Consider the following 67,792-nt stretch of genomic DNA (forward strand, 5'->3'; position numbering starts at 1 on the left):
GATTTAGACTGGACAGAAGGAGGAATTTCTTCCCTATGAGAGTGGTGAGACCCTGGCCCAGGGTGCCCAGAGCAGTTGTGGCTGCTCCATCCCTGGGGGTGTTCAAGGCCAGGTTGGATGGGGCTTGGAGCCCCTGATCCAGCGGGAGGTGGAACTAGATGGGCTTTGAGGTCCCTTCCAACCCAAACTCTTCTATGATTCTAATTCCCAGCTGCGCTGTGTCCCCCTGCCCGGCCACCACAGCTGGGGTCCTTGTCCCTCAAGCTCACAAGGCTCTCCCAGCCTCCCCCCATGGAGCTTTAGGGAGGAAGGCGAGAAAAGGAGCCCAGCAGCACCGAAACGTTGCAAAAGAACATCTTGAAGCCATTCTGCCATCTGTTGTGCTTTCAGCGCAATTAAGCAGGCAGCAGCCGTGCCAGGCAGCGGGGAGCAGCCCTGCCTGCACCCCCCGGCGTGGGAAATCAGCCCCAGGAGATGGGGGGGGGGGAGGTTGGTGCTGAGTCTCCCTCCTGGACCAACCTCGACTGGTGCCACGTGCCCAGCAGCCGGCTGGCAGCGGGATCAAGTGTGGATTCCCAAGCTTTGGCTGCTTGGCTGGGGAGGCAGCTCCACTCTCCCGGCTTGCCAGGCTGGGTGCCAGCCCGGGAGCCCCTTGCAGGGATAGCGGGGGTGCTCTGGGCCCCAAGAGGATCATTTTAGGGTGCAGGTGGGAAGCGGGAGAAGGGCAGTGACACCCTGAAAGGGGGTGCTACTCCGGGGACACCCAGCAAAGCCACGAGAAGAGGCTCAGTGCTGAGCTGAGACCTGCCCAGCTCATGGCATATCATTGGTTGGACTCGCTGATCCGATGGGTCTTTTCCAACCTGGTGATTGATTCTATGATTCTATGATTCTATATATCATGAGCCCCAGCCCGTGCTGCCATTCCACCAGACCCCGAGGCAGCGTTGAGTGCAAGGATTTGCCTCCGGAGCTGCGGCTGCTACCAGCTCAGAGCTTGTCACCGCTTCCCTCGGCTGCCTCCGGCGTTAACTTTCCTGGTAACATTGGTTTATCCCCTTGATCTTGACGGGAACAGGGAGAAGCATCCGCAGGGAATTGCTGCCGCACGCGCCGAGCTTTAATTAGGGATGGGAAATCTCTGCCGACAGCCGCACGGGTAAGCGAGCTCGGCGCTGGGAGGGATTAGGACCAAAATTAACTTGTCTGCTCCGAAATGGCGAGCAAAACGCTCGGAGCTCAGGTCCTGATGATGCCGTGGGACCAGAACTGTGGGTACGGATTGAGGGAGAAAACCCGCATCCCTCCAGCCTCAGGGATTTCAGCGGGTGGCTGAGAGAAGGCAGCGAAACGCAGAGTGGATCCAAGGTCCCACCATGCCAGGGTGAGCCCCGCGGTGACTCTGGGGCGGAAACCCTGTGGCTTTCGTGTCACCAGCGCACACAGAGGGTGAAGCCATCACCCAAGCCCCAGGGATGGCAGCGGGGATGCCATCCATCCTCTCCACTCGCAGCGGGATGTCCTGGGGGTCCCGACAAGCCAGGGTGGCAGAGGCATGAGGCGCAGTCGGCTTCAGCAGACGTTCTATCTGATTAAATCTGGGATTGCAGCTCTCGTTGCCGCAGCGCTCTCCTGGCAGCCCTGACTGCGCCGTGATAACGGGCTCCATTAGCATCAAACACCAGCTCCTGGCCCGGGTGAGGATGCGGGGATTAAGCAGCTGGCTTCTTCTGCTAATTAATAATCCACTTGATGAAGAACTGTCAATGTGTCAGCAGCGCAAGGACAGGCTCTGCATCCACGAGCTGGGGACTCGCTCCACGGGGCCAGCATCTGCCTGAGGTCTCCCCTCAGCCTCCTCTTCTCCAGGATAAACACCCCCAGCTCTCTCAGCCGCTCCTCTTCTTCTCCAGCCCCCTCACCAGCTTTGTTGCTCTTCTCTGGACTCGCTCCAGAGCCTCAACATCCTTCTTGTGGTGAGGGGCCCAGAACTGACCCCAGGATTTGAGGAGCGGTCTCACCAGGGCCGAGTCCAGAGGGAGAAGAACCTCCCTGGACCTGCTGGCCACGTCGTTTCTGATCCAAGCCAAGATGCCATTGGCCTTCTTGGCCACCTGGGCCACTGCTGGCTCATGTTCAGCCGCTGTCAACCAACCCCTCCAGGTCCTTCTCCTCCAGGCAGCTTTCCAACCAGACTTCTCCTGGTCTGGAGCTGCACAGGCTCCTCCCTTCCCACCTGGTACCACCTGAGAGGCATCTTGCTGGCTCCCAATTGATGGGTTGTGCTGAATTTGTCCATAAATGATTTGGAAGCCTTGGGGTACAGCAGAACACCCTCAAAATGAGGGGGGAACCCTGGTCTGCACTGGCACTAAGGAAGAGCATCGTCCCCAGCAAGTGACCTCAGGGACACAGCATCCAGCTGAGTTGGGGGCAGCGGATTTTGGGGGGCAACGTGCTCCTCCTCCTTCCAGCCCCAACCCCGCTGGTGCTGCAGTAGAGCACGGGGTGGGGGGCAGGTGGGGAGGGGATGGTGTCCCCTGGGGCAGCAGTAGCGCAGGGAGAGCACGATGGGGAGTGACAATAGCATCTCTCCAGCCCTCGTGCAGGAATACGGAGCAATTAGCTAATTGCAGCGGGAGGTCACGGTCCCGGTGCGATGGAGCGAGCTCCCTGCGCGGCAGCCGCATCGCTTTGTACTTAACCTACATTTGCTTTTGTCCCAACTGGAGCAGCCGGAGTGTGCTCGGGGCCCTGTGTTCAGCTCGGCACGGCACAACTCAGCATGGCATAACTCAGCGTGGCACGGCTTGCTCCGCAAGCACAGGGTCCCTCTCAGCAGCCCCCAGACTCAAATCCAGAGCTGAGCTCAGCCTCATTGCCCCTCACGGGGCTAGTGAACCCAGGTAGGTGGCTCAGCCGGAGGTGGTGACACGGTGACGTGCCATCAGGATGTGGCACGGTGCCCCCAAAGCTTCTTCCCAGGGGGTAATTGCAGGAGCTCCTTTCCCAGCCCTGTCACCCCCACAGCATCCTTCTCCATCCCTCCCTGGGAGGAGGAGAGCACTCAGAAGCCTCTGGAGGAGTGACACTCGCTGCTGACAGCTTCGACTGAGCTTTAATTATCTAATGAGTCTTGGCGTTCGCTGCAGTGTGAACAAACAGGCGCCCGCTCCAGCTGTGGCACTGGGGCCAGATGTGCAGCAGGGTGGGGGGAGCGCCCAGGAGGGGTAGCAGGGGGACACTGCTCTGCCTGGGGACGTAGTGCTGGGACCCACCAAACCTCTTTGTTGGACTCGATGATCCGGTGGGTCTTTTCCAACCTGGTGATTTGCTGATTCTGTGATGCTGGGGGAAAGGGTTTCTCAGGAAGAAGGAGCAAAGGGGTAAAATCCCTGGATTGGGGACTGGATCCCAGTGTCCCCCAGTGGGTGCAGCTCGGGTGGCTGTGTCCTGCCCCACCCCTAGGGACACCCACCAGCACTTAGCCCCATCACCTTCCCCTCATCTTTGGGCTCTTGGTGGCCTCTCCAGGAGTCAGTGCACCCTCCCACGCCAGGAAGGGGCTCCTCTCACCCCAGACCCCTGGGAGAGGACACCTGGGATCAGGATATGGATGAGACACGAGTGCTCACAGGAGCCCAGGGACCAGCAAATCCCCAGGGTGCCGTGAGAGCAACACGGCTAATTCTCAGTCCTGACTGTTAATGACAAAACTTCTTATTGCTGCTGCTAATTAGTGGCTCCCGGGGGTCACCCACTGCCATCCCCACCTACGGATGCCTACGGATCCAGCCAGGGTGGGTGCTGGTGACACCGATGTCACCAGGGCACTTGTGACAATGCCAGGCTCTGCCTATTTTTCTCTCCTCCTTGACGAAGTTGGTTGGGTCGCTTCCACCCCTGGAGGGTTTGGTGACTCTGGGTGGGATCCGCAGCCTTTCTCGAGGGCTGTGCTGGCTTTGTGTGGCGTCCGGAGGCTGCGAGGAAGAAACACGTGAAACAGCACCTGTAAAACCTCCTCTGGAGACTGTAGGAGCCAGATGAGGGGCCCTGGCAGGAAAAAAACCACATCTGTGGGTCCAAGAGGTCTTTATTTCTCACACAGGGGTGCCCCGGGACGGATGGGGATGAGCCTTATATGTGTCCCAGCAGCATCCACCCCACCTTTGCTGGGCTGCAGGAGCTGGATGCTCCTTCCAGAGCCACAGCCTATCCCCATGGCTTTGGGGCAGCCCCACGGACTTGCTGGCCACCCTTTGGGGGCTGCACCCGAAGCTATCAGCACCCCAAAGAGTCACCTCCACGTTCCTGTTCCCTCCATCCAACGCTGACTAGATATCCCAGCGCATCCCTGGGATAATGGCTGGGGAGAGCATCCCCACTCACGGTTCTCCTCTGGAGCTGGGGGCTGCCAAGGGTTTTTGTTTTTTCCAAGGATGGATTTTTCCGCCTCGGCTCTTGGCGGGGAAGGTCGGCGCTGGGGAAGGGGCTGAGGCAGCACAGCCAGCGCCGGTGACGCCGTAAGAAGGGGCCATTGTGGCCAGGCGCAGCTGTGCAAGAGCGGAGCGATGGGAATGCCAAATGCTGGTGATGGGAAGAGCTTGGGGGATTCACCACCCCTTGAGGGTATTTCCCCATCCCGCACGTGCCCCCGGTGACAATAAGGGCTTTATGGGGAGCGATGCCATCCTCTGCCCCAGGGTGACAGCGATGAGGTCCTTGAAGCAGCGGGACAAAGTGACACGGGACAAAGGGGAGGACAGAGAGCAGTGACCCAGTGGGCAGCAGCTCCTTTTCCTCTTGCTGAGCTCTTGTGAATTATTCAGGTGCTGCCTCTCCGAGGATGCTCCCCGCTTGCCCGGAGCTGAGCCCCCTGCCCCGATCCGGGGGTCGCAGGGTTGGGGAGCAGCTGGGGCTCATGTCTCTGGTCGTGTTTGGGATGCGCTGTGTGAGAGGGAGCAGGATGAGATGCGTGACCTCCCGGAGCATGAGGTGATGCTCAGCATGCGGGAGAGGAGCTGTTGCAAACACCATTTCAATTCATTGAAAGGAGAAAAGGAGGAAAGGGAGGGGGAGAAAGCTCGAGCTGGCCCAGATCCTGTTCCTTCTGGTTTTTTTATGTTCTGCTTTTGCTCAGCGCCAGCTCTCGCTCCCTGCTGATCGGCGATGGCTACTCCATCACTCTCTTGGAGAAGGGATGAGGATTTGCTGGAGTGAGCTTCAGCTCCCAGTCAACACCCTCATCTACTGGGACCCCAGGAGGGCTTGGGGTCCATCCATGGGGCTGGGAAGGAGGTGGAAAGCTGGGAGGGAGGTGGAAAGGTGGGAGGGGGGTGGAAAGCTGTGAAATGCAGGGAAAATCCCCGAGATACTCCCGGGGAGGGGCTGGAGATGGGGAGTTGGGGTCTGCGTGCTGGACAAGCTAGGGGTGTGCTGGGGGAGCAGGGTGCCCCCACATGCCCAGCCTCTCCTGTCACCTTCAACAACAGCCTGAGTAGGGTGGGGACAGCAGCTGGGGCTACAGAGATGCTCCAGCGATGGGACTACGGGTGGGACGGTGATGAAGGTGGAGAACAAGGCAGCAATAGGGTCATGGGACAGGGTAATGATGGGGACATAGACTCATAGAATAGTTTGGGTTGGAAGGGACCTTAAAGCCCATCCAGTTCCACCCCTGCCATGTGTAGGGACACCTCCCACTGGATCAGGCTCCCCAAGCCCCATCCAACCTGGCCTTGAACACCTCCAGGGATGGGGCAGCCACAGCTTCCCTGGGCAACCTGGGCCAGGGCCTCAGCACTCTCATGGGGAAGAAATTCTTCCTTCTGTCCAGTCTAAATCTGCCCCTCTCCAGTTTATCCCCATTGCCCCTCGCCCTGTCACTCCAAACCTTTGTGAACAGCCCCTCCCCAGCTTTCTTGTAGCCCCTTCGGGTACTGGAAGGTTGCTCTAAGATGTTCTCAGAGCCTTCTCTTCTCCAAGGACAAGGTAGTGATGGGGACAAGGTGCCAGGTGCCACGCAGAACCAGCAGAAAGCTGGAGCTCCCCCGGCTCCATTCACTGTGTCCCCCAAACCTGTCACCGTCTCCTCAGCCCTCTGGCCCGTGTCACCCTGTTCTTGGCTAGCGGCTTGTTTCTGGTCGCTGCAAGTGGCCACCAGGACCAGCTGAGCCCAGACGGGTGATTTATGCCAGGCAGGTTGATGCCAAAACTGTCGTGGAGAGCAGCAGCAGCTGCTCCGGCTGCTCCAGCATCCTGGGGGGCAGCAGGAGTTGGGGGGCTCGGGGCTGGGGGAACAGCAGGGCTGGAGAGGGAGGGGAGGCTTGGGGGGGGAGCGGAGGTTCACTTCTCAGCCGCTGCGTGAGACCAAGATTCGAGTCAGGGATCCAGTTAATCCGGACTTTAATCCGTTCTAAATCCCACCTTTAATCAGTTTAATGTCACCTTTCAGGATCAGGATCCAGCGTGGTGGCTCAGTCCTGCTGCAAGGAGAGAGGAGTGAGGGGGGACAAGGGGGGGAGAGGGGGAGAAAGAAAGAAGGGGGGAAAGAGAAGGGGGAAAAGAGAAAGGGGGAAAAGAGAAGGGAGAAAAAAAGGGGGGAAAGGAAAGGGGAGAAAGAGAAAGGGGGAAAGAGGAAGGGGGAGAGAGGAAGGGGGAGAGAGGAAGGGGGAAGAGGAAGGGGGAAGAGGAAGGGGGAAGAGGAAGGGGAAAGAGGAAGGGGAAAGAGGAAGGGGAAAGAGGAAGGGGGAAAGAGGAAGGGGGAAAGAGGAAAGGGGAAAGAGGAAAGGGGAAAGAGGAAGGGGGAAAGAGGAAGGGGAAAGAGGAAGGGGGAAGAGGAAGGGGGAAGAGGAAGGGGGAAGAGGAAGGGGGAAGAGGAAGGGAAAAGAAGAAGGGGAAAGAGGAAGGGGGAAAGAGGAAGGGGGAAAGAGGAAGGGGGAAAGAGGTAGGGGGAAAGAGGAAGGGGGAAGAGGAAGGGGGAAGAGGAAGGGGGGAAAGAGGAAGGGGGAAAGAGGAAGGGGGAAAGAGGAAGGGGGAAGAGGAAGGGGGAAGAGGAAGGGGAAGAAGAAGGGGAAAGAGGAAGGGGGGGAAAGAAAGGGGGGAAAAAGAAAGGGAGCAAAAGAAAGGGGAGGTAAAGAAGGGGGGAAAAGAGGAAGGAGGGAAAAGAGAAAGGGGGGAAAAGAAGGGGACCAGGCTGAACCCCAGTAACGGCACCAGTTCCCGGTAACGGCACTGACTCCCAGTAACGGCACCAACCTGGTTCCCAGTAACAGGACTGGTTCCTGGTAATGGGACCCACCCTCAATAAGGGCACCTGTACCCGGTAACGGGACCAGTAAGACCCTCGGTAACGGCACTGGTTCCCGGTAACAGCACCGGCCTGGACGCCGGTAATGGCACCGGTGGCAGCACCAACTCCAGGTGACAGGACCAGCCTGGTCCCCAGTTACGGTAACGAGACTGGCTCTGGGTAACGGGACCAGTCCGACCCCCAGTAACGGGACCCGTACCTGGTAACGGCACCGGTTTGGCCCCCGTAATGGGACCGGCAAGACCATCGGTAACGGGACTGGTTCCCGGTTACATGACCAGTCTGATCCCCAGTAATGGGACCAGCAAGACCGTGGGTAACGTCTCCAGTTCCCGGTAAGGGGACGTGCCCCCGGTAACGGGACCAGCTTGGCCCTGGATAACGGGACCGGTTCCCGGTACTGGGACCAGTTTGACTCCCAGTAATGGGATGTGTCCCCGGTAACGGCACCAGTCTGATTCCTCAGTAATGGGACCAGCAAGACCGTCGGTAATGGGAGAAGTTCCCGGTAACGGGACCGACTGTCGGTAATGGGACTGGCAAGACCATCGGTAATGGCGCTGGTTCCTGGTAACGGGGCCAGCCCCAGGGAAGGGAAAGGGGAAGGAAGGGGAAAGGGAAGGGGAAGGGGAAGGGGAAGGGGAAGGGGAAGGGGAAGGGGAAGGGGAAGGGGGAAGGGGAGGGGAAAGGGAAAGGGGAAAGGGGAAAGGGAAGGGGAAAGGGAAGGGGAAAGGGAAGGGGAAGGGGAAGGGAAAGGGAAGGGGAAAGGGAAAGGGGAAGGGAAGGGGAAAGGGAAAGGGAAAGGGGAAGGGGAAGGGAAAGGGAAAGGGGAAGGGAAAGGGAAGGGGAAAGGGAAGGGGAAGGGGAAAGGGAAGGGGAAAGGGAAGGGGAAGGGGAAAGGGAAAGGGGAAGGGAAGGGGAAAGGGGAAGGGGAAGGGGAAGGGGAAGGGGAAGGGGAAGGGGAAGGGGAAGGGGAAGGGAAAGGGAAAGGGAAAGGGAAAGGGAAAGGGAAAGGGAAAGGGAAAGGGGAAAGGGAAGGGGAAAGGGAAGGGAAAGGGAAGGGAAGGGAAGGGAAAGGGAAGGGAAAGGGAAGGGAAAGGGGAAAGGAAGGGGAAAGGGAAAGGGAAGGGAAAGGGAAGGGGAAAGGGAAGGGGAAAGGGAAGGGGAAAGGGAAGGGGAAAGGGAAGGGAAAGGGAAAGGGAAAGGGAAAGGGAAAGGGAAGGGAAAGGGAAAGGGAAAGGGAAGGGGAAGGGGAAAGGGAAGGGAAAGGGAAAGGGAAGGGAAAGGGAAGGGGAAAGGGAAGGGGAAAGGGAAGGGAAAGGGAAAGGGAAGGGAAAGGGAAGGGAAAGGGAAAGGGAAAGGGAAAGGGAAAGGGAAAGGGAAAGGGAAAGGGAAAGGGAAAGGGAAGGGACGGGACGGGACGGGACGGGACGGGACGGGCCCCCGGTAACGGGACCCGCCTGGCCCCCGGCCCCGTCCCGGCCCGCCCGCTCCCATTGGCGGGTTCGTAGCAAGCCCCGCGCCGCCATTGGGCGCCGCCCGCCCCGCCCCGGGCAGCCCCGGCCCAGCGCCCGCCGAGCCCCCGCGGCGCCCCGAGAGCCCCCGGGCCGCAGCTGCTCGGGGAGCGGCCTCCGGGACCCCAGGTGGGTGAAGGCCCCGGGAGCGCGGGGGGAGCCGGGGGCCTGCGGGGACCGGGGGCAGCGGCGGCTCGGGGAGTCGGGGAATCGGAGTCATAGAATCGCGGACAAGCCTTATGGGGAGCGGCTGAGGGAGCTGGGGGGGTTCAGCCTGGAGAAGAGGAGGCTGAGGGGAGACCTCATTGCTCTCTCCAACTCCCTGAGAGGAGGTTGTGGAGAGGAGGGAGCTGGGCTCTTCTCCAGGGGACAGGACGAGAGGGAATGGCCTCAAGCTCCACCAGGGGAGGGTCAGGCTGGATATCATAAAAAAATATTTCACAGAAAGGGTGATTGGTCCCTGTCCGAGGCTGCCCAGGGAGGGGGTTGAGTCCCCTTCCCTGGAGGGGTTTAAGGGACGGGTGGACGAGGTGCTGAGGGACGTGGTTTAGTGGTTGATGGGAATGGTTGGACTCCATGACCCAGTGGGTCTTTCCAACCTGTTGATTCTATGATTCTGTGATTCCATAGAATCATAAAATCGTAGTCCAGTTTGGGTTGGAAGGGACCTTAAAGTTCATCCAGCTCCAACCCCCAGCAATGGGCACCTCATGGCAGAGCTTCGCATCGAGCATCGCCCCGTCCCAGAGAGCAGAATCATAGAATGGTTTGGGTTGGAAAGGATCTCAAAGCCCATCCAGCTCCAAACCCCCTGGAATAATGGAATTCCACATCCCACTGGAATGATGGAATTCCTCTGTTCCTGGGAAGGGGGGTCCTTTTGACGAGGCCAAATCCCACCTGGAGCAACAGAGTTGGGTGTAAAACTTCCCAGCTCTCGCCAACCAAAGGCTTTATCGGCTCTGGAGCGGGGAGGGATTTGAGCTGTAAATATTCTTTGCTGACCCCAAGCCCAGCAGTGGATCCGAATTGTCCCGCAAAGCTTTCCTCCTGTCCCGGAGCAGCTTTGTCCTCTCCATCCCCAGGCAGGAAGCGTGTGGTGCACCGAGGCCCCGCTGCAGGACTGACAGACGGACAGACAGACGGTGGTTTGCTCTCTGTTCCCCCTCCCCAGCTCTGTTTTCCGCTTCCCCACAAGTCTCCTGAGTCTCCGTCTGCTCCGTGCAAAGGAGAAGGGAAGTTGGTTGCCAGAGAGAGAGCAGCTTGATAGAACTTGAAAAAGAAAAGGAGGAAATGGAAGGCGAGACAGATGCTCCAAAATAACCCCCCCTTCCTCCTCCTCTTCCTCCTCGCCGAGCTGCAGCTGCCTCCCCTGGCAGGCACCGTAATCCCGAGGGGATTCCTTGATACGGTGCCGGATTTGCTCCCCCCATCCCGAACGGCACCAGGGGTGAACCCCACACCCCGTGCCGCGGCCCCCACAGCCAGCACTGCTCCGTGAGCCGGGATCCCACGCAGGATTCGCCACCCACGCCCGGGACTGGCATTGCCGGAGCCCCTTCCCATCATCTGCCTGGCTCCTTGCACGGACACGTCGGAGCTGCCGAGGCAGATTCGTTCCCAGACGTGGGTGCGAAGGAGAAACCACAACAGCTCCCGCTCCTTCTTGCAGGTGAAAGCGTTCGCGGCCCCTGCGGGGAAGAGATTGTGGGATAGAGGAGTTCGGGTGCCAGGTACGGTGGGGACAGTGACAGGGATGGGGCTGAGTGCTCGGCAGCAGCAGCGTGCCAGGAGCGAGCCGAGCAAGATGTGCCGTGCGGTGCCGGCCGAGGCGATGCCAGCGCTCTCCGCGGCGTCCCCAGTTCTGCTCCAGCCCAGAGCTGCAGCTTTGGCCACCCTTGCCAAGAAATGAGTTTTCCCTGGGACGAGGTGTTTACTCAGTGGCTTCCTCCCTGGCCTCACCCTGCTCGGCACACACGCGCCGGACCCGGTGGCTCTTGGTTTGCGCCCATGGCAACGCGCGAGCGAAGGCTGTTGCAAAAGGCATCGCGGCTCCTTCCTCCTTCTCCTCCTCAGCGCTGGTAAAATAGGGTCTGGAAGCTGGAGGGCTCACGGATGGTGGGGGACAGGCTGGTGACAGCGGTCGGGCTCTCCGGTTACAGCCCCGTGCCGTGCCGGCACTCTAACCCGTCTCCTGTAATCCAGCGCGTCGGCAGGGTTTAATTAATTAATAGGAGCTGGTGGCATAGAGAGCTGGTGGAAAGCGATGCCGGGGGATGGAGAGCGATGGGATCCCAACCATCTCTCTGGCATCTGGCCGAGGGTGTGGAGGACCGGGGATGCTGGGATGTTTTCTGGAGCAGCATATGGGGTGGAGGGAAAGCCAGGAAGATCTCCACCATTAAATATTTGCTTTTAGTGTTGGCCCCATCCGAGGAGGTGGTGCTTCTGTGTCAGAGGAGAGGAGGCTGAGGGGAGACCTCATTGCTCTCTCCAACTCCCTGAAAGGAGGTTGTGGAGAGGAGGGAGCTGGGCTCTTCTCCCAAGGGACAGGGGACAGGACAAGAAGGAATGGCCTCAAGCTCCACCAGGGGAGGTTCAGGCTGAATATCATAAAAAAATATTTAATGGAAAGGGTCACTGGGCACTAGCAGAGGCTGCCCAGGGAGGGGGTTGAGTCACCTTCCCTGGAGGGGTTTAAGGGACAGTTGGACGAGGCGCTGAGGGACATGGTTTAATATTTGATAGGAGTAGTTGGACTCGATGATCTGGTGGATCCTTTCCAACCTGGTGATTCTATGATTCTATGGGGAGCGTGGAGCTTGTTCATACAGCCCTGGTGAGGAAGAGGAGGCGGAGGTGCCCCTGCTCTCACTTCGCAGAGCCCTCCCCTTGCGCCACACTCCTGCTCTGTGCTGCCCCGTGAATTATTTAAGAGCTTTTGCTTTCCTGCATAAAATATTCCACCCACAACTGAAGGAGCTGAGAGGGAGCGTGGGGGGCACGAACCCACGGAGCTGCTGGTGGGTATCAGGTGATGGGGATGGCGGGGGCGAGGGGTCTTTGGGGCAGGTGGAAATAACCCCAGATGGTGTGAGTGCTGGATTCAGCCCCTCTGCTATAAACGAGCTCCCGTCGGGTGCTTGCAAAGCAGCTCGGCTTTGGCATGAGCCAGCACCACTGGCCCTGGATGCTGGCAGGGTGATGGGAGCGTTAATTGATGCTTTTTAACATGAGCTCCAGGCTCTGCTCTCACTTGTGAGGGGGCTGGAGAACAGGCCTTATGAGGAACTGCTGAGAGAGCTGGGGGTGTTTAACCTGGAGAAGAGGAGGCTGAGGGGAGACCTCATTGCTCTCTGCAACTCCCTGAAAGGAGGTTGTGGAGAGGAGGGAGCTGGGCTCTTCTCCCAGGTGACAGGGGACAGGACGAGAGGGAATGGCCTCAAGCTCCACCAGGGGAGGGTCAGGTTGAACATCAGGAAAAAAATTTTCACGGAAAGGGTCACTGGTCCCTGGCAGAGGCTGCCCAGGGAGGGGGTTGAGTCCCCTTCCCTGGAGGGGTTTAAGGGACGGGTGGACGAGGTGCTGAGGGACATGGATTAGCGATTGATGGGAATGGTTGGACTCGATGATCTGATGGGTCTTTTCCAACCTGGTGATTCTATGATTCTATGATTCTGCTGGCCATGGGGTAGGAGGTGTTTGATGGGTTTCCTTGTGGGATGGGGGTTGGACGAGGTGCTTGTGGGTGCTGGTGGAGCTGCTCATCCTCTGCCAGCGCTGGATTTGGCCCCCGACCCCCAGCCCTGCAGCGGTTGGGATGCTGCCGTGTCCCTGAGCAGGGACTTGGTTGTGTCACCGCATCCCAACCACATGCAGGACATCCAGATGGATCCCCCAACCTTGGCCCCAGGGCTGCAGGCCACTCAAAACCTGCAAAATGGGTGGAAACCCCCCAGAAAAGGGCTGTGACTGTCCCAGAGCCACCACTGGCACCACAGCCCCGACGCGCTTTTCCGGAGCAGGGAGGGACTCACAGAAAGCAACGCCTGGCTGCTCTTTTTCGGTAGAAGAAGCTGTGTTTTGAGGGCGTTTTCATTAAAAAGAAGAAGAGGGGAGGAAAAAAAACAAGCCCTGAGTAGGGCTGGAAACTTCGGTGACAGGAAGGAAACGGAGTGGTTTATTTCAGTCTCGAGTTTGCTTCTTAGGGCAAGGTTTGCCTCTTCTGTGCCCCGATAGCAGCCCCTCTGCGAACAATGGGGTCGCGGGGCCCTTCCCGGCAGGAAAACGGCTCGTTCCGATGAAATCTCCTGGTTTGGTGCTGAGTCAGCAGGTCCTGGTGGGACAGAACGCGGTGCGGAGGGCGCTGGGTTCACCAAGCTGGTGCTGAGCAGCTTCGAACGTGCCGGGAGGTGAGCTCGAGTTTCATTGGTGTTTGCAGCGAGCGGCCTTGCAAGGTGCTGGAGGGGGAGCAGGTCACGTTTTTAGGGTCCAAGAAAGATCCCTTCTACCTCTTTGAGCCTCAGTTTCCCCTACGAGTGATGCTCACCCCCAACATCGTGCTGGAGGGAGAGCAGGTCACGTTTTTAGGGTGCAGGAAAGATCTCCTTCTACCCCTTTGTGCCTCAGTTTCCCCTACGAGTGATGCTTATCCCCTCAGTTCATGGCAGGATAGGGCTGCAAGGTGTTATTCAGTGCTGGGAGGGTTGATCTGTTGTTCCAGTCGTTAACTGGGAGCTGTGGGCGTGCGGGGCAGCTCACAAAAGGCAGCGTTTCCCATTTTTTGTGGGATCCATAGGTTGAGTTTGCACTCGCTTTTTGCGGTCGCCTAAGAGAGAGCTGAGGCGTGGGAATTTCTGTTGATCCGGGCACGGCTGCTGGCAGGGAGCCCTGGATACCAACCGCCGTGGGACGCCAAGGAGGGGAATTCCAGGAAAAAGAAAAATCCCGCTCCTTCCGGCTGCCTGCGGCGGGCAGAGCGTGTTCCCCTTGCAGCCACGAGAGAGAAGATGGAGCCGTGCAGCCTCTGCTCATCCTGCTCGTCCCTCCGCGCTCGGCTCCGGCTGCATCTCGTGCACGGGAGCTGCTGGCGCCTCTGCCAGAGCAGCCTCAGCTTTGCCATTTCTGTCTTAATTAAGTGCCAGAGCCTCGGTTCAAAGCTCACGCCGGCAAAAGTCAGTGTTATCGCGTCCGAGGAAATGCTTATAAACCTCTGTTTTTCCTAAGGGCTGTAAATAACACCGCGTGCTGCTGCTCACGCGGGGACAGCGGCTCCGTTACCGCCTGCTTAAATCACACCCTCGCAGAGACTCAGCGGCCCTGGGGCTCGGGCACCGCGGCTCGATGATGCCTGGGAAGCCGGGGCTCGGCTCGCCCCATCGACCTTGCACGACCGACTGTGGGAGATGGGGGTGAGCGAGAGGCTGGATCCTCTCCTGGGAGGCCTCAGCTGGAGGACTGGGACCAGTTCTGGAATCCTCAACATAAGAAGGAGATGGAGCTGTTGGAACGGGCCCAGAGGAGGCTACAAGGATGATCCGAGGGCTGGAGAACCTCCTGTACGAGGCCAGGCTGAGAGAGTTGGGGTTGTTCAGCCTGGAGAAGAGAAGGCTCCAGGGAGACCTTAGAGCAGCTTCCAGCACCTGAGGGGGCTGCGAGAAAGCTGGGGAGGGGCCGTTCACAAAGGTTTGGAGTGACAGGACGAGGGGCAATGGGTGTAAACTGGAGAGGGGCAGATTTAGACTGGACATAAGGAAGAATTTCTTCCTTATAAGAGTGGGGAGGCCCTGGAAAAGGTTGCCCAGGGAAGCTGTGGCTGCCCCATCTCTGGAGGGGTTCAAGGCCAGGTTGGATGGGGCTTGGAGCCCCTGATCCAGTGGGAGGTGTCCCTGCCTGTGACAGGGGAGTTGGAACTGGCTGATCTTTAAGGTCCCTTCCAATCCAAGCTGTTCTATGATTCTAATTCCTAGCTGCACTGTGTCCCTCTGCCCGGCCGCCACAGCTGGGGTCATTGTCCCTCAAGCACATGTGCTCTGTGGCAGTAGGAGCAGGATCAAGGATCCCCAAAGAGGCTCTGGGACTGGATGGTGGCTCAGCCGGCGGGGCTGCGGGGCTGCCCGTGATGTGTACGGGCTCGGTTCTGCTCCAGGATATTCAACAGGGCTGTGGATGAGGCCCCCTCCTCTCCTCTCCATAGCTGTACCCAATTTATCTTCATCCATTCTCACACCAGCAGCATCCTTCAGCTTAAATAGCTCCTCTCCTCTCCCTGGTGATGTATTTATAGCGCGATTCCATCCTGCTCCCGCTTTGCTGACCGTGCCACGTGCAGCCTCTTGCATAAGCAGCCCCCACCTCTACCCATCCATCCTGGTGCCAAAGCCCGTTTTTATCCTCCTGCTCTCGCCTCCCCGTGATTTGTAGCTCTGCGATTTCCCGGGGCAAGAAGCATCTCCAGGGTCGGTGATGGTTTTAGTCATTCACAGCAGATCTCAGAGCCGTAATCTGCCTGAGGTGATTGATTTGAGTCCCGCCGGAGCGCGGGGAGGCAGGGGAGCGGTTTCTGGCTTGCCAAATTGTCCATCTCATTCCACCACCAGCTCAGCTTCCTCCGGAGCCACCGCGGTGGCTCCGGAGGAAGCTGAGCTGGTGGTGGAATGAGCGTTGAGCTCCACCGGCGTGGTGGGAGCAGAGGCACGGGACGCAGCGGTGGGTGCTGCAAACCGTGCCGGCTGCCGCGGGTGACTCAGCCGTCACCTGGGCTCTCCCCGGCTCACCCTGCAGGAAGTGAGTCAGGTTTTAAGGAAGAAAAATGTTAAAATGATGGGGCAAGAGGCCTTCCCGCACTGGGAGGAAGGAGGTGCCGGACAGGAGGGAGACGGGGAGAGACGATCGCGGGCGATGCTCAGGTAGGGAGACTTCACTCGCCTCCGACACTGCCCGTTCACCCTTTAGCTTCTCCCCACAGCTCGGGGAAGGAAGGTGGGAACACACTGTAACTCACGGCACCAACAAAACTCGGGGTGTGAGCTCAGCTCTTGCCTCCCCTGGGCTCCAGGAGCTCCTCTTGCTCTTGCTGCTGGCCTGGGACGCTCTTTCTCCTCCCAAAAGGCACGATGGGGAGGAGAACGGAGGGGGTCTGATCCAGGCCGTGGGCTGAACTGTGTCTGTGCCTCTTCCCCCTGCAGAGATGGACACCTTCAGCACCAAGAACTTGGCCCTGCAGGCCCAGAAGAAGCTCTTGAGTAAGATGGCTACCAAGACCATCGCCAACGTCTTCATTGACGACACCAGCAGCGAGATCTTGGACGAGCTATACCGGGCCACCAAGGAGTACACCCGCAACCGCAAAGAGGCCCAGAAGATCATTAAAAACCTCATCAAGATTGTTGTGAAGTTGGGAATGCTCTACCGCAACGGGCAGTTCAACGCCGAGGAGCTGCTGGTGATGGAGCGTTTCCGCAAGAAGGTGCACACCTTGGCCATGACAGCTGTCAGCTTCCACCAGATAGACTTCACCTTCGACCGCAGGGTCATGTCGAGCGTGCTGACTGAGTGCCGGGACCTGCTGCACCAGGCTGTGAACGGCCACCTCACAGCCAAATCCCACTCTCGCATCAACCACGTCTTCAATCACTTTGCGGACTACGAGTTCCTCTCAGCTCTCTATGGGCCGGCTGAGCCCTACCGCACCCACCTGAAGAGGATCTGCGAAGGGGTTAACAAGATGCTGGAGGAGGACAACATATGAATTTGGCCAAGATGGGCCATCAGCAGCAACTGCCGGACTCTGCCTCCTGTGGGAATGAGGACAGGACGTCTTGACCCTCACCGGGCCTGACGTCCTCTTCTCCTCTGTAGTGCTAACTCTTTTTCTCCTCGTTTCTACAAAAGATTGAACCTCTTGACTTTGTCTAACCCTTGCCCAGGGTCTGCAACCCCCCCCTGCACTGGGCTGAGCCCTTTCCGGGTGATCCTGGTCTTCTGGACTCCTGGTCTTCTGGACTCCTGGTGTACAGTTTGATTTCCTTTGCCCACCAAGTGCTCTTAACTCAGAGTCCAAGGACCCCTCACCTTGAACTCTGTTGTAACCCTCCTGGGGGAAACCAAACCAAAGGCTTGTGGTGTGTAAGGCCTCTAAGGTGCCTCCGAGCGGGTGGGCAGGTGCTTGGATGAACGGCTGCGAGACCCTTTTATCTGTGAAGCCCTGTGGTTGCCTTTCAGCAGCTCCACAACATCGTGGGAACAAATTGTGGTCCAGACTTTTGCTACCCAGGGTAGAAAGCAAACCAGAATGGGCTTTGGCCTCTTAAAAGAGAGAAGGATCCAACCTTTCTCAGGCGAGCAGCTGTTCCTCAGGGTAGGGAGGGAGCTGGAGGGACACCCCTTCATCCAAGCCCTAACCCCCCACACCAGCTTCCTGCAATGGTACCGCTGCGATGGCCTCAACACCTTCCTCAGTGGTTGTCCAAAGCTCACCCTACGATTTGATATGTTTTATGTGTCTTTGACTGAGTTATGGGTGTTATTTTTTTTAGCAAACTCTGTAGCCCTGATGAGTTATTTAAATAAACTCACCTGTTTGGCCTGGGCGCTCCACGCAGTCGGTAAAAAGGTGGCTTACGGCAATAAAATAGGTGCTGGGGGTAGCTGGTTTTGTCTTTTAAGTGGTGGCTGCTCTCTGCAGCCCGGGGTTTGCGCTCTGTTCCCAGCACTGGTTCTGCTCCTTGGCACAGCAGCTCAGGGCTGAGCTGATGGGAGGAGACGTGGTGTGAAAACCAGCACAAAGCCACAGCAAGGGTCTGGGGTCTCAGGGGGGCGAATCCTGCACCCACCCGCGCTCCTCTGCATCCCCGCGTCGCACAGCGGGAGCTTTAAGCACAACCGGCAGCGAGCAAATCGCAGAATTCAATGCAGGCGTCTTGTAAAAGCGTCGCGCTCCCAGAACATGGATGCACCAGCCGTGGCCTGCTGCCAACAGGCTGATCTCGGCTTTGAACACCAAAAATTGCCCTCTTAGCATACAAAACGCCGTACAATCTCAGCCGGCCTTATCTCCATGACCTTCTTGTGCCTTGTGTTCCACGGGATGTCTCCAGGCACAGGAGGCTGCCAACGCTCGTGGGCAGAGAGCGTCTCTGTTGGCTATTCCCTTTCCACCACTGGCTCGAGGCACTGATAACTTCCAGCCTTAAAGATTTGAAAAAAAAAAAAAAAAAGAAAATAAAGCCTCTCTATCTGTCATTTCACAGGCCTGGCTCCAACTAGCACAGCTAATTTCATAGCGCCACACAGCTCGGGGTGGAAGGTGAAGCACATTTACAGGTCTGCACAGAGAACACAGCCAAGATCCACCGAGGGGCTGGTCCCACCGGCCTTTGGCGTGCGGCATTTGAGAGCGGCCGTTCCCGTCCCCCCTGGGCTCGTGGCAGCTGTCAGGTATGTGCGGAAAAGGAGCTGGAAACACCTCGGTGGAGTTATTGGCAGATGCAGAGAGCCGGCAGAGCGGAACGGGGCTGATGGATTCGGTGGCAGCAGCTGCTGCGCTGACAGCCAGAAACGAGTCGCTGTTCTCAAGGTGTGTCGACACCAGCTGCAAGATGCTCCTTAATTGCATGAAACATCTCTGCTCAGATGAGCCCGGAATCCTGGCTGGTCCTTTTGTCCCCAAGGTCTCACATCCTAGGACCACGCTTAACCCTTCGGTGCCTGGCACCAGCTTTCCTTCACATGCAGGTGTCCAAGCAAAAACTTTCCCCCCATGGCCCACAGCAAATACCCACCTTGCTCCTAAATTCATAGAATCATAGAATCACCAGGTTGGAAGAGACCCACCGGATCATCGAGTCCAACCATTCCCATCAATCACTAACCCATGTCCCTCAGCGCCTTGTCCACTTGTCCCTTAAACCCCTCCAGGGAAGGTATAGAGGGAGAATAACCTCCCTGGACCTGTGGGGACACATCTCCCCACCCAACAGCGCTCCTGGGCCCTGCTGGGATCTGCAGATCCAGAGGGAGACATGCAGCAGAGAGAAACATCCAGGAAACTCTCCCAAAACAGGCAAAGCAGCTACCAACCATCTCAGCCAACATCTGTCCATCACCTCTGGGCAAAGCACCCACCCCATCAGCACTGGGTTGCGCGAACTCATAGCGAGAGCCTTGTTCTCGGGTGCCAGGACTCCTCCTGGGGAGCAGCACCCCCAAAAACACTCTGCAGCCTCCAACCTCCCGTCTGACATCTCCGCTTCTCCTGGCCAAGCAAACCCCAAAGGCTGCACTGCTCTCTGGGCATCTAGTTGGAGAGGACAGGAGTCAGAGCAGAGCAAACTACAGCCAGAGTGCGATGCTTTCTTTCTTTATTTGTGTAGTATTTACACAAGAAAGGAATTCCACATTCCCTCATTGTTATTACTTGAGATATGAAAAAACTCACTTCAGTACGTAGAAAATAGTCCTGCAGTTGTACTGAGACATGAAAGTGTTGCTTGGATTGATTCCTGGGTTGTGTCAGAATAAGCCGCTCTGCCTTCCCTACGTGAAATTACTCCAACCCGCGCTCTGCACTGGGGCAGGTCCAGAACGTCCCCAGCCAAGCCAGTGACGGTTTTCAGTAGCCACACTCAGCAAGGAGTCAGGTGGCTCTGGCCAACTTGATCCCTTCCTTCCCCTTCCAACTCAATTTAATTATTTCCTCCTGTCGTGCCTGCGGAGAAAAATCCCGTTCTCTCTCCAGAGACTACAGAGTTAACGACTTTCCTTTAGCAAACCCTGTTTAAATCCAGCCACTTATCTTTCTGCATTGCTCTTTCTTAGCAAGGGAGATAAGGAGCCCCGGTTAGGGGTGAGCTTTACCATATTCAGCATATCAACCAAGCAGAACGCGGGTGACAGAGTGGCTGGCTGCAGATCAGGAGTCTCAGAGGAGGTTTCCAGCTGCAAAGCACATTGTTACTCTGACACAAGACGGAATGCATCTGTCTTAACACCTCCAAGCCCCACTTGTGTTGGACCCGAGCACATTTCAATGTGGAAAACACAAAAGGTTTGGTCAACCAAAAAAAACCCGCCGGTTACGAGCAATCCTCTTTATCTGCCACGCTCTTCCGGCCCAACACTGGCCTCGAGGTCAGTCACAGCTCATCATGGGGTGTTTTTGCTACAATCATGAGTTTGGACAGTTCGAAACGGAACTTGCCTTCCCTGTGAGACACTGGAAAGAGAGAAAACAAGCACAGGATAAACAGATGGTAAAGCACGAACAAAACAGCGCTGCTGGGTCCTTTCCAGGATGATAAAGCCAGCAAGTTGGGCATTGCACTTCCTTTTTATGCAAGCAACATGCATGTTGCAATAAACCCGCTCTCGCCCCATGTTAATTCAATATCTACACTGGACCAGGACCTGAAATATCCTGAAGGCAGCTCTGGATCAAACTCTACACCCCTGACTCTGCAAGATGCGCTGTCCTCCCATAGGTTGTCACCCAGCCACATTAAGCTTAAACACTCATCTCCTGGTCAAGAGCCAGGTTTGTCTCCCGCTCCAGCCCCTTCCTCCCGTAGTTCTCTTGGTCACAGACCTGTTGTTTCAGTGATTTCAAATTCTTCCTGTTTTAAGGGGATGTCGCTTTGTGCACCCACTGCAGCCTGAGACTGAAATCAGAAGGGAGAAGGTTTAAGTAGTTGAGGCAATCCAAGAAACTACTGTATTGAATGCAAACGAGCAAACAACAGTGCATTTAAATAATGAAATCTAGCTAAAAAATCTGAAGGAAAATCACTGGCTATTTTTCCATTTCTTATTAAACCATGAGCTTGTGTCACCTGGGTGACTGAAGACCAGGAAATGGAAGAGCGAACCAGACAAAAGCAGGGGGTTATTTACTTTTGTCACGCTCAATGTGCGGAGGCAAACCGAGACTCCCCGTGTACAGTGTGACCTGTCAGGATGACGTATTTGGAGCCACTGACACTGGCAAAGCCAACAGCAACCCGATGGCACTGAGGGAGCAGAAATCAAGTGGTGCAGGAGAGCCTATCTTCAGCCTCGCCCGAGTGCCACCACTCTCCAATTAAGGCCACAATGTAGTAGATTTTATTGCACAGATGTCTAGTAAGTGTTTTCCATGTCCAATTCATGTTTTATAGCAGCGTCCCACATGCCTGCTTCCAAGTAATCAGCTGGGACTTACATAAGCCATGGCATGCTCTATCTTGGCTCCTTTCACTTCAGCTTTAAACTGGGTAAAGAAGAGATAAGACTTCCCTTGAGGCCTGCAACGAGAAAGCAGAGTCTCTGACATCAGCGGAGAGGGCAGAGGTGCAGATGAGCTCAGGATTCACGGCTCACTCCCTCCACAGCCACCTCTGGCTCTCCTGTAGCTCTATCTGCTGCAGAGCGGGGAGAGGGGGAACACAGCATTTCCCAGCCACTGGGGTTAGAGAGCCCAGCCAGAGTCACAGCTTTTCTCGGGAAAGGAAAGCCGTCTGTGCTGCCCTGCAGCAAGGCAAACCCAGCTGGAAGGCAGGGTCCCTGGCCCAGATGCCACCTGCCTTGTTGTTGCTTTTGCCTCAGAGAGTTTGAGGTTAAAGAACGCACCTCCAGACAGAGCAGGAGAAGAACTGGTTGTCTTCGCTGACTCCAATGTTCATCTGCCATTGCTGCAGAGGAAAGGCCAAACTGTTAATACGGATGAGAGCCTTCCCGCTCACCCCTGAGCCAGGCACCTCCCCTCCCTGCCACAGGCAAAAATCACCCAACGTAACTACACAACGCTTGCAAATGGCCCCTTTTACTTTGTTTTGCACAGAGCCCAAGGCTTGGTTGCCCTCTCCTCTCCACAATTTCATCAGTACAGTCACAGAAAACAGTCAAAAGTCTCATTTCTCTTTACGCTAAAAGAAACAGACCTGATTGTAACAAGACCTGCAGATAAGAAAGTACAAACCTTGTCTGCACAGCTCTTGCTGCAGCAGCAACACAAGCTGGAAAAACCTCCAGGCCCTCTAAAGAACTATTATTCCTACAAAGTCCTTCCTACCTGCTCGGGTACAAAAATGTCACTCCCTGTTCTCCAGAGACATCCAGCCCAGAGATTTGTTAAGTTTTACACATGTCACAGCCTCGCAGACCACACTGCAACACGAAGGATGCTTCCATTCAGGGAGCAAATTCAATGAGTTGCTTTTGCAAGCCCAGAATGTTTGAAATGGTGCAACCGCCCTTCCTCACGGCTCCGGGCTCCTGGAATCAGCTCATCACAGTCAAAATCATCTTGAACAGCTTCTCACTGTGCAGCCATAAAGGGAAACACTCGAGAGTTTGCCCTGCTCACCTCATTTGTTCCTCCCTGAGCTGAGTATGTGAAGGTGCAGGTGTAATCCCCCTGGAAGGACAGAAGAAGACGATGAGCAGTCTGACCTTCCCTTTGTTCACATCAGCTGCTTCTCAGCGATGACGTGAGACCTGAGGATGCCTGAGACAGTCACTGGGGCATCATCTGAGAGCATATGGAGCCTGGGACTGTGCAGCTCCCATTCCTTGTGGGGTGCCAGCAGATCCCATGGTGCTGGGGGGAGGATTCGGTTCTGGGGGGCTCAGGGATACACAGCCCCCTCCTCCCCTAAGCCGCCTTCCCCCAGCAACCATCACTCCCCTTGGGGAACCTCCTCCTCCCTTGAGGACCCCTTTCTTGAGGGCCATTCTCCGTAGCAAGGCTCCTGCCCTGGCGACCTCCTCGCCACAGAGAACGCCCCACCTCGAATACGCTTTTCTTCTTGGGGGTCTCCTTCCTTGGGGATCCCCCTCCTCCTGCTTTCTAGGAGCCCCCTGTCCTTGGAAACACCCCTTGATTCGATGTGCCCCTCTCCTTGGGAGGCTTCCTCCCCTTTTGAGGATCCCCCTCCTCCTAGGACCTCCCCTGGGGACACCCCCTGCCCCTGTGCCCCTGTCCCTCCTTTGGGGGCTCCCTCCCTCCTAGAGAACACCCCTCCTTGCTGGGAGCCCCCCTGCCTTTGGGGACATCTCCTGGGGACGACTCTCTTTCTGGAGACCCCTTCTTCTCCCTGGGGGGCTCCCTCACCCCTTATGGATCCTTCTCCTTGCTGGACAACCCTGCCCTTAGAGACCCCCCCCGTGCCCCTCCACTCCTTGGGGGGCTCCCCCACCCCTAGGAGACCCCCCTCCTCCCGGGACCCCCACCTCGGGGCACCCCTTGCCCCTGTAGCCCCCTCCCTACCCCCTCGGGGACCCTTCTCCTCCAGGGACCCCCCTTGGGGATGCCCCCTATCCCTGTGCCCCCCTCCCTCCATGGGGGGCTCCATCCCCCACTGAGCACCCCCCTTGCCCTTAGGGACCCCCCCGTGCCTCTCCACTCCTTGGGGGGCTCCCCCACCCCTAGAGGACCCCCCTTTTCCTGAGACCCCCCACTTGGGACATCCCTTGCCTCTATATCCTCCTCCTTCCTTGGGGGGCCCCCTCCCCCACTGAGGAACCCCCCTGCCCTTAGGGACACCCCTATGCCTCTGTACTCCTTGGGGGGCTCCCCCACCCCTAGGGGACCCCCTCCTCCCGGGACTCCCACCTTGGGGTACCCCTTGGCCTTACAGACCCCTCCCTCCTTGGGGGGCCCCCTCCCCCACTGAGCACCCCCCCTGCCCTTAGGGACCCCCCCCATGCCCCTCCACTCCTTGGGGGGCTCCCCCACCCCTAGGGGACCCTTCTCCTTCCCGGGACCCCCAGCTTGGGGCACCCCTTGGCCCTACAGACCCCTCCCTCCTTGGGGGGCCCCTTCCCCCACTGAGGAACCCCCCTGCCCTTAGGGACCCCCCTATGCCTCTGTACTCCTTGGGGGGCTCCCCCACCCCTAGGGGACCCCCTCCTCCCGGGACTCCCACCTTGGGGTACCCCTTGGCCTTACAGACCCCTCCCTCCTTGGGGGGCCCCCTCCCCCACTGAGCACCCCCCCTGCCCTTAGGGACTCCCCCATGCCCCTCCACTCCTTGGGGGGCTCCCCCACCCCTAGGGGACCCTTCTCCTTCCCGGGACCCCCACCTTGGGGCACCCCTTGGCCCTACGACCCCCTCCCTCCTTGGGGGGCCCCTTCCCCCACTGAGGACCCCCCTGTGCCCTCCATAGGGGGCTCCATCTCCCCTTGCCCCCCCCCCCCCCCACCTCCAAGCCCCGTTCCGGGAGCGGCGCCGCCAATCACCGACCGCCGCGTCCACCCACCAGTGTCCGCGAGAAGGAGTGCACCTCCCCGCCGGGCCGCACGTCGAACTCGGCGGCGGCGCTGGGCTGCGGGGCGGCGCGGGGGGGCTGGGCGGCGTGGGCCGCCAGGCACAGCAGCAGCGGCAGCAGCAGCGGCGGCAGCAGCAGCGCGGCCCCCACAGCCCGCCCGCCGGGCGCCGCCATCTTGGGGAGGAACCGCGCTACGGAGCGCGGGAGGGGCCAGCGCCGCCCCGCCGGCCGCCATCTTGGGCGTGGCGGGGGAGAAGGCGGGGGGGGTTTAACCCCTGCGGCGCCGCGGGGAGGGTCATGGGGACAAGGAGTCCTGGGGACACAGGGAAAGGGGCTCTAGGGACACAGGGACAGGGTCATGGGGACAGGACCCCTGGGGACACAGGGACAGTAGCTCTAGGGACACAGGGACAGGGTCATGGGGACAGGACCCCTGGGGACACAGGGACAGTAGCTCTAGGGACACAGGGACAGGGTCATGGGGACAGGGCTCTAGGGACACAGGGACAGGGGCTCTAGGGACACAGGGACAGGGTCATGGGGACAAGGAGTCCTGGGGACACAGGGACAGGGTCATGGGGACAGGGGTCTAGGGACACAGGGACAGGGTCATGGGGACAAGGAGTCCTGGGGACACAGGAATAGGGGTCTAGGGACACAGGGACAGGGTCATGGGGACAGGACCCCTGGGGACACAGGGACAGGACCCCTGGGGACATAGGGACAGGGGCCATGGGGACAAAGGGACAGGAGCCCTGGGGACAGGGACAGGAGCCATAGGAACAAAGGGACAGCAGCCCTGGGGCACAGAGACAAGGAGCCCTGGAGGCAGGGATGGCAGATGTGGGGACACAAGGACAAGGAGCCATAGGGCCAAAGGGACAGGAGCCCTGAGGACAGACACGGGAGCCCTGGAAACACTGGGACAGGAGCTCTAGGGACACAGGTGACTAGCCCCACATCACAGGGACAGGGTTGTGGGGACTGGGGCCATGGGGACACAGGGACAGGGGCTCTAGGGACACAGGGACAGGGTCATGGAGACAAGGAGTCCTGGGGACACAGGGACAGGGTCATGGAGACAAGGAGTCCTGGGGACACAGGGACAGGGGCTCTAGGGACACAGAGACAGGGTCATGGAGACAAGGAGTCCTGGGGACACAGGGACAGGGTCATGGAGACAAGGAGTCCTGGGGACACAGGGACAGGGGCTCTAGGGACACAGAGACAGGGTCATGGGGACACAGGGACAGGAGCCCTGGAGACAGGGATGGCAGCTGTGGGGACATGGAGCCAGGTTGGACGTCCCTGCCCATGGCAGGGGGGTTGGAACTGGATGATCTTTAAGGCCCCGTCCAACTCAAACTATTCTGTGACTCTGCGATCGCCAACCAAGACAAGGACCGGCCATGTCTACCTTTCCTCTGCCACCAGCCCCAGCCCAGCCCCGTTTGCAGGCACGGAGCCATCAGCTGTGCCCCTTTTAATTGCTTCTCAGCGCACGCACAAACCAAAGCCCCTTTCCAGACGGAGGCAGCCGGGATGGGGAGAGACACCCAGGAAGGCTGAGATGTCGTGGCTCACAGCACGGGGAAGCTGGCCTGGCTGGCCACCCCACACCGGTTGCCGGCGTCCTTCAGCAGGCGGACGTAGCCCTGCTCGCCCCACACCTCTGTCCAGCTGCAGGAAGAGATGGAGAGCGGGCACATCCGTGATCCCACACGCGGAAACCACCCTCGCGTAGGGCCAGTGAGACAGGGATAGGAGCCAGAGCAGCCCATGGGACACGGAGGTTCCTGTCATGTCCCTCTGCACGGCTCCGAGTACCCCAGGAGGGGACACAGCCCATGCACAGGGGTGGAATGGGTGGTGGGTTTCGGGGTGGCTCTCAGCCCCTACCTGTTCTTCAGGATCCAGTAGCTCACGTTGCGCCCCTGCTCCCGGCTCGTGCCGTAGCCCACGGCCAGCATCCCGTGGTTCACCCGCTGGCTGCAAAACGCGCTGCTGAAGATGCCTGGGAAGAGCAGAGCCGGGGTGAGCTGGGGGCTGGCCTCGATTGCTTCTTCTCTAGCTCAAAGCAGGGTGGTGGATCCTGGTCCCCCTGGAGAAACGCTGGGGCTTAACAAGGGCTCAGCAGCCATCCCCTTGACCCTGCCTCAGGGTCTCCATCCCCACCACGAAGAGCGAGGCAGTACCCGACTTGTAGAAGTGGAAGTGGAAGCTGCTGGCGTCCACCGCCACCGACACCGGGCCCACGGCCGCCACCGCCTGCTCCAGCGCTGCCTCGCTGCCCGGGGCCACCAGCGAGATGGTGGAGCAGTTGGCCGCCCTGTCCAGGGGGTTGTATCGGCAGCTGGAGGTGTCCTGAGAGGAGGGAGAGGCTGAAGCCGGGGCTGCGACCCAGCGGCATCACTCTGCTGCATCCCCAGAGCCACCCGCCGTCCCTTACCGTGGCCGTGTAGGGGTAGACGTGTTCTGAGTTCAAGCCACCGTTCTCGTGCACGTACTGGAAGGCCCGGGTCATGTAGCCACCGTGGCAGCCGTTGTTGCCCAGCTTTCGGGAGCAGTCGATGAGGTTCTGCTCGCTCAGCACCACCAGCTTCCCCGTCCGGTTGAAGACGAGCCCTTCCAGAGCTCCTGTGGCACTGAACGCCCAGCACGACCCACAGCGCCCCTGAGCAAGATGGGGACAGTGCAGGGGTCACTGCATCACCCCGAAACCCACCAGAGAGGGATCACACAATCACAAGGTTGGAAAAGACCTCTTGGATCACCAAGTCCAACCATTCCCATCAATCACTAACCCATGTCCCTCAGCACCTCATCCACCCGTCCCTTAAACCCCTCCAGGGAAGGTGACTCAACCCCCTCCCTGGGCAGCTTCTGCCAGGGACCAATCACCCTTTCCATGAAAAATTTATTTCTGATGTCCAGCCTGACCCTCCCCTGGTGGAGCTTGAGGCCATTCCCTCTCGTCCTGTCCCCTGTCCCTTGGGAGAAGAGCCCAGCTCCCTCCTCTCCACAACCTCCTCTCAGGGAGTTGGAGAGAGCAACGAGGTCTCCCCTCAGCCTCCTCTTCTCCAGGCTAAACACCCCCAGCTCTCTCAGCCGCTCCTCTTCTTCTCCAGCCCCCTCACCAGCCTCGTTGTTCTTCTCTGGACTCGCTCCAGAGACTCAACATCTTGTGGTGAGCGGCCCAGAACTGAACACAGGATTCAAGGTGCAAATTCGAGGATGCTGTGACCTCCAGCCCTGTTCTCCATCTCCTCAACTGCAAAACTGCAGTGGCCAAAATTACGGGAGCTGCTTCTCTGGGTTGCCCAGAGGGTTTTTTTGGTGTTTGGGAGGATACTGCTGGCTATTTCTGCTGCACAGAGTCCCGATACCCATCACAGAGCCTCGGCTGGATCGCTGCTCCATGCCCACCTGGTCCTTCACGGGCGTCACATAACCCTTTGCCCTCCAGTCCACCTCTGCTGGGGTCTTCAGAGCTGCTGATGCCTGGAAGACCAGCATCGGTTCCTCTCGCTGTGCTGGGATGAAGCCGTTCAGGTGCTGGTTAAACTCCTCATCTGTCTGCAGGTTGTCAAGGGAAAACTCATGTGATGCCACCAGTGCCCGGCCAGCACTACCACGACTCCCCACCAACCCTTGGGATGCAGCTCAGCCCCAGGAGCACCTGCAGCTCCCAGAGAAGTGGGCTGGGGGGAACCCAATCCCTGCGTTCAAGATCATGTTTGGTGGAGCTCTGAGCCACCTGATCTGGTTGAAGACATAGGGATGTCTTACTGCAAAGGGATTGGAATAGATGACCTTCATGGTCCTTTCTGACCCAAACCATTCTATGCTTGAGCCCTGGGTGCAGGGAGGGGTCCCCAGGAAAGGTACCAGGTCCCCGTAGTGGTTCATGGCCAGGCGGAAGGCGTGCTGCCCCCGTGACTGCTCCCAGTTGTGCTGCTGGATGCGCCTCAGGTTCTTCTCCCAGACCTCCCTGCGGGTCGCCTCGGCCTCCTGCCACGGGGCAGAGCAACAGCAGCATCAGAAATGCCCCCCAGACGCACGGGGACACGGGACGGGGTGGGTGCACACAGGTGACACGGGGGAGACGCCCCCAGAGCCAGCGTGTGCCAGGAGGTGGGGGGGAACAGGACCTACCCCTGGGTACTCCTTGGCATAGAAGCTCTTCCACCCTTTCCAGGCTTCCTCCAGGGCAGGGTCTGGGGCTGCGGAGAAGCCCAGAAGGGCCAGCAGCACGACCACGGTGTCCAACTAGGGGAACGGCGAGAGCGAGGTCAGGGGATCCCGGGCTGAGCCCCATGGCTTTTAGCCAGGGCTGGCGCCAGGATGAGTCTTTCCAAGCCTGGATTAGAGGCGAGGGGGAAGCAGAGAAACGCAAACAGAGCAGGTGGAAGAGAGGCTGATGTGTTCCTTCGGCTGGATCGCCTTCTGTGCGGCCACGCTGCTGTTTCGGCAGGAGATTTAAGAGGCCTTAGCCATCCTTTGGGTGGCATTAACTGTCCTCTCTAGGTGAGGAACGAGCAGCTTTGCGAGAGGGCAGAGCTTGCACGAGGCAAACAGAGGAAAGGGCAGCGAGAAGAGCAGGGATGGCGCTGGCTGTCCCCACTCCCTGCCCCACTGTGCTCCCTAGAGAATGGGTTTTCCCTTCCTCCTTCCCCCAGCAGCATCTCTCCTTGCTTGACAGGAGGCACAGGTATCACCCCTACCTGGGGACTCTGCACCTAGCAGGATTGAGCCCCAAGCAAAAGGATGAGAAGGGAAGGCAGGGTCATACTTGGACCCCTCCAGATCAAGGTTTGCGTGTTTGCTAGTGACAACACGGCCCCCAAGCTCCAACCCGGAGCAGCTGTGGGTCTCAAGGCTGAGGAGGAGAGCTCAGTGGAGCAAGAGCCGCAGCCACTGGGCCAGGACGAAGCTGTTTTCACTTGAAAGCTAACAGCAACCTGCACCAGCAGGAAGCTGCAGCAGCCTCGGAGCGAGGGGCTCGAGCTGGAACTGCAGATAAGAGGTGTTCAAGGCCAGGTTGGATGGGGCTTGGAGAGCCTGATCGAGCGGGACATGTCCCTGCCCATGGCAGGGATGGAACCGGATGGGCTTTAAGTCCCTTCCAACCCAAATAATTCTATGATAAGAGGCTTTTCTACAGAGGTGGAGGAGCTGCTGCTCTGTGACGATGACTGAAGCCTCGCATCTGTCCCAGTACGACGGCAGGATGCCCGCGTGCGTGTGCTTCCCCAAAATACCTCTGCGAGGATTTTCCAGTATCAATTTACACCCTTTCTTTTCGCCAGAGGCCGCATGCAGCCCTTTGCCAGCCCCCCTCCACCCCAGCCATTTGTCTTCCTCCCATCGCAGCCGCGCACCCCGCACCCCGCACCCGCCTTTGATGGACTCGGGGATTGCTGAGTGACTTCAGTTATTCCGCACGGCAGAGGAGGGAGATCAAATGCCCGAGATGCTCCTCATCACCAAACACAGACTTTCCAGTGACAGTGGCTTCCCAAGAGCGAAAGCCGTTGTCACACCTTTATTCCACACACTGTGGGAATGGAGATGGCGGTGCTTTCAATTCAAGCATCTTTCCGAGCTAATTTTGTAGCTGTGCTTTTGTTTCAAAAACAAGTCACCAAGAACATCTGCTCTCCCTCCACATCCTCTGCTTGTAAATAAAGCCCCACATGTTGGGTTTTCGTGGGAGAAGCGTCTCCCCAGCCACTTTGTGCTTAATCCCAGTTCTTGAGGAAGAGTCCTTTTTTTTCCTCCGGTTTCCCCAGCACCCGTTTCAACGCCGGCTGCTTCCTCCGACCGTTACTGCTTGCTCAGGAAATTAACTCAGCTTCTCGCTACAGCTGCAAATCCTCCATCTGCGAGAGATGCCCCGAGCCCAGCTGCACCGCGCTGCATCCTCCCATCACCTTTCCCACAGGAGAGCTCGGCAGGGGCTTCCCGCAGCACTTGGATTTCAATCCCCAGCAGAGCCTGTTCCATACAGAAAAGCTCAGGACTGCAGAAGGTGATTTCTCAGGTAATGAGTCTTAGGCTTCTCAGTCCCCAAAAGAAGAAATCCAGCCCCTCTTATGGTGTCAAACGATCCTACAGCCTCAGAAGCAGGCTTGGAGGATCGAAGGAGCTGACAGATCTCTAAACTCTTCTAGAAGAGAGAATATTAAGAGTGCATTGCAGTCATTTTAAGAAACGCTTGCTCTTTTGGAACAGGAAGCAGTTCACATTGAAAAGCAACAAGCCCAGCCAAATAAAGCATCTTACCATCTGCTGGCACACACCCGGCTCTAAAGGTGGCAGGAAGGGGAGCGACTTTTCTGTCAGCAGGTTTTTCTCTCAAGGAAACTTCAGAGCTGTGCAGCTTCCTCCATCCCAGCTCCTTTCCGCCCCTCCGACCTCAAACGCTGCACCAGAAGTTACTCAAGAGGGTGCGCAGTAGCAGCCAAAACCACAAGTGTGAGAGCTTAGCCAATTATTTAGGCACAAGGATGAGAAGGGGGTAACGAATATGCAGAAAGCAAAACGCTGCGGGCTGCAAGATGCTTTGCATTTAAAACAGAAGCCTCCAGCTCCCATCCACAGGGCATTTAACAGCGCTTTAATTAATGCTCGACTCTCACAGAGGAAGGCAAAGAGCAAGGTCAGGTTTTGTAAGATTTAAGCTCAAGAGGGCGAGCACAGGCAGGCCCAGCACCTGCACGAAGCAGCTCCATGTGTTCTAGCGTGGGATCAGAGCTGCGAGAGCTTGGAAGCGCTCGGCTGGGAGCAGCTGCATCCCCCTCGGAAATCGGGGCGCGGGGGGAGGAAGAGAAGGATTCGCAAGCACGAGCTGTCCGACTCAAGGTCGCACGGAGCCTCCATGGCAGAGCTAACAGCACGGTCCAGGCTTTCCAACCCTCCACCCTGCATCTTCAATTGCTTGGATCATACTTCCCTTGAGAAACGTCAGGGATTTAATATTCTCTCCACTACTCGGCACAGAAAGCCAAGAGAGCGCTTTGCTTTCAGCAGACACGGCTGCCGGTCCCTCCTCCCGAGCCCTCTCCCGCGCTCCAGCACCAACACCAGCCAGCCTCTTTCCAATATTTTAATGAGTCGCTACATCTTACACTCAATTATAAAAGAATAAGAATCCATAAAAATATTTTCTTTTCATAATACGCACTTAAAATACTCCAGGGTCAACGTGGTTCGTTTGGGTTTGTTTTTTTTTTTTTTCCTTTTTGCCCCTGGCAGAACCCTTGGCTTGAAGGGGGGGACGTGCTCCCCTGAGGCGCGATTGCTCAGTCCCCCCTCTCCAGAACTGCAGTTCCTATTGACCAGGTAAATATAAACCAGAAGAGAGCGCTTGCTGAGTAGACGGGCACGGGGAGCAGTCACTGACCCGCAGAGAACTGAAGCACAGCCAATTTCAGTGCACATCCGAAAGCTCAGGGCGCCGGGGAAGGAGAAGGTGGGAGCGGGAGGCAGCACAGAGAACGGAGGGAGGGAGGGTTTGCATAAATATCCCCCAGCTCGCGTCGTAAAAACCCCAACTGCTGCTGTGTTCTCTGGAGAGAGGAGCTCCGGTCGTTGGCACAACTCTGCTTGTGAGCGGCCATTAGAGAAAGGGAGCAGGGGGCGCAGGTAGCGACCCCAGCCGCTTCCTCCATCTGCTCTGCAAAATTAAACTGGAAGATAGACAAGGCTAGCGTCGCGTAGAGCGCTCTGCACACAGCCCAGGGCTCCAACGCTGTCGCAGCAGGGCCAGGACACAGCAGCAGTCGCCATCAGCTCCCCCAGGGCTCCACACAAAAGGTGGTTCCCTCGTCCCTCCCGCTCCTGGCTTAAGGCAGCTTGCTGATTCGGCTCTTCCGTTTCCAACACAGGCACTGAGTTCTTGCAGGTAAGAGTATGGGAACTGCAGAGGTGCAGCAGGAAGGGGAAAAGGATGGGAGGGAGAGAGAGATGGACACCAACCTCAGCCTTGGGAGACGGACCACTGTCCATTGATTCCCAGGATAGAGGGAGTAGCAGCAAAAAAAGCGTTACAGCCAGGCTGGAGGAGAAGAGGAGGGCGAGCAGCCGAGCAGGGCGAGACTTCCAGCTTGGAAAGTGAAAGAAGGTGGCACTGTCCAAAGGGAAGGTGCCCTCCAGCCTCCCCCCTCGCTTTTTGTGGGGGGGATATACCCAGCCCGAGGCAGGCACGCAGCCGTTTGCGCTCTGGGTTCGATGGCTGTCGAGGGAGGCGGCAGCAGCAGGGCACGGGAGGGGACGGTGAGCTGTCAGTGTCCGCTTTGCAGAGGCTTGTGCTCTCAGAGGTATTCTTGTAGAAAGTGCAGCAGCGTGATTTCGTAGTGCTCCCCTGACTCAGGGCACCGAATACTGTGTCTCTCGTTGGGGTAGATCTGGACAGAAGCAGAGAGACGGGGCAGTTCAGCAGGAGCAGCACAGACAGCCCTCCCTCACATCAGCCCTCTGCCCTCATCCCAGCCTCCAGCAGGACAAAGAGGGGCCAGGGAGGCTCTGGAGCTGCTGGGCTTCTGGGCGAGTCACCTTCCTCTGCTGCCACCAGTCAAGAGACAGTGGCAGCTCAGGGAAGGAAAGTTCCAGGCGAGGGCAGGAGCCCAGTCAGAGAGGAAACAGCCACAGTGCCACCTCCCGGCCACCCCCCAGCATCCAACCAGGCACCTAATGCTACCTACCTCACATCAAGACGTGGAAGCATCTGCCTGCACCCTCCCCTTGCCCCCAGAGCAGAGCAGAAAACTCTCTTTCCTGACTTAAGTGACTGTCCCTCTTCACTCTTGTTTCTCCTACCTGGAGCTGGTAAGGTTTTCCAGCCCGGATTAGCTGTGATACCAGGAAGTTGGTGTGAAAAAAGTGCACGTTTTCATCCAAAAAGCCGTGGAGGATCAGCAAACGATTTGGCCTGGAGGTGGGATGAAAGATTGGATGAGAAACCCCATGGAAAGCTCTGCACCGGGTCTCAACAATGATGCCAGTCGGCAAAGCAAAACGGAGCAAAGGACAGGCAGCCAGAGCAGAAAACGGCCACGAACGGCCCTCAGCCGCTCATGGAAACGGGGCTGGAGTGGCATGTCCCGGGCTGCAGCAGAAGGCAGCAACCTTCCACCACGTGAGTTAAAATTAAATGGCATCCGAATCCATCCGTTCTTTTGGGATTCAGCAGGGGTGCAGCTGGTGGCCCCAGGCAGGACCTGGAAGCGGGTTTATAGCCGATCAGCTCGACGCCCCAGTACTCACTCGTTGGGAAGCTTTTCTACGTGTAATGCCACAGAGCCCGCCTCGTAACCCTGCTGGTTGTTTTCTGGGATATCCATGTACCGCTCAGTGTAGCCGGTGTCATATGCCATCCAGACTGTGACAGGAGCACCTGCTATAGCAATCTGTCAAAGAAAGAGGTGGCAGGAGACAGCCTTGATTATCACGTGCTAAAGAGCTCAGTGTTCCCTCTTCTCCTGAAGAGGCAGGAAGAACAGGCTCTGGACTTTGTCACTCCGACCAGAATTCTTCTACAGCAAAAGCACACAAACCCCAGATTCTTAGACTACACATAAGGAGGAATTTCTTCCCTATGAGAGTGAGGAGGCCCTGGAACAGGCTGCCCAGGGAAGTTGTGGCTGCCCCTTCCCTGGAAGGGTTCAAGGCCAGGTTGGATGGGGCTTGGAGCCCCTGATCCAGTGGGAGGTGTCCCTGCCCATCGCAGCGGGGTTGGAACTGGCTGATCTTTAAGGTCTCTTCCAACCCAAACTAATCTATGATGCTATGATTCTTCCTTATGCTGTTCCTCTTATAGTCACAATGAGGCAAATTCCTGCACAAGGGCTTCTCCTCTTCAAGAAGGAAATGTGGAACGATCCAGAAACTGCGCTAGGGTCTTAGGAAGGGGATCAGGAATAGCACATCAATCATCCCATCTGATGTTAGGCTAAGTACTCCATTGGCAGCCCCGGCAAATAACTCTGTCCTCATCTCTGCAGCAGAGTAGAACGCAGAGCTGCAGCCAGCAGCTACTGGCAGGACCACGGGTCTTTTTCACCCATCCTTCAGAAATATCGAGCCCAAAAGCCAACTCCACGTGCCAGGAGTGAGACAGAAGCTGAGCGCGCCGTGTCCCAAGATGACAGCCCCACGTCCAGACTCACCTTGAAGACATTGGGTTTGCAGATAAGACCCATGAGGGAGAGGAAGCCCCCGTAGGACCAGCCGTGTATGGCCACCCGACTCAAGTCGATGAACCCGTATTTCTGTGCTACGTAATGTAAACCTTCCACCTGGTCCTCAATCTCCACTTGACCCTACAAGGAAACAAGGGAGCTCAAGCGAGTCTTTCTAAATGGAAAAACCTGAGATAGAGAAGACAAAAGCAACACTCACAGGAAACACACAGCCAGGCAGGCAGCATTAGAAAGAGCAAATGAGCAGAGATTCATCAACAAAAGTACGTTACCATTTGGTTTTTCAGAGCCCCTTCAAATTTGAGTCCTCGCTGGCACGAACCCCTTCCATCAATCACTACCACAGCATAGCCTAGCGATGCGAGGGTGTTTAACCGCAAGTACTTGATTCCTTTGAAGGAGTTATTCACTAGCTGCACCTGCAGGAGTAGGGGGAAGAGTTTCAGAGCTGAGCAGCTGCCTACTAGTGCCTCCCTCTGTTTGTGCCACTCTGTAGCATCCTCAGCTGGACAGCAGCCACTAACAGAGCAGTCGGAGCCACATAAGTCAGACTAAATGCTGGAAAAATCATCTGAGGTTTGAAGCAGGGGTCAGAACAGAGGTCCAGTGCTCACTGCTATCACAAGTCTTGATGCACGAGCTCAGCCCCAGGGAAGCACAATCCCATGCCCAACACCAACAGTTAATCTAGATTATTACCTGAGGCCCCCCGTATACAAAAAGAACTGTGGGATGCTTCTTCCCAGGTTGGACATCATGAGGTTTGTAGACCATTCCATAGAGCTCAACGTCTGACTGAGTGCGGAAGTGAAAGATCTCAGGTGGGATGTAATCTGGGGGACAACCTGCAGAAGGAAGCAGAGACACTCACAATGCAGGAGCTGGCAGGGAGCTCTGCCTCCTACCCAGCCAGGCCAAGCTACCCACTGAAGATGCCTTCAGCCACCTCCCTCTCCATCACCTTTGGCTCCCACTTGCAGTAGGAGCATCAAACCCAAAATCTAGCTCTGGCACGTTCCATGGGACTTACTGGCTGCCTCCATCATGCTAGCCCAAAACTTGGGCTGCTTGTGGAGCGGGTCCTCATCGGAGCCACTGAGCTTGTAGACGTGCACGCAAGGTGGAGTGCTGACGCTGCTGTAGTGGCTGATGAACATGTCAAAGTTCTACAGGTGAGAGAGAAGAGTTAGGGGAGCAAGGTCTTTCACTTCCCACATCTCAGCTCCACGCAGTTCTCAGATGAGAACTCCTACATCTCAACCAAGACAAAAAAAAAGTCTTCAAGAAGACTTCAGGACTTATTACCGGTCACGATTCATTATCATTCCCAGCCAGGACCCCTGTCAGTCGGGAGACAAGGGTGTCTTGTATTAAGGAAGCAACAAACCTGGCTCATTGAACAGCTGTGGGAGAAACCCGGTGTGGTGAGCCGCACGATTTCTCCAGGAGACTCATAGCTGACTACATAGAGGTGGTGCTCCAGCGGGGTGTCCTTTGTGCCTTGGAAATACACCAGCTTCGTGGCCTCGTTGACCCAGATCTATGTGGAGAAGAGAGGGCTCAGCGACAGGAGGTTGACAACTCCTGCTCCTCTGCCAGTTAAAACAGTCTGTCCCCAGGCAGAGCCAGCTTAACACACACAAACAGACCACGACAGCCGGCTCGCAGCTCTGGGACTGCACCCAGCGCCTGCTGGCAAGGGTCTTGAGAGCACATACGCAGCGCTTGGAGAACTGCCTACAGCCCAACGAAGTCACAACCATCCCAGCTTCGAGAGACTCAAAGTGTTGGCTTACTAACGAGCATAAAGAGCTGGGCTCTGCTCCCCAGAGCTGAAACTAGGAAGATTCTGTCCTTAAATATGCCGCCTTCCCGAAGTACAGCTGGGTTATAAGGGAATACGTATATTATTTCCTGCAGTCATGACAGTGAATTCCCATCTGTGGAAGGATCAGTCTAACGGCTCCAACGCTATCAAACTTCAAGCCACATTAAAATATGTTTTTAATGTCCAGATGAAGCTGCTTCTACAAACCACTGGGCCAGCCAGGAAGAGAGACTACGGCTTTTAAATACTGCATTGATCCAGCAACAGTAACCAAACTGTTTTCCACCTTACAGTGTCCAAATGCTATTTCTGGCTAACCCGCAGTTTGAAGATCTCTGTGGAGAGCAGACAGAAAAAATATCCAACTCAATTGGCCAGGAAAACTGGGCAGAGCCCTGTGGAGCAACAAATGCATCAAAATAATTGCTGCTAACACAATTTTAGCCATAACACATGCAGGGAAGAGCTGTGGCCAAAATCAACAGCATGTACAGCGAGAATCCACATGGGGAGGGACAGCAGGTTAATTGCAGACTGAGGAAAAGCAGCAGAAACCAAATGCAAGGAGCTGTAGGCCGTTTAAAAAGCAAGAAGTGAAAATCCAGACTAATTGGAAAGGAACAGACAAGGTCTTTATTTTGACAGAAATCACCCAAGAGCATTAAAGACCAGACTCAGTTAATACCTGAAGCAAAAATGGAACTAGGTTTCTACAAGATTAATATAAATTCATTTCTGGCTATTCCGCAGCCAATAACAGATATAGCTTCTCCATATTCTAAATTGCTCTATGCTCCCTAGCTGCCTTCTTTCTAAAGGCTTTACTGGGAATCAGCTGGAGACCCAGAGTTCACTCTAAGCACTAGGACATATTTCCAATTCCCAAGTACTTATTGGGGTTAAAATGCTTTGGCAAAGGCAGTAATCCCAAGCTTCTCCACAAAATAGTTGTTTGTTGCTCTTGAACCTCGGATTTGTGTCCTTTTTTATAGCCTGACTCGCTCATGGGATTTACCTAAGGAGCAATCTAAAGTCCGATTAAAACGGCAATCAGTTCAATACGCTCTGGACTACAGCACTTCTGGGAAGGAGGCAGCAATAAAAAGGAAACAAAATGAAGCTTAAGTAGTTCTAGCTGGTCCCAGGCGTACAGAGGGCACAGGCCAGGACTGTGGGCAGACAATGCTGAGCTCTAACACTGCAAGAGAGAATAAAAATAAACACTACCTTCGATCCATGCCTCGCCAACACCTCCCATTCCCCACTGGTCAAGGCAATTTCCTCCTTGATAGGACATTTGAAATCATCTAGAAGAAATAACACAAGAATAAGCCACTGCCTTCCCCAAGAGGCAACAAGCAAATTAGAGAGAAGCTCCCAAAGCTGAAATGCCAGCTGAGGGCTGCTCTTACCCTCGCTGTGGACATAGGGCTGGACCCAGTCGTAGCTGCCTTGCTTGAGGACTGCAGTGACTCTGTACAGGTGACAGAAACCTGTTTTGCATTCGTTGGCTCGGATAAAGCAGAGCTCTTCCTCCTCTCCCTCCGGTTGGATGAAAGGATAGAAGATATCGTGAACCTGTCACACAAGGCAAAAGAAACCTCAGATGAGCAGCTAGGGCAGAGTCATTCCATTCTTTCCCATCACCACAAAGAAACTTTGGGTCCACGCGGAAGATAGCGTGCTCTGGGCTTTCCATGCCCACCAGATGAAACTAGATGCTTAATCTTAACAGGCTGAAGTTTATTCCTTGCCCTCTATGTTACCTATCAGTATGAATCCCAGGGGTTAGGGTTGCTCATGCTTCAAAAAGCTATTTAATCTTGTAACCCCCGTCCCCAAAAATGGCAATGTTACATCCAAGAATGTCAGTGTTCAAAGCGTCTGTGTTCACCCAGAGTGTTAGCAAGAATTAAACAAACAGTTCCAACTTCAAGACGGTGGGATTCTCATCTCTTTTAGTGCTGACTGCATCAAAGCCCTTCTTGTGGCTTTCCAAACCCCTTGAATTAACACCAAATCTCGCACTGCTGAGCAGCAAAGCAGCCTGCTGGAGCAGAGACTGGACACTCAGCCAACAGGAAAATGGTTAACTGTGGGGGAGGAAGGGGCAGCCTGTGTTCTCCTCCCAGCCCCGAGCCTCTTACATTTATCCACACATCAGTGGTTTCTTCATAGATGACAAATGGCTGGACATTCTCTGGCACAGTTTTGGCAAATTCAGCACGCTGCTCCTCATTTTCTGGGACTGGGATGAAGAGCGCTGGAGGCAAAATGATTAGCTGCAGCCGCTGCTGAGGTCTGTCTAGGAACATAGCCCAGGCACTGGGGAAAGAAGGTGGAGGTGAATGTCAGTACCACAAAATAGATGTGTCTTTCTAACACTCAGAACACGCAGCCCTTTCCCCTCAACTGGCAGAAAGGTTTTAGGCATCTGAATGCCAAGCTTTTCTCATCATTGCTGCTTTCTAATTACCTAGAAGCTCAGCCAGACATCTCTGGTGTCTCACAGGGGCATCGTTCAGATGAGATGCCTGACAGATTTGCTCTTCCAAGGGACCACGGCTAACCAAACCCTGTCTCCAGAATGTAACTGTTCCTCGGACAACCCCTCCATCGCAGAGCACTGTTTGTCTTCTAACAAGCTCCTAACGAGCTGAAGCAACCGCTCGTAAGGCGATCCATTTGTAGGTTTCTCATCGCACGCTGCACTAGCGGGGAAAGGCACAGACCTAAGACAACTGCCAAGTGAAGGAGTCGCTTCGGTCTCGGCCTCACTGCTCTCCAAGGAGAGTCATTTGAAGCAGTGCTGCACTGCAGGCCTCTCACCATGACAGATGGCAAGCCACCACTGCAAGTGAGGCTACCCCAAGGCCTGGAAGTGCATCAAGGGAAGTTTCATCATTAAGACAGACTTTCAAATGAGCCAGTTCTCCTCCAGCATCTCGGTGGCTGTGGATTTCAGAACTGATATATTCAGCACATTTAGATAAGCTCTGGTGCAGAACAGAAGAATCACCTATGGGATTACCTTCTGTAAAGCTTTAGGAATTTAGTTTCCAGAGCAGAAAATTAATGATGAGTTACAGAATGCAATCTTCAAAGACAGCTAAGTCACCTTAACTTGATCAGGACAGAAACTAGCCAAGCCAGATTTTGTGGGGGAAAAGATTAAGAGCTTTAAAATTTCAAACCAATCAGATTGGTGCGAATTCCCTAACCCTTCAGGCAAGGCTACAACGAGGTACGGGAGCACACTGGCCCCAGAGAAATCCTTCCCCTTCTACACCCCACATAAAGCACTCTGCACCACACAAACTGCCCATACCCTTGGCATTGCTCACAAACTGGATCAATGAACATGATAAAACTTCATGGTACATTCTCACTCTCAGCAGGAACCACATTGTACTTGTGCGAAACATCTTCAATTCAAAAGAATTGACTGCCTGCTTAATGTATCAATGTCATTTAACTTTCTGGTTGGGACTTCAACCCCACAGCTTGTCACTCTGGTCTACACTTCATTAATTCCTACTTCTAGGATGTTCTAACACTGAAGAGGCCAAAGACTCATGTGCCATTTCTGGCACTCGTGGCTTGAAAATCAAAACCAGGTTGTGGTGTTGAACTGTGTTGAACTACAACAGAAAGCACGCCGAGGGCCTGCAATGGTTCAGCCAGGGAAGCTCTTGGGAGCATTAGTTTGAAAGAAAAACTGTACTATTTGCCATCTCGGGTCCATCCAGCACGGGCAATGTATTCCACGGTCGGAAACAACGCAGCAAACGGTTGCACCAGCTCCTTGTCCTGAGCGCACACGATCTGCAGCAAAAGGAAAGTCCAATATCAAATCAGACTGTCAACAGACCTCCTCACCTCCTCCTACAGAAGCTCAGGGGAATGAGAGAATAAGGAAGTTTAACTATTGGCACCAGCAAGGGTCAGGCCGGGAGAAACAAGCCTTCGTATGAATGGCAGGAAGAGAAAGGAAAAACAAGCTTCAAAGCAAAATAATTTTGGCATTCAGCCACAGACAAGAATACAGCCAGGAACTGAAGCCCAGGATTAGATGGGGTTTCAACCCTACTGCTCAATTATTGACAATGTGGTCTATGCCAGGATAACCCTGCTTCTTGTGTCCTGCCCCTCTCCCAGCTGCTTTTCTGCCAGAATAATACTTCTTACCATTTTAAAGTTTTTCTGGGATAAACACCTTATAGAACCAGGTGTTACAAAAGGATAAAAACAAAGGCTAACACTATCTCAGATTTCTTAGAGACCTTGTCTTCATTCTAGGCATCTTCACAAGCAGCCAACCCTCCTGTGCAACAGCCCACTCTGAGCTGCTATCACTTACCTTCCCCTTGCTGTCTGTTTTAAATTCTGCCAATTTTAATGTAATCTTGGGGTTTTTGCTGCCTGCAAAGGAGTGAAAGAATACCAAGATGATCAGCTCGAACGCTTTATGTTTTACACAAAACAGCTTCTAAAGAACTGACCCCAGTCCTACTGAAACAGCTGTGTGCGAATGTTCAAATATCACACTATGTTTGTGAGCAAACACCGCTGTAATCACGAGTCATTGTGGGCATGGGGAAAGTTTACTTTTGCCTTGCCTAGTTGGCCGTGCATGTTCTCAGGAGGAAGAGGAAAGACAGGATTCAAAATGCATTCCTCGATATGCCACGAGACATACTCCATTTTCTCAGCAATTCTTTCATTTATGCTGAACTTTAAATCCCGTTCCTTTCTTCCAGCAGATTTTGGACTCAGAGACTCAATTAGGTCTCAACGCTTACAAGCAGCTTCTACATCCTAGTAAGTACCCAGATTAATCATGCGAAGTTTATAGCACGAATTCCACTGCTGCTGCCAGCAGGAGTCAAGAGTTGCATTAGCAACACCACGGTATTTCATTTACCTGTCCTGGGATACCGATAGGAGTCTGTTTTTCTCTCCTCGAGGGCAGGTGAAGGAACATGAATTATCTCCACTTCTGACTCATCCACTTCCTCATACAAGATCCGCAGAGTTTTTAAATCCTCTGAACCTAAGGCAGACAGGAAGCATGTTTGCTGCAGTGTTTTCCAGCTGTTCCCAACTTGCCTACAGCACTGCGGCAGAGTGCAGAGTACACACCTCTTGTACGGCCACAGCTCCTCGTGACCACCTGCAGATATTCATCACAACTATCATTTCTCAATGCTTTCTTTCTGCAGGCGGCCTCCCCAGAAACAGGCCAAACCCAGGCCAAAAGGAAAACCTTGCTCAAAATATCCCTCGTAGCAGGGACTGGCAGCAGTGACGGTGTCAGAATTTGATGAGCAGAACACCAACTGACCTTCCATGGAAGCTGTGGGACACCACCAATAGCCTGTGAACCGATCAAACTCTTCCTGAATGACAAAAGTAGCCACGCCAGCAGATTTGGGGTCATCAAGAACATTGGATAGACCTGGAGAGGTAAAAAAAACCAGTTTTTATTTATATATCCTTGGAAAAAGCTGATCCAAAAGAATGTACTTGTAAGAAATAAGCCATAAAGACATGAGCCCTTCCAGCCCAAATCTGTCAAAACGCATTTCCTTTTGAATATGGCAAGAAACACCCGTTACCTTTATGGCAGTATGTCATCCGCTTCTCCTCTCCCGTCTCAATATTTGCTACCCACAGATCGTTGTTATTAATGAATGAAAAGAAGGCCGGGTCGGCAGGGCAGATCTTGGGATCCATTCGTGGCCCTGTGCACTGCGTCTTGATCTCCAGAGGCTTCATTGGAGACACCTACAGCAACAGACACACAAAGAGCTCTGTACAAATCACCTTCCAGCCTCCCACTTAAGGGGCTAAACCACAGATATGGCACAGCTCGTGGAATGACAGCAAACACAGTCCTGACAGGACACAGTGGAAAGGACCATAATGAAACGGATGTGCAGCACCTCCAATCAAAGCCATTAAGTCTCTTTCAGGTGATAGTCATAAAACTGTTAGCAGACTCACCATGAAACCATTCTTGCCCCCATCTCGACAGTGAAAGAGGCTGTTGCTGGCCTGGAAGAGGAATAGGCCACTCTCTCTGTGGAAATCATACGAAGTTATACCAAAGACACCAAGTCGTTTGCGTTCCCTCAAGAGCTCCTCTTCTCTAGAATACATCCCGTGGTGAGGTGTTGCCTAGTATCAAAGGAAAGAAAAATCTGAAAGACTCTGCAAGAAGAGAAGCATTCAGAGAACAGGAATGCTCCAAAACTTGCACCAGCTAGTCTGAAAATGCCCAAACTACAACTTACCAGCCCAAACCAGACAGTGGTCTTGCCATATAGGCCCATAACCGCCATACAGACGCAGCCCAGGAGGACTGAGCCAACTGCACGCCCTAAAGTTCCCTCTGCATAAAAGTGATGAACTGATGTTCTGTCATTCCTGCAGTTGGGACTCCAGTGTGAGCTGAGGGCAGCTGCACTGGCTCTGCTTATGCAAATCGATGTAGTCAATTAACTTAATGACGTTATCTACAGCCTTCACAAACAGTTTCCATGTCAGACACTGCAAACAAAAGCTCTTCCGGGGATCTTGAATTACCCTGAAGGGGACTAGCAATCCAAACAGGGTCATGACAGCTAAATTCTTTTCCACTAGGCACTTTTTAGCAGGGAAGAAAGACCAACACCCTCCACAATCCTCTTCTTCAATGCTGTTAGCGACAAAGGACATTAAGGTAGGACACCGGGGAGGGGAAAATTCATCCCCTTTCTGGTTCACTTGCTATAGAATGTAGGCAGAAGCCACATTAAATTCAACTTCCCCAACTTCCTTAAAAGCAGGGAAGATGGCAGGCACTCCACAGAGAACATCGAGCAGCCCAGGCACCCAGAAGAAAGGTGCCCTGGCCCAGCAGTCAACACTGAGGCTCGTGGAGAGCCCACGTTGCTAGATCAGCCTTTGCTTTGTGCATCCACTGCTGTTGGATGTTGCTCACTGACAACCCCACTGCACACACAAGTAACTGTCCTGTATTAAAAGCAAAGCTATTCTCAACACAACGTTCCCACCAGTACCATTCTCCAGGTCTTATCTGCTGTCACGCCATAACCTCGATGCAGAGCCATAGCCACGGTTCCAGCCCCACAGCACCAGGTAGGTTTCCCAGGCTCTTCATTCCTTGGCTTACCTGAAAGTGATCCAGCATCTGCTTCCATGACAAGAGCAGCAAGGCCTCCTTCCGTACCTTTTTGGGAATCTCTGAGTAAAGAAGGGAGTTCTCACGGCTACCATATGGCATTCCTGTTAGGAGAACAAAAGCACCACTCGCTTAGGATTGGTCAGCCAGGACAGAGATGACCAAGGGCAAAGTGCAAAACAAAAGCCTCATAACAGAGGAGTTGGGGCTGTCCGGAGGCTTTCACGAGCCGTCATTCCCAAGCCACAATCAGTTCAATGACAGAATAATACCTAAATTATTCAAATTTAGATATTCATTTATTCAGAAATTTCCCTAAGCAGGATTAAACACTAACCAGCCTCTTCAGAACTAGTTACATCCAACTCTCCTCTGTGGACTGTTCAACCCACGCCCTAGAGCCACTCTAGAAAAGCCACTCCCTGGATGGGTGACTCAACATTACTCTCCAGGTTTCTCAGCCAGAAATTTGCTACAGGGACCTCATCCCGGCCAACACACCAGCCTGCAAGAGGGACAGAAAAAGCTTGGAGGCTGTGGAGAGTCCAAATGTGAAGCTGTACTTCACAGTCAAAAGCCCCTGTGACTTTACACACGCCTCGGACTGCGGTTGTCAAATACACAGTTGGCCTTCATCCAATTTCCAAAACGACTACAAAAAGTAAAATATCCCAACACAAGATTCTAGCAGTTTCAACAAAATTGAAGACCGTGAACTTGCCCTCTACGTACGCTGTAGAGACTCCCTAAATCAGAATTTTGTACCCTGATATTGCCTACCCAGCACATTTTTTGTGCAGAACAAAGATTTCTGAGCCCGGTTGACCCAGCAGTACAGTCACATAAAATTAAAACTGAAATATTAATAAGTTCTCAGGAAGCAGAGCAATATGTGAGCATATAATCCTCAGAGATACATAAACACCAAAGTGCTGAGCATGTGGTGTTTAATATAAGCAGCATCTGCCACGATAGTACATGAAATTCTATGGGGACAGCCCAAAAATGATTTAAAATGGCCAAACAGAAAGAACTGCAGATAGAACAAACTACTATAGACACACACATTTGACACTCGTGTGACTCTGACCTGGACCTCCTTTCTACTTACTGTATCAGTAATTTCTACAGCGACCTCAGGGTGACCACAATCGATCAGCATTTACAAGAAAAATATCACCTTCCTCTCCAAAAGACAATGAACTTTGCTCCGAGTGAAGAAAAGTATTTGACTTCTACAGCAAAATTCTTCTGAAGCCTTCATCCCACTCCTTGGTTTGCAGGAATCACATAGAAACCTGAATGTGTTATTTAACTTTCGGGCAGTTGGAGCACACGTTTAACACTTACAAACTGCTGAAATGGGTTCCAAGTATTGAACAGCACAAGGGATGCAGCTCAGAGATGCTCACAACAAGAAAAAAAAATCAGCGTTCACCTTTCTTAGGAACTCCTGAGAAGAATCCCAGCGTTACCTGGCAGGTACTGATCCAAAAGAATGGTTCAATCTGCTCTATTCCCTGTGTGCTTCTTTAAAGAAGAGAATGCTGATAAGGTGCTTGTGTGTCACCATTCCTGGTTGTGGCCCCTACACGGCTCGTGCCCAGCCGGTAGCTGGTCCGGCTGCCATTTCACACAACAGAAGAAACGTTACATTTCTTTTAAAGCTGCTTCTTCAGTCATCCAGATCAAAACCTGCAGTTCTTCAGTCATTCAGATCAAAACCTCGATCAAAGCCAACCTGGTCCTGAAATCCAGCTTTAAACCAAGTCTCGCTGTTCAGACCCAACAAGAAAAGATACGCTAACTCTGGATACTGCCCTTTATAGCAGCACTTGTGTCACAAGAATGTGTGAGGAACTACAACAAATGGAGTCACTGACACACAAGGGCTGCTTAATGACAAAACAGATCAGTCTTCAAGCCCAGCATCTGATGTCCTACAGTGACCTTATGCTTAAGAGCTCAAAAAAAGAAGAAAAGAGCAGGGTCACTCCAGGAGAGCAGTTGCTGTATGGAGTTGCACATCAGGCAACTTCTTTACTGGTCCAATATCAACCAGCTCATGCCCCAGAGCACAACAAACTCTTTATAGTCTATAAAGTTGTGTTACCAACCACAAAACTATCCAGTTACTAAAAATCCACCCACTCTGTCACTAATTACATTGTAGCTCCAGCTATAATGAGGGACCTGTACAACACAGCATTCACCATCTCTCCATCCTACTGTAAGGAAGAGGATATTTCCCTGTGAATACCATTAATGGCTCATTCCCACCTAGCTTCCCCCCTCTCCTTCCCTCTTAAAAGCATTCTGCTTGCACGGTAATTCATAAAGCAGGGGGACACCACCATCCTGTTATTAATACCTACTAAATATGCACTGCAAGTTCTAATTACTGGCAGTGAATTCCTTAGAGAGTCAGTCTGGTTGATCAATCACGTAAATCCCATTTCTCCTAAGCTACAGAAGCACAAGATAGTCCAGAGTTTGAGGAACATCCCTTCTCTTGCGTCACTACCTGGACTGACCTGGCTTCCCCTCATCACTGAGCAGAAAGGTGGTAGTTTAAATGCTTGTCTGGGACCGCAGAGGTCTCTGCTCACTTCCAGGCTTCGCTACAGATTGAGCACGCAAATCTTGAGCAACGTTACTGAAATCTCTCAAACGGAGAGAGACACCTCATCCTTTTCCTCGCCCGTTTGGATTGGAAGCTCTCCTGTAACGTATTCACACCCGGCGTCTGGCATGCTGGCTTACCCAGGTAATAAAGACGATGAGAGTGCGGGCTGGATTCTTCTGTTTTCCGGACAAACTGGAAATCATGGGGAGCTTTGTTCACTATCATGCCCGAATACTTCCTGCTGCTGTGAATAATGTCACGCAGCCCATCCCAAGAATGCTTTTGCACCTGGAATTGGGAAGGCACATCCTCCATCTCGACCACTTCAGAGCTGTCCGATAGCGTGTCCACTGCAGTCATCCTCTCTTCCCCTTCAGAACTGGACAAAAAACTGAGGGAGAAGTTACAGGAGAAAATTAAGCCATAAAATCATGCAGGCACAGTTTGGTGCTTAGAGAAAGCTCTAAGCATGCAACAAGCTTAAGAGAACAGGCACTCCTTAAACCCCAGATCCTAGGTTTCTCTGCATTCAAAGATTACATTTTAAACATACATTTATGTACTGAAAGGAAAAGTCCATCTCCCATCTGACATCAAATCCTGTCAATGAAGATTTTAACTTCAGAAAACTCATTCTCCCGGGACCAGTTCCAGAAAGAAGCTGTCAAAGCACAAGCAGCAGACTCTGGTGCAAAGAATCAGCTTGACTTAAGGGAAAACCACCCCAGGAATTTGGATGAATAGGTCAAAGTTATGACCTATTGTAAGGGCAAAAAATTCTGCCCTGGAAGGCCACCAGAATGAAGTCCCTGTCCTGCCCTACAGGAAAGCCTCTTCACCACTTAGAGAGGCTGAAGCCCAAGCACAGCACCTCACTTACCTGAAGTGCTATCGCAGCCAGGAATGAAGTAGGAGAGATGGTAAATCAGTAAGAAAATAGCACGACTGTCTTTGCTAACAGAAAGAAGACAGAAATAACTGACCCTGGTTGTATCCTGCAAAACGCAGCACGCATTCCTCATACGCTTCCTAGTTATTGAATGAGAGTCTACCAAAACGCCTCCATACATAGCTACAGCAAACATTAATTTGGGGAGAGGTGGACTCACAGACTTGCCCAGGGTCAATGATGTAATCTACTGCAAGGCAGGAATGAGCCCAGGACCAGGGAAACCAGTTCCTGTCACCCCATCTGAGAAGTTGGGTTTCCCTCCACAAGGACACCTCAGTAGTTTTGGGAGCACTCGGAAGAACGTACAAAGAATTCCAGAACCACTTCAGTTTACTGAAAAAAATTAGGCTGGAGAAGTTTGCTTCACAGAGATGGAATCACTAGCTTTGACACAGCATGAAGAGGCAAAGCAGTGATGAACAATTACACCAAGAAAGGCCTCGTCCTCAGCAGCCCCATGATTTACATTTTCAAATGAGATGTTTCCTGAATGCCACGGGTCATTTGGGAAGGTGACCTGCATTCTGACAGGAGAGCAGCTCCCGAGATGAAGGATGAAGCAAGAATTACACAAAGGAAGACATCAGCCTCGGCAAGATGCTCAATTCCTTTCCCAGCAGACAGAACCAAAGGGAAGGAGGAGGAAGATGGTTATTTATATCACTACAAGAAAACCCTCATCTCAGCCCATTTTCTACTGTGAGTATTTTTCAGGAGAACCCCGAGTGTTCCTCAAGGATTCCCTGCCAGTCTGCACTTTCTAATGAACTCTCCAAAAGGAAGTTCTCACCTAGTTTGACATATTACACAATCGTGGCAGGAGATGAGCAAACCTAAACCAAAGTACATCTGGACTTCCTTAAACTACAGGCAGACGGCACAAGGGCTGCAGAACTACCTCTTCAAACTGCTGAGTGCCCAACTGTACAGAATGTGTGTTTTTGCGAGGAATAACACAAGAACAAGGTCTTGAAATAAATCTGCAGGTAACTCCTTCCCAGTAGTAAATCCACAGCCTGAAAATGAATAGAGAAGAGTATTTACCAATCAAAGCTGGGCAGGAAGCCCAGTGAAACCACAAAAAGAGAACGTGACGGGATGTCCTGAGACTGCGAACGTGTCTGTGCCTCTGCTGCCTGCACCCAGGGTCTCTATTACAGCAACATCATATCTGAAGGCTGAAGCATCAGGAATGTGTGGCAGGAAGACCCAGAGTGGTATAACCTGGGTACAATTCTCTCAACTCAATCCCATCGTAGGTCAAGTCAGTCAAAACAATCTGGCTTTGGCTCTAGACACCTGACCTCTAGGTTACTCTCCCCGAGCTGGCAAAGCTTGTCTTAGCCAGCTCGATTCCTCCTTAGGGAGAGCTGCAGCTTTAAGGGCTCGGAGCACTCCACAAATGCAACGCTGGCAGCTGTCCCAAACTGAGCTGGAGCCTGGAGCCCCTTCCAAGCGATGCTGCCATGGTTTTATGATTCACTAGGGAAGCAAAAGGCACAACTTTCAGCTTGGTACCGTTCTCACCCCGGTGATGTTGACACAGGAACAAAGTGAAGCAGTGGGAAAAGTGAAGCAGCCATCACATAGTTAGGTGAAAATGTTGGGAAATGCCGCTGTCACACGGGAGCCTCACAAAACTTCGATCCTGACACTACACAGAGTAAAAAGAAAATCCAGTTGCTTCATCCACGGTCACAGCTATCTCTTGGACAACATGATGCAAGCCTTTGGCAACACCAAACAGGTCAGTAAACAAGTATCAGGAGTAACTTATCTAACTGAAATGACAGGGTGAGCACGGGGATGAAATTACTCAAAGGCAAGACGGATCAAGACAACATTTAACCATCTTATTCTTACATGGTCTCAAAACCTCAGCAGCAATACAGCACACCTGAGGCTTAAACCTTGCAGGAAAAGTATCGTCTTTCAGTCCTTGCACTGAGGCACCACTCAGTGTTGCTGAAGAAGCACTGCTGCCCCACTCCCCAAACCATCTAGCTATCCCTTAGGGGTCTTTTCCATGCTTTTCCTGCCCTGCCCGGCCAGGTTTGATGGAGCTGGCACACATCCACCAAGCCCTCCTCAGGGGAACAGGTCAGTCTGCAGACAACACGCAAGCGCAGAGGGACATCGGCACAGGGAATAAGCTGTAAAGCCTGGAATGGGAAGTCAGTGAAGCGAGTTATCTTCCTGAGTCACTTCCTGACACAGAGCTCCCCAGGGCAGAACTATGTACCTGGGATTCCTCACAAATCTCATTCCCTCCAAGAGGTGATCATTGCTCTTGTCTCACATAACCTAAAGGTCCACAAAGGCTCTGGGAATAATCAGGACGTGCATACCTTCTCCAGCTTCCTGCAGTCTCGTTTTCCAGACGAACCCTCTTTATCTTCTGCATTAACTACTCAGCGAGCTGGGCAGGACAGGAAACTAGGAAGGAAGAGGGAAAAGGCAAATGTCAGATAACTGCAGCTCCCCCGTCAGTGGAACAAGGCTGTATAAAAGCATTCTCTGCAGGTCACATTTCCAGCTGTGCGGGAAGGCACAAATGATCCTCAGTTTGCACTCTGCAGCCCCAATCTGCTCTGCCAGCACAGGCTGGATGTTAACAACCCCAACGACGCAACCCAGTGAACTCTGGGGCCTCTCTCTCTTTCCTACACCATTCTCAAAAGCTGAGAATTCTCAGCACTGAGCTCTCCTTTCATCCCAAATTCCTGAAATTCTCTGAAGTATCAGGTACTGAGAAAGCAGAGGTCTGGTCTTGCAAGCACAGGACAGCGCCTGGAGCCAGGCAGAGGGTCAGCAGCCCCATTGCCAGCAGCGCCACAGTCCCACCTGGGACACAAACCCCACCTTTGTCTTCCCAGCCAGACTTTTGCTTCCCTCTGCCTCAGCCTGATGCCACGAGGGAATCTGGCTCACCACACAAGCCCATTTTCCATGAGCATAGGAAGGTGCTACCTTCACTATCCTTCTCTCTACCCAAGTATGCTGAAGTACAAAGATCTCTGCCTGTTCCTCCCGATGCTCTGAATCACCGACACACCCAGGACCTGCCACTATCTTTCGCTGAGGCCCTTTGTCTGCCCAAAGAGCCATTTCTCCTCCAAAACTGACACTCACAGAGGGACAGGAGAGACAAAGCATCGCAAAGAAGCCCCAGCAGCAGAGTTCCAAAGCTGCAGAGAATAGAGAGGGACGAAGTAGCAGCATCCGGTAATTTAAGAGCAACTTTCAATGCAGGAATGAAGGGCAAGAGGAGCGATGTGCAGGAATGCTGAGTAACCTGGTCTGATCTTGCAGCTGACCCTGCTGAGCAGGCGGTTGGACCACAGGCTTCCCGAGGTCCCTTCCAATCTTGGTTACTCTGTGATTTTAATGACTCAGAGGAACATCTCGCACTCATCCCACCCACCCCAGCTCACATGTATCCCAGAGTAAAAGAACAATAACGTCATCCAATGCTAAGAAAGAGAAAATGAACAAAACTGAGAGGAGGAATCAGAGGCCCGGCAGGAATTGTGACCCTTGTTTTTCAGCGAAGCCCGAGAGGCCTGTGGGGACCTTCAGAAGAGCCAAAGCATCACAGCCACCTAGAGCAACCCTTATGAACGTGTCCCCATCAGAGACGGCGGCTTTAAGAGCTCCTTCTCCAAAAATAAAAGCAGCTGAGGGTGGATATGTTGGCGGGGATCCCTCTACAGAGGATGAGCTCTGGCAAAGGCTGAGGTGGCCAGTGTCCATCCCTGGGGGAAGGGGGAAACAGCCCCCTACTCCAATCACCCCCTCCAGGTGGGGGATAAAGAACCCCCCTACACCAATCACCCCCTCGGGGGGCGGGGGCAAATAATCCCCCTGCCCCAATCACCCCCTCCCTGGGGGGGGGGATGGACAAAGAACCCCCCTGCCTTAATCACCCCCTTGGGGTGGGATGGGGGGGGGGGGCAAGGACCGGGGCTACAAATCACATGGCGGGGGGGAGCAGACACCAGACACCCCGCCCCCGGGTCCGCGCTCACCCCGGGTGTCGGCGGAGGTCCCGCGGCGGCGACGGGCCCGTCACTCCGGCTCCATGCCCGGACACTCGGCGGCCCCGGAAACGGGGCGGCGGCGGCGGCGGCGGCCACGCGCGCCCTCTCACCCGGCGGCGGAAGTGGCGGGACGAGGGGGCGGGGCTTAGTGCGTAAGGGGCGGGGCTTCGTGCGTCAAAGGGCGTGGCTTGCCTGTACTGGGGCGGGGGTTGGGGTAGGGGCGTGGCCTCAGAGTGAGGCCGCGTAACGAGGGGGCGTGGCTTCATATTAAGGGGCGTGGCTTAGTGGCGGGGCGGGATGTTGGGGCCCCGCGTCGAGGGGCGGGGCTTTGATGCGGGGCGGGGCCGCCCGCCGGGTGTGGCCGGAACCACCGCGAGGGAGCGGGGGGGGTGCCCGCGGGAGGACGGAGCTGTTCGCCTTAGTGAGGGGTGCAGGGTGAGGACTGAGGGTGACGGAGGGCAAAATAAGCACAAAGGAAATATTAGCCAACACCCAGCCTCCGAGAGGGCGACCTGTCTTCTAATTCAATGTTTAGTGCCGCTCGTTAAACCCCCTATGTTGCTGGGGGAATGGTTGCTCCCGCTGTAAGCTTGCTGAGGGAGGCGACGAAGGGCCTATTCAGCAAGCGTTGGTGGTATAGTGGTTAGCATAGCTGCCTTCCAAGCAGTTGACCCGGGTTCGATTCCCGGCCAACGCAACTAGGTTTTTTTTCCCCCCTCTTTAATTTTTTATTTTTCCCAACGATTTCGTGTGGGAATAACAGAAAATCTGGAATTCCAGAGGGAATTCACACATTCTCCCGCAGCCAGCGGTGCCCACGCAGGCGCTACGGCTCTCGGTGCTGTTAGTGCCCTGCTGAGTTGCGGATGGGAGGGAATAAAACCGAGGGCAAAAGAAGAAAACCTCCAAAAAACAAAAAATAAAGAAGAAAAAAGAAAAACTCCCTAAAAGAAGAAAAAAAAAGAATCCGGAAATAGAGAAGAAAAAGAAAAAAAGCCCAAAGAAAACAAAGAAACCGAAAAAAAGAGAAAAACGAAAACATAAGAAGAAACACAAAAAAAGACGGACAGAAAAGAAGAAATAAACGCAAAAAAAAGAGGGGAAAGAGAAAGAAAAAAAAGAAGAAAAAGAATCCTCAAAATAAGAAGAAAAAGAACCCAAAATAAAAGACGGAAACAACACCACAGAAAGAAGGGAAAAGACTCAAGAAATAGAAGTAAGCCCATAAAAATAGAAGAAAAAAGAACCTCCCAAAATAGGAGGAAATAAAAGCAAGAAAAAAAGTAAAGGGGGAAAAAAAAAATTTAAGGTGTTTCCGCCCGGGATCGAACCGGGGACCTTTCGCGTGTGAGGCGAACGTGATAACCGCTACACTACGGAAACCCGCGCTGCGATGAAATGGCGGGCAGCCCGTGCTGAGCAGGCGTGCGGAGCCGCAGCCCCTTCCCGCCATCGCTGCCACGTGCCCCCCCGCTCCCGCCTCAGAGAGCGGGATTGAGGGGGATGAGGGGAGTCCTGAGGGGCTTTGGGATGGAATCTTCCAGTACCTGAAAGGGCTACAAGAAAGCTGGGGAGGGGCTGTTCACAAAGGCTTGGGGTGGCAGGACGAGGGGCAATGGGGATAAACCAGAGAGGGACAGATTTAGACTAGACAGAAGGAGGAATTTCTTCCCTATGAGGGTGGGGAGGCCCTGGAACAGGTTGCCCAGAGAAGCTGTGGCTGCCCCATCCCTGGAGGGGTTCAAGGCCAGGTTGGATGGGGCTTGGGCAGCCCCAAACTATTCTATAATCCTAAATCCTGGAGCTAAAGGACACGGGACAGCCTCCTCTCTGTCCCTTTTGGCCCCAGATCGGGAGAGGATGTACAAAACTGTGAAATTAAGTAGGTTTTATTAAAAGTAAGTTTTAATAAAAGTGAGGCTCTTTTTACTTTCATAGAATCACAGAATAGTTTGGGTTGGAAGGGACCTTAAAGCCCATTGAGTTCTACCCGTGCCATGGGCAGGGACACCTCCCACTGGATCAGGGGCTCCAAGCCCCATCCAACCTGGCCTTGAACCCCTCCAGGGATGGGGCAGCCACCACTGCTCTGGGCAACCTGTTCCAGGGCCTCACTACTCTCGTAGGGAAGAAATTCTTCCTTCTTAGATCAAAGATTTTGTGCTGCTGGTCCTTCGTTAAGGCAGCACTGGATTCTGGTAGCCTTGAGACATTCCATGGAGATGGGTCACGGGCTCTAGATCCTCCTTGTGGGGGCAGCTCTGGCTTTGAAAGCCACGACAAAGCTCCCTCTTCCTGCTGGTGCTCAGTTGCTGCAATGGCTCCCAGGGATGTCCCCGCTTTTCTTACAAAGGTCCAGTGCCAGTGACTGCTTAAACTTTGCCCCAAAGGACAAAGAGGCCGGCAGCATTTTGGTTTCCTCGGCAGCCCTTGACCTATCCCACTTCCTCTGCTCCCAAGACTTCCAACCCTGCAGTGCTGCTGGCGTGTGAGCCCCCTCTGCCTCATCCCTCTCTCCAAGAGGGAGCGTGAGGAAGGACTGTCACATAAATACCCAGGAAAAAGAAAGCAGGAGGCTTATTTGTACGTGGAGGATGGATATTCTCTATTTTTCCCAGCATCTGCCGCTCTTGAAGAAGGGAGCCCTTCCCGCCAGCCTTTCCGCCCGTGCGCTGGAGGCAGCCATGCTCTGCTTTGTTTGCTCCACACACGGTGATGGCTGCGGAGTCCTGCTCTCCTCTTTTCCTCTCTCCACTCCTTAAAGAGCCTGTATGGCTGCCACAAGAGATGGGAGCACAGAGTACAAGCAGGAGAGCTGACAATCAGGGCTGGGAGACAAGGCTGCCTCGCACAATACCCCCCCAATTAGCCATTCCTTTCTGCTACCTCTGAAATGGGGAGCACAGCCCTTGTGCTGGGAGATAAAACAAGAACGGCTTCAATAGCACTGATTTTAAATTAGGTCAGGCTAGCTTTTGTGCGGCAGGGACCACACAATAGCAGTCACACGAGGGGAGCAGCGTAAAGAGGCCAAGCAAGTGGCACAGATGCTGGGAGTTGGCGGATGCTGGGAGATGAGGGGTGTATGTACACGAGTAATAGCAGAGGGGCAGGCACTCCAACCCGTGCATGATGCTAATAACATGAAAGGGGGCACCTGGTCAGCAGGGAACAGGGAGGTCAAATAACTTCTCTGCAGAAACAAAATTATCCACTAGTCCTGCCACAGCAAAAGGTGTGTGAACACAGCCCTGCATCCTTGGGAACTGGTCCTGAATCACGGCTGGTTGTGAGGCAAAGGGATGACAATGATGTTGACCATAACATCCTCCCTGAACACGGATGTGTTCATCGCATAGGATGAACTGTTCCCTGTTCATTGCACAGGAGGAATGGGGGCAGAGACCCTCCAGGGCCATGGCACTGAGGGACTGAGTTCTTGTGCCTCAGGCCCAGAGATTCTGGGGTCATAGTTTTCATGCAACAATTACAAGCGTTATGATTTCAACTATTGATAATAAAAAAGTGGATGAACCAAAGAACTGAGTGTGCCAGCCAGTGCTGAAAGGAGAAAACAATGTTAAACTTTGAATTATCTGTTATTCTCATTCTCCTTCATTTGTTTGTTCACATGCAAATGATTTTTTTAAAAAAAACAGGACAAGTTGGAGTCATTCTGTGGGCCATCTTCTAACCCTCAATGTCCTGTGCCGATTTAAATACGCTGCTTCCCAGGTGCATAGATACACAGTAGAATATTCAGTGACCAGGAGATGGTACCGGGAAGATACACACTAAAAATAAGTTGTCCTTTTTTAACGCTAAGTGTAATTAAGCACTGAAATAGTGCCTGTTGTCGGGAGGTGGCCCCAAAGGCATTGATCCAGAATGAGACATGTTGCTAAAAGGTATGTTCACATTCAGCCAGATGGTTAGAGCTTTGATGCATGAAGCACCAAGTGAAATTATCTACCCAGTTTATGTAGGAAGCCCGTCTGGAGCAGCTATAATAGCCCTAATTTCTCTCAAAATACAAATATATGGTTGCTAGTTTGCACTGCTTTACTGCTAAGCTATCTGGCATATTTTTAGCCTTTTAGTTGCGAGAACAAAACTAAACCGACACAACAACAAAATCCAGTTTTGTTTAGCTTTACTTCCTAAAGCCCCTGTCCACGCTGCGGTGAAGAGAAGAGGCACCTAAACACCAAAAGCACTTTAACTGCGAGTAGCACAAAACCTGCGTTAGCTGATGCTGGTCTCCGCTCACCTGCTGCCGCCCCTGGGGCTTCTCCTGCACCCTGTGCAGTGCGGAGAGAGCAGAGGTGAGACTCCAGCTCTCACAGAAAACCACCTAGAGGTGTGATCCCTGTGGGTTCCAAACAAGAGATAGAAAAGTTACATATAATCATGTTTATAGTGCACGCATCCATGTAGGTAAATAAATCGGACCTATACAATTAGCTAGAACAGCCTCTCCCTCATCCAATAGGTGGGTCACTTTGTCATAGAAGGCGATCAGGTTAGTTTGGCAAGACCTGCCTTTCATGAACCTGTGTTGACCAGGCCTGATCACCTGGTTTTCTTGCGTATGCTTCATGATAGCACTCAAGATCACCTGCTCCGTGACTTTCCCCGGCACTGAGGTCAGACTGACAGGCCTGGAGTTCCCTGGATCCTCCCTCGGACCCTTCTTGTCGATGTGCACAACACCAGCCAGCCTCCAGTCCAGTGGAACTTTCCCAGTGAGCCAGGACTGCTGGAAGATGATGGAAATCCCAGTATTATAGAGGTGGGCTCTATAACCTGAAATGTTCATTTGAGTCCTTCAGCTCTCCTTAAACCCCCAAACCACTGCAGAAACAAAATGTCTTGCAGAAGACTGGTTTATTCCCTGGATATTTATTTGCTGGTTTGGGATGGGGTTTTTTTAACATTATTATTATTATTATTATTATTTGTTTTGTTTATTTCTCCTTCTTTTATCAGCTCCAGCTGAGACAGGAGATGGTGGGAGGAGGGTTTTGTTCCTCTGGAGATAACAGGAGGCTGTGTCTGTGCAGCCATGGTGACAAGATCCAGGGCGCTTTCTGGCTTCCAAGCAATTTGCTCCCCACCCCTGGCTCCCAAGTAAAAGTGGGACAGAGAGAGAGGAGCTTTTGTTTCTCAAGTGCTTCAGCTGTTGCTACTAATTAAGCAAAGAGCTCTAGTGCCTTCCCACCTCCCAAGCCTAAGGAGGATCGAGTTGGGGCAAAAGGAGAGTCCAGAGGCAACACTGCTGCTTCTCAGCACCCTGCTCTTGCTGTTCCATCCTTGCTCTGCTGCAGCCTTGCTGGGTGACCCGTGGCCAACCCTGTGCCTCAGATTCCCTGACTGCAGGGGGGAAGAAATGACAGAGACCAAGCCCAGCACAAGGCCAGATGGAAAATACCACCCTGCTGTTCAAGGTGTTATTATTGGCTTAATGCAATATGTTCCCAGCTTCTCAGACATGCTGACTACCAGCAGATTGCTCTTTCCTTCTCCAGTCTTTCCTGGATGTCATCCTCTGCCTCTCTCTCTGAGATCCTAGCTCCTTCCTTGAGCTCTAACTGCACTTCTGCAACCTCTCCAGTGTGCCTGCTTCTTTTTAGCCCCCTCCAGTTTTGCCAGAACGTGCTGGAGGAACTGGAGGAACTGTCAAGGATAGGCAAATGGTCTTCGCACAGGGCAGTTGTGCTTTTTTGGGATGAGGGGAGCAGAGCGGGTAGGGAACAGAGTTGGTGGCAGGTGGGAGGGCTGCAGGGGAAGGACCTAGTCTCTGCCTGGTTCTGCAATGGGGACCGTGTACTATACCTGAGCATCGTACATGTGGGCAGGACTGCAGGGAGGAAAGAAGGATGGAGGTGTGGAGAGAGAAAAACAAAAATCAGCATAGGGAATAGGATGTTGCAGGCATCCAACAGCCTGTGGAATCGAGGTCTGAGCCCTGGCTCAGCTCTGCAAGGTGCCAAGGGCTGGAGGTCAGGGCTGCTCCCCTGTGTCTCTGCACCCCTTGAACTCGGTTGGGTTTCTTCAGCCCAGGATCTTGCAGGGAAAAATGTGGGGCCTCACTCAGGAACAGATGGTCTCCCTCTTGGGCCCCATCTGCCAGGCAACACTGGAGCAGTTGGTCTCTGCAGTGCTGAGCAGAATCTTGTTTACTTTCTCCTCCTGTCAGCAAGGTGATTCGTAGGGTAACCAAGCCCTGCTGTTACAGGCCCAGATCTCCAGGAGTGGCCAGGAGCTCCAGAGTGTAGCCCAAGAGCCATCTGTGAGAGGGCCAGGCACAGTGGCAAGGAGGGAGCTGGGCTCTTCTCCCAGGTGACAGGGGACAGGACAAGAGGGAATGGCCTCAAGCTCCACCAGGGGAGGTTCAGGCTGGACATTAGGAAAAAATATTTCATGGAAAGTGTCATTGGTCCCTGGCAGAGGCTGCCCAGGGAGGGGGTTGAGTCACCTTCCCTGGAGGTGTTTAAGGCACCGGTGGATGAGGTGCTGAGGGACATGGGTTAGTGTTTGATAGGAATGGTTGGACTGGATGATCCGTTGGGTCTCTTCCAACCTGATGATTCTATGATTCTATGAACTGGCCTAATCTAAGGCAGAGTCCAGCTTGAGAACAGGGCTACAGGTGTAAAAGGTCAGCATATTGTTTGGGAAGCCCTTGATTCATGCACAAGAAGGAAGCAGGTTGGCTAAAGGGTAGATCTGGTGCAAAACTTCACAAAGAGCAGCCTGCAGGAGAGGTTCCAGGAGCAACAGGCATGTGAGCCTTGTCTGCGATGAATCGGTTGGTGCCCGGACTGCTGAGAAAGACATAGTGTGTTTGGTGGAGCTCTTCAGCACTGACCTTACCTGGAGCCAAGTTCTGAGCATCCTGAATTGCGGGAGGGGGGATAACAAGGCAGCAGCTTGCCTTCTAAGACCCAAGTAAATGTGATTTTCAGGGTGCCTTTGTCATCTGGAATCCTAGTGAGCTCAGCTTACTCAACCTTGGTGTTTCTGGCTGTTCTGGAAAAGCTCAGCCTTAATCCTCAGAAATGTCTAGCAGAAATCTTTGTCAGCAGGAGAGCCAGGGCCTGAACTGGCCCTCGTGCTGGGCTCTTCACCAGCTTTCAAGGACGAAGCTGGCTAGACAGAAGGGGCTGGAGAGAGGGACCAGTGCCATACAGCTGCTCCTTCTGTCCCCGCTCACGGCATAAATAGTCTCCATCCACCAGGGATGTGGGGAAGTGTCTCCAGACGGTGTTAAGTACACACAAAAATAGCAAGTGCAACCAGCACCAGCCAAGATTGCTGCAGCATGGCTGATGAACGAACTTTGCTCACTCTTTCCTCGGTTGTAATGCTGAAGCCCAGTATTAAGGACTGCAGAGGATATCACGCAGCCGTGCACTAGCACATGTTTTCCAAAAATCTTGGCCTCAGAAGTCGGGCTGGCGAGGTCGTGCTCTCTTAGGTTGCCAGGTTAGGCAGCCAGTACTCTAATGGTGTTTGGTGAGCAGAGGGCACGGAGCATTACTTTATCCCATCCTCTGAGGGTTCCCATCTGTAGAGGCTCCACCTCAGGATGCTGCCTGTGTCGGCTCCGCAGTAATCAACCTAGAGGCAGAAAGTGGAAACTTTCTGGCTGCAGCCACTTAGTTTCATTAGAAGCATCAAAACAGAAAACAGGCCTCAGGTGGGGCAGTGAGAGGCAGAGACACGCAGGAGGTGGGGGAGAGGGGATTTGCAGCTTTGCTTTCCATGTTTGTTAGCAGGTAAGCTTCAACTAAGGGCTGGAGAAGAGAGGCAGGAAAGAGGGGCAGAGACAGCCTGAAGTGAGAGCCTGTCACCCATATTGTTCAAAGAGCTGTCAGGAGATCACACAGCTCTGTAAAACCTGCTCTAACTGTGTTTCATGAGACCAGAAATACGTTTTAGCAGTCCTATCCCGCTGCCCTAAGGCTGTCCCCATGCCTCACATCCTTCCTGGAAGAATTTTGGCTGAATTTCTTTGTAAAAATCTTATGCATCAGAAATTGTCTCCGCTTCCCGGTTCTCTGTTCCAGGATATAAATGTACCTATCACTGCAAAGAATTTTCCCTGCTGTGTAGCCTAAGTCTTCCTTGTTCAACACAAACATGATACTGTTCAGAAGTAGAATATTAAGGGCTGGAGTTGCTACCATAATAACATTGGTTTCAACAAAGCCGAGCTCAATGGAGAGGAGTCCAGGGAGGTTCTTCTCCCTCTGGACTCGGCACTGGTGAGACCACTCCTTGAGTACCGTGTTCAGTTCTGGGCCCCTCACCACAAGAAGGATGTTGAGGCTCTGGAGCGAGTCCAGAGAAGAGCAACAAAGCTGGTGAAGGGGCTGGAGAACAAGAGGAGCGGCTGAGAGAGCTGGGGGTGTTTAGCCTGGAGAAGAGGAGGCTGAGGGGAGACCTCATTGCTCTCTGCAACTCCCTGAAAGGAGGTTGTGGAGAGGAGGGAGCTGGGCTCTTCTCCCAAGGGACAGGGGACAGGACAAGAGGGAATGGCCTCAAGCTCCACCAGGGGAGGTTCAGGCTGGACATTAGGAAAAAATTTTCACAGAAAGGGTGATTGGGCCCTGGCAGAGGCTGCCCAGGGAGGCGGTTGAGTCCCCTTCCCTGGAGGGGTTTAAGGGACGGGTGGACGAGGTGCTGAGGGACATGGTTTAGTGATTGGTGGGAATGGTTGGACTCGATGATCCAGTGGGTCTCTTCCAACCTGGTGATTCTATGATTCTATGAGTCGTCCCAGCCTTGCTCCATCCCCTTGTGCCCCAAGAGAATATTTTGTGTTAGATAAAATGCCTCTGTAAGTGCATCTCTGCCTTGCTCAGTGTGAGCCGTTCTGCATGGACACATTGAAGCAGGCAGGGCACAAGATTGGGCCTGTAATCATGTTTCCTTTTGGCAGGAGGGATTTTATCAGCCTTGCTCTCCCTGGGCAGCTGTGTGGCTGCCTGGTTCTCTGGAACAGACCTCATAGGCCAGCTGGGCAGGAATTCCTCTGCCAGCAGCCGCACTCTACCCCTTGCTTCCCATTTCATTCATGTCTTCACCCAGAAAAAGAAATGAATTCAACCGCACACCTCTAAGCCCTATTTCCCTGCTTGGATTTTTCATTAAGCCATGTCAAATAAAGTCACACATGCACCCCAGTGACTTTGGGAGGGCTCTGGGCGTGGGATGGAGCTGTTGTTGGGGGTTTGCTCTCTGACCAGAATTAGCAGCTGGGATCGTGAATCAGTGAAGATCCGATGTTTGATGTGGTTAATTCTGCCCCACAGTATCTGCAGAGCTGGATCCTGCATCCAGCTCCCATTCCTCTGTGGACAGCAGCGTCTCTACTCTTTTTTCCTGCTGGGAAGTGGGTCTCTTTGGGTAGGAGAGGAGCACAGGTGTAAACAAGATGCTGTAGGTGTTAAAGATGAATGTTTGCATCTCTCATTCTCATTGTCTCTGCAACAGCTTTCCATAAGATTGAAAAGGAGAGCTGAAGGTTTGGCGATGACCGTGACATCGCAGAGCTGTGACTGAGCTTGCACTTGAACTAGAATTACTGAAACAAAAGGCAGAGCTCAGAGTGGGGTTGTTAAATACTGCAGTAGCTCCTGGATTCTGCTTCTGTTTCCTCCAGTGACTCTGGCCAGATCCTCTTGCCTTTATATTTCTCTTTGTTTCATAGGAAAGCAGAGATCTGCAGCCAGGGAGCGGCAGCTCTTTTGATAAATAAGGCAGGAAAAAGTGACCGTGAGGTCCCAGAAGAACAGAAACTGGACTCCTGAAGTCTCACTCATGAAAAAGTATTGCCCCTTGTTTCTGGTCTGTGCCTAGTCTGCGTACGCAGATGTTCTATTATTCTCACATGGACGAGCAGTTGTTTTTATGCGAGTTCCTGTCCACGAGCTGTGCATATTGTGGTCAGAAGGGCTTGTTTGTCAGCCTCGGAGGTTTCAGCAGAAATGATCACGCTTGGAGAAACCTGCCCCATTCTCCAGCGAGCTGTGCCCTGAGATAAAGAGGAGCTTGGACAGGGAGCCATTCAGCCAGGAGATGGAGCAGCTTGCCTCCTCAGCGTGGTGCAAGCAGGGGACTAGAGAGAAAAAGCCTGGGCTTTTAGCAGGGCTGTTCTCCTTGATGAAGCAGATGTGGCTGCTTTATTTTATGCCACAACCGCTGTGTGTTTGCAAAGAAGCAAAAAGGCTCAGATTTGTGGCTCAGGGCTGGGATGTGGGGCCTTTCATTTCTTCAAGGGCTCTTGAGGAAGATCTCGTTGTACCTGCTTGGAATTAATTCTGCCAATCCCCAGTCTGATCCCAGCCTCCCCATGCTGGAATGCAAGAGGTGCCTTCCATTTTCTTTCTTCTGACTGGGACAATTGATATCCTGGGACGGAGCTGCATCAACAGCCAGGTCCTGATTCTAACGAAGGCGGCGTGAGCCTGGCTTGGAGCCTCCAGGAGGTGGATTCTCCAGGTCTCCCTGCAACAGCTTTGTCCCGTTCCCTGGTGGGAATCCCTGTCCCCCAGGCCCAAGGACCCCCTCTGTGCCCCATCAGCAGAAAGCACGGTTCTGTTTGGGGCTCCCTCAGAGCTGCTGGCACAACAAAGCTGTTTTGTTTTTGGCTGAGCACTCAGCATCTGAGCTCTCGTGTGGTTGGAGCCCATTTTTTTTTGCAAGAATGAAAACAGTGGATTAATGAGCTGCTTGTGGCTAATGTGCAGGGTTTCTCAGAACTGGTGCTATTAGAGCCCAGCGTCATGTAGGAGGTAAATGGCAGCACATGGTGAATAAAGCAGTGATATAATAGGTTTAAGTAGTCCATTTCCCTTTGGAGTGTTACTGATAACATGCCCAAATGCATACAAGGCCATTACCTTAATGAATAAGACCACTCTCTGGCAGAGCACACACTGCAGCTCCTCACAAGGGGTTTATTTTTCATCATTTTCATCCGAAAAAAAGGCTTGGGTGTTTGAGTTGGAGTGGGATGCAGGGAGGGTAGGACAGAGACAGGGGGGAAGAGAAGGGAAGAAGAGAAGAAAAATGGATGAGAGTAGAAGGCAAAAAGAAATGAAGAAGGGACATGAATAAATGCAGGACAGGCATGTTGTGGTTCCACCAATATGGTCTCCAGGAACCCCAGTAAGAGGAACTCATGCATACACGCAGAGAGAACAATTACCAGATATTTGATCTTGTATATTGGAAAGGACATGTTTTTCTTTGGAAGCATATTTGTCCTCTGCCAGAAGTGAAAGACTATAAGGCATACGGACGTCAGTGGACCAGTGCTCACTAATCAGTGACCGAGCATTGTCATTTGCCTCTGGTAGTCCCAGTCAATTCAGAATTAGGATCAGTTTTTGGTAATTCTACCCACATCCATGGTGTTCCTCCTAGTGCTCACTAACTGCCAGGCTAATTCTGCAGTAGCTGAGCATCTGTCAGCTTGTTGGAGATACTCCACACTGACACCACTGCCTGTGAGAGCAGAATTTGCCTCTATGCCTTTCAAAGAATGGCAGGGTTGGAAGGGACCTCTGGAGCTCATCCAGTCCAACCCCCCTGCTGAAGCAGGGTCACCTCCAGCAGGTTGCAGAGGAGTGTGCCTTTCCTCATACGGAGTTTACTTTTCTCCAGGGATGGACATGTAGAGCAGCATTGCATGAAAAGCCTTCAAAGCACAACAACCACATGTTTTCTGAAGTTGCTGCTAACCAGTGTGGTGGAGTCTGAATTAGACTGTCTTGTTATGCAGTAATATGTACTCTTGTGCCAGCTAATGCCTTGTTTTCAACACCTTCTTCTGGAATCAATCTGCAGAGGGGACACTGGGTTCAAATCCAGTGTCAAATGACCCTGAATTAACCATTTGGAATTCACCATATGAAGTGAGCTCCACAGAGGTTTAATTCTGCTGGTGTCTAGTGGCAACAGCATCTGATTTGTAGCAGAATAAATGAGATGAGAATCATCATCATCATTTATCATCTCATACGGATCAAGATTCCTTTATGATTGATTATTAAGATCCCTCTGAGAGTCTAAATTGGTGATTTTTGGTATTTTCAGGAATATAGACATGGGCATCCACAGCAGAGGAGCTCCCGTCCCGGTGTGCTGGCCCTGGTGGGAAGTAGAGGAAGATGCTTGGAGCAGTGTACACAGGTACAGAAAGGATGAGGCTTCTCCTACCTGTAGTTTTGTAGCTTCCAGCAATCTGCAGGGACTGCCTGGATGTTGCATCCAGACTATTAAGTTTAATCGCCATTGATAGACCAAACCTCCATAAACTTCTCTAAAACCTTTTGAACCTATTTATACTTTAGGTCTACATAATATCCTGTGGCAAACGAGCTCCAGAATTTAATTATGTGCTGTGTGAAAAAGCACTTCTTTTTGTTTGTTTTAAACTTGCCTGGTAATTTCACTGAAGCACCAGCTTCTATTATTGTGAGAAACAGCATCCAAGTGACATAGAATCCCAGGTTTTATTGAAAGGTCATGTGATTTTGACTTCTATGTGTTAAATCCCCTTCTGAAAATGGAGCATAGGTTCTGCTTTTAATGCTTATGAAAATATTGCCTCCAGTGCTTTTGTTTGCTCTTCAACTTGTTTTTATTTATTTTTGCCTTTAACCTCTGCTTACAAGCTGCTCCAGCCCCTGACAGATCCCACTCTGGAGCTTCTTGTTTACCCAGTTGGCTTTATTTTTACTGTATTCTCCTTTTAACTGCTTCAGCAGCTGAGTCTGTTGCTCGAGACACGAACACAAACTCGGCTAAGGAGAGGCAAGTTTGTCTGAACGACCTCTTTCTCCTCATTATATCTGTGATAGTCTCGATGTCACGAGTTCAAGTGCATGTACATGGGGTTTAATACAACACAGAGATAAAGGCAGGGAAATAGCCTTCCACACTCTCCCCTGAGGCAGGAACGTGTTCTGCTGCTACTTGAATGTGCCTTTTGCAGACACCTCATTAGAAGTGTGTTCATTACACATAAACACCCTTGTACTTTTGCAGGGGTGTGCGCTCACACACGTGCATTGAACACGGTGAGAGGCAGCTCACCCTGACACAACTATATCTAATTCCTTATGTATGCTCGTACAGAGCCCTCGACTCTAGCAGGCGGTTGTTCGTTGCTAGCCTTTTCTGCCCTGTCTGGAGCTGAGTATTCCTGCTTGCATTGTTAACTTACGCTGTTGTATGTGCAGTTTTGAACGTGCTTCCTCTTGCTCAAGCCTTTGAGCTTAGTCCAGGTAACATTTCTGCTCTGTCTGATACACCTCCTGGATCAAATGTTCTGATGTGGGGTAAACCTGAGTTAAGAGGCAGAGGAACCAGACCCACTGGTTTCTCTTCCCATCATATAAATCCAGCTTGCTACAAGAAGCTGTTCGCCTCTTACGTTCTTGCAGGCACATGCTGTAGTCTGGAAGATTAGAGAAAATATAGTGCATCAGCAACTGCTGAAAGCAAGGTGTTCAGAGAGTTAGAGAGGATGCGTTGTCTTCCTGGGAAAAAGGAGGAAGGTTTGGGGAGGTGAGGGGTGTCAGGAAACTAAGCATGTTTGAGACAGGTTTCCCTGAACGTTCATGTCCTTCAGCAACGCAAACCATTGTGTCAGCAGGGATAAATCAGTGTTGCCCTACAAAAATCAGTTGAATGAAGCTGACTCTCTGCTACCAAGGATCAGGTGCATGCGAGATTTGAATGGAAGGTCTCCTGGCACAGTGCTAACAATCTCTGGAGCCTCGTTGCGGCTAATGCAACCGCGACTAACAAAACCAAACAGCGTTAAAAAGCTTGGGAAGTTACTGTTAGAGCACACAGCGCAGATACACACACCCTCTCCATCTCCCTCCTCCGTCACACTGAAAGGGAAAAGAGGAAAGACAGGCTGTTGTAAGACTGCCTGGTATATTTGGAAGGCTGGTATTACAGAACAGTGCTACTTGCCAAGACAACTGTGTTTGCTAGTTCAGGGACTTTATTTTCGCTGCCAAGAACTGCTGGCCTGTGTACACGTGTATCGCACGTGCTAGGCTTGTGAGACAAAGCAGACACAACCCCTGCAGCTACAAAGAAGGGGAGAAGGGATGACGGGGTTCATGCAGGTGGAAGTCCCCGTTAGAGGTGTCGGGCTGTGCTGGTGGGCGCTGTGTGTCCATCTAGGGATGCACAGCCAGCAAGCGCCCCGAGATGTGCGTCCCTGGCTGCAGAGAGGAGGGTAGTGGCCTCTTCTCCCAAGGGACAGGTGACAGGACAAGAGGGAATGGCCTCAAGCTCTGCCAGGGGAGGTTTAGGCTGGACATTAAGAAAAAAATTTTCACAGAAAGGGTCACTGGGCACTGGCAGAGGCTGCCCAGGGAGGGGGTTGATTCACCTTCCCTGGAGGGGTTTAAGGGACGGGTGGACGAGGTGCTAAGGGACATGGTTTAGTGTTTGATAGGAATGGTTGGACTCGATGATCCGGTGGGTCTCTTCCAACCTGGTTATTCTATGATTCCATGATTCTATGATTGTGGGGGGTGTTCATGAGAGCGCGAGTGTGTCTTCGCGTGTATGAGGGTGTCTCCATCTGTGTGCAAACAAGCAGGAACGTCTGCAAACAAGGATGGGAGTCTGCAGAAGTGCATGCACAGAGGGAGATGCCTGCGAGCAGCGCAGAGCGCGTATGCGTGTGAGGATGTGTGTCTAGGGGGGAGGCATGAAGAGGTGCTGTGTATGTGGAAGCCGCCGCGCCTCTGTGTAGGCAGCACTTGGGTTGTGGTGGGGGGGAGAGGGATTTAGGGGAGGGAGACGAGATTGGTGTATGTGGGAGCTCTCTGCCAGTCTGCATAGGTAGGCTAAATTGGTGTCTGCGGTGGTGGAAAGATTTCTAGGGGATTGGCTCTCTGTCCACAGAGGTCTCTATAGTAGGAAAAAGAAATTTTAAGCACATCTCGGGAGAGGGGTCTCAAAAATGTGCTAGAGCTCCTCTGCGAAAAGAGGAAAATACACGGGGACTGGGAGCGTGTCTCTGCCTGCACGTAGCTGTTGTTTTGTTTGTGATGTCTTTGGTTTGATGGGGCGTGTGTAGGATTTTGCATGAGCGATGCGTGCGTGGGCTGGGATAGGTGTGCAGCAGCTACGGCTGCGAGCACGAGGGAGGGTGTGCAGGAGAGGCGATGGGGAGGGCTGAGCAGAGGCAGTCCCATGGCTCGGGGATTCGAGCACGCACCGCAGGGCTCTGCTCAGAGGGCTTTGTCCGAGCCGCTCGACTGCTGAGCGGCACTAAATTTGGTGCAGGCGCTTTCTATTTTGGGAGTTTCTCTGCGCACCTTTCCTTCTGTCTTCTGCCTGGCTGGGCGTCAGGCCCTCTGAACCACGGCTCCCCTGCACTTGTTGAGGAGCATCGGCAGGAGAAGGAGCGGTTCCCTTGGAAACCTCTGGATGCCCAGCAACAAGTCGCTGGCGGCTGCCATGTGACCAGGTGCATTAATCAGACATATTGTATGAATCAGGTCAGTTGGGGCCAAAGTCCAGCTTGCTCCCCCTTTGCTTTGTTGCTAATTACCAAGCCACGAGAGCTGCTCTGAGTAGGGGGTGGAAAACAACTTGAAATAATTAAATAAAACAGTGACCTTTCATGTCATAGCTTCTAAGTTCATCCTAGACTTTCTGCACGAGAAAAATTTGTCCAATCCCCTCTTCCACTGAAACGAATCTAGAATGCAAATGAAGGCGGAGAAGCCAGAGAGAACAAATCTCCCATAGACGTGGTGCGTTTCCAAGTGTCTTCTTGCAATGAGCCCTACATTTCAAATGCATCTTCTGAATGAGTAGCTCAGGCTTGAGACAGTTCGGTCCTGACTCAGGAACACCTCATGTTCACAACTCAGATCCCTTTGAAAATCAAGTTTCTGAAGTCTCCACTGAAACTACTGGCCAAAATCCCTGGTTAGATGACACTGAGAAGCCTTGAGTACAATTTCCTGCATGATACCTCTGAAAGACGAGGCTACAGCTCTGAGGAAGGCAGGCAGTGCCTGTGCACTTCTCATCCTTTGAGGACTCACCATGCTAGAAAACAGCTGCTCTTCAAAGATACGCAGCTGGAGGGCTTGTTCTTCACCACTCATTGTAGACCATTTCCTTAACCTCAGTGGGGCTTTTCTTCATTTGACTCAAGAGCAGAGGAGTCAAAGGCAGAAGCTGGAGGAAAATCAAAGATAAGGTTGTAGCTGCACCACTGGGCCAGGGGAGAGCAGAAGTTACCACAGTAAGACTGAGCTGAGAGCAAATTGGGAGAGTCCTGGTGAGCAAATGAAGTAAAGGGAAAATTAAGGATGTGGAGAGCCAGCTGGGGTGGTAACGGCTGTAAGCACTAGCCTCAGTCTTTTAGTCTGAGTTCCTTTTCCAGTTGGCTCTTCTGAGAGAGTTCGATTATCGGCCTCACTGCCCTTTGGATGCAAGTTCTGGAGGACTTGGACTCCCCTTGCCATTTTCCATCAGATGCTTTTACAGTTTCAGCTTCTGCCCTTGTCACATTTACCCTAAATTCCTGCTTTGCCTGGGTAAAGCCAGAGCCAAAACTTCCAGGTTTGGCTCCCAAATGAAAATCTCTCACAGACACGGCACTAGCAAGGCTGTAACAACTTCTACTCTTGTAGAAGAGTGGAGTTCATTCTGTGTGCTGTGACTAATGCCTTACAAGGTCATCAGGTACTGCTCAGTCTCCATCTCCTCCTTCAAGAGATCAGTGTTTGAGCCTCTGAGGGTATTCACTGATTCATGTCGAAGTCAGGTACATTCTGCTCAAAAACATCTTTTATCTTGGGCAACAACAAAACCGTTGCAGCAGC

At 53.4% G+C, this 67,792-nt stretch overlaps 4 protein-coding genes and 2 non-coding genes across 11 annotated transcripts; 2 read left to right on the forward strand and 4 right to left on the reverse strand.

Annotated features, from left to right (window-relative positions):
• The first annotated feature begins 8,930 nt into the window (after positions 1-8,930).
• On the forward strand, positions 8,931-17,417 carry TNFAIP8L1 (TNF alpha induced protein 8 like 1). 3 transcript variants are annotated; one of them, XM_069878217.1, is made up of 2 exons: positions 8,931-8,955; positions 16,014-17,417. In XM_069878217.1, the coding sequence occupies exon 2, from the start codon at positions 16,016-16,018 to the stop codon at positions 16,574-16,576; it is 561 nt and encodes a 186-aa protein (XP_069734318.1). In that variant the 5' UTR covers positions 8,931-8,955; positions 16,014-16,015; the 3' UTR covers positions 16,577-17,417. The 3 variants fall into 3 exon arrangements, with proteins under 3 accessions (XP_069734318.1, XP_069734319.1, XP_069734317.1); XM_069878218.1 differs by lacking the exon at positions 8,931-8,955 and adding an exon at positions 10,477-10,498; XM_069878216.1 differs by lacking the exon at positions 8,931-8,955 and adding an exon at positions 12,964-13,238.
• A 1,749-nt stretch (positions 17,418-19,166) lies between these two features.
• Positions 19,167-24,273, reverse strand: MYDGF (myeloid derived growth factor). Its single transcript, XM_069878219.1, has 6 exons — positions 24,061-24,273; positions 22,166-22,216; positions 21,430-21,491; positions 21,023-21,104; positions 20,411-20,483; positions 19,167-20,041 (listed from the first exon to the last, which is right to left on the reverse strand). Exons 1-6 carry the CDS (start codon positions 24,241-24,243, stop codon positions 19,962-19,964), a joined length of 531 nt encoding a protein of 176 aa, XP_069734320.1. The 5' UTR covers positions 24,244-24,273; the 3' UTR covers positions 19,167-19,961.
• A 4-nt stretch (positions 24,274-24,277) lies between these two features.
• Positions 24,278-31,096, reverse strand: LOC138731885 (cathepsin L2-like). 2 transcript variants are annotated; one of them, XM_069878170.1, is made up of 8 exons: positions 30,355-31,096; positions 28,225-28,338; positions 27,958-28,080; positions 27,496-27,645; positions 26,519-26,743; positions 26,265-26,433; positions 25,969-26,083; positions 24,278-25,749 (listed from the first exon to the last, which is right to left on the reverse strand). In XM_069878170.1, the coding sequence occupies exons 1-8, from the start codon at positions 30,355-30,357 to the stop codon at positions 25,650-25,652; spliced, it is 999 nt and encodes a 332-aa protein (XP_069734271.1). In that variant the 5' UTR covers positions 30,358-31,096; the 3' UTR covers positions 24,278-25,649. The 2 variants fall into 2 exon arrangements, 1 of the variants encoding a protein (XP_069734271.1); XR_011339219.1 differs by having other exon boundaries at positions 25,664-25,749; positions 25,969-26,187.
• Positions 31,097-31,163: 67 nt separating this feature from the next.
• DPP9 (dipeptidyl peptidase 9) lies at positions 31,164-51,009 on the reverse strand. 3 transcript variants are annotated; one of them, XM_069878013.1, is made up of 22 exons: positions 50,892-51,009; positions 49,212-49,299; positions 46,200-46,302; positions 46,049-46,103; positions 43,277-43,389; positions 42,106-42,279; positions 41,718-41,886; positions 41,444-41,557; positions 41,024-41,152; positions 40,460-40,521; positions 39,824-39,924; positions 38,247-38,424; positions 37,512-37,677; positions 37,327-37,406; positions 35,659-35,811; positions 35,302-35,437; positions 34,971-35,116; positions 34,544-34,690; positions 34,239-34,391; positions 33,337-33,479; positions 32,890-33,001; positions 31,164-32,477 (listed from the first exon to the last, which is right to left on the reverse strand). In XM_069878013.1, the coding sequence occupies exons 2-22, from the start codon at positions 49,265-49,267 to the stop codon at positions 32,385-32,387; spliced, it is 2,583 nt and encodes an 860-aa protein (XP_069734114.1). In that variant the 5' UTR covers positions 49,268-49,299; positions 50,892-51,009; the 3' UTR covers positions 31,164-32,384. The 3 variants fall into 3 exon arrangements, with proteins under 3 accessions (XP_069734114.1, XP_069734112.1, XP_069734113.1); XM_069878011.1 differs by having other exon boundaries at positions 46,049-46,302; XM_069878012.1 differs by lacking the exon at positions 50,892-51,009 and adding an exon at positions 46,792-46,865 and having other exon boundaries at positions 46,049-46,302; positions 49,212-49,271.
• A 519-nt stretch (positions 51,010-51,528) lies between these two features.
• TRNAG-UCC (transfer RNA glycine (anticodon UCC)) lies at positions 51,529-51,600 on the forward strand. The gene has a single exon. It is a non-coding gene; the product is annotated as a tRNA-Gly (tRNA).
• Positions 51,601-52,213: 613 nt separating this feature from the next.
• Positions 52,214-52,286, reverse strand: TRNAV-CAC (transfer RNA valine (anticodon CAC)). The gene has a single exon. It is a non-coding gene; the product is annotated as a tRNA-Val (tRNA).
• Positions 52,287-67,792: the final 15,506 nt, after the last annotated feature.

The sequence above is a fragment of the Phaenicophaeus curvirostris genome, chromosome 28, assembly GCF_032191515.1.
Source record: "Phaenicophaeus curvirostris isolate KB17595 chromosome 28, BPBGC_Pcur_1.0, whole genome shotgun sequence".
Taxonomy (NCBI): domain Eukaryota; kingdom Metazoa; phylum Chordata; class Aves; order Cuculiformes; family Cuculidae; genus Phaenicophaeus; species Phaenicophaeus curvirostris.

Excerpts from the sequence above, each read along its gene's own strand:
- TNFAIP8L1 (XM_069878217.1), top strand. The coding sequence starts at position 16,016 with ATGGACACCTTCAGCACCAAGAACTTGGCCCTGCAGGCCCAGAAGAAG.
- LOC138731885 (XM_069878170.1), bottom strand. Across the intron at positions 28,081-28,224 it reads ATGCCAAGGAGTACCCAGGG|GAGGCCGAGGCGACCCGCAG; the intron begins GTAGGTCCTGTT and ends GCCCCGTGGCAG. Across the intron at positions 26,434-26,518 it reads TCTACCCCTACACGGCCACG|GACACCTCCAGCTGCCGATA; the intron begins GTAAGGGACGGC and ends CCCTCCTCTCAG.
- DPP9 (XM_069878011.1), bottom strand. The coding sequence starts at position 49,267 with ATGCAGAAGATAAAGAGGGTTCGTCTGGAAAACGAGACTGCAGGAAGC. Across the intron at positions 41,887-42,105 it reads GGGGCAAGAATGGTTTCATG|GTGTCTCCAATGAAGCCTCT; the intron begins GTGAGTCTGCTA and ends CTGTTGCTGTAG. Across the intron at positions 37,678-38,246 it reads CCACTGATGTGTGGATAAAT|GTTCACGATATCTTCTATCC; the intron begins GTAAGAGGCTCG and ends CTTGTGTGACAG.
- MYDGF (XM_069878219.1), bottom strand. The coding sequence starts at position 24,243 with ATGGCGGCGCCCGGCGGGCGGGCTGTGGGGGCCGCGCTGCTGCTGCCG. Across the intron at positions 20,484-21,022 it reads TAGAGCATGCCATGGCTTAT|TCTCAGGCTGCAGTGGGTGC; the intron begins GTAAGTCCCAGC and ends TTCTGATTTCAG. Across the intron at positions 20,042-20,410 it reads TGAAATCACTGAAACAACAG|TGTCTCACAGGGAAGGCAAG; the intron begins GTCTGTGACCAA and ends CTCTCTTTCCAG.